General features: G+C 41.6%; 1 protein-coding gene across 4 annotated transcripts; it reads left to right on the top strand.

Annotated features, from left to right (window-relative positions):
• The first annotated feature begins 1,620 nt into the window (after nt 1–1,620).
• On the top strand, nt 1,621–26,210 carry BICRAL (BICRA like chromatin remodeling complex associated protein). 4 transcript variants are annotated; one of them, XM_082217342.1, is made up of 13 exons: nt 4,675–9,264; nt 9,518–10,300; nt 10,698–10,746; nt 12,443–12,491; nt 12,576–12,644; nt 13,214–14,911; nt 16,333–16,423; nt 17,896–17,996; nt 18,722–18,783; nt 18,917–19,062; nt 19,230–19,324; nt 20,958–21,060; nt 22,170–26,210. In XM_082217342.1, exons 3-13 carry the CDS (start codon nt 10,703–10,705, stop codon nt 22,973–22,975), a joined length of 3,264 nt encoding a protein of 1,087 aa, XP_082073468.1. In that variant the 5' UTR covers nt 4,675–9,264; nt 9,518–10,300; nt 10,698–10,702; the 3' UTR covers nt 22,976–26,210. The 4 variants fall into 4 exon arrangements, with proteins under 4 accessions (XP_082073467.1, XP_082073469.1, XP_082073468.1 ...); XM_082217341.1 differs by lacking the exons at nt 4,675–9,264; nt 9,518–10,300 and adding an exon at nt 1,621–2,241; XM_082217343.1 differs by lacking the exons at nt 4,675–9,264; nt 9,518–10,300 and adding an exon at nt 2,623–3,934.
• The last annotated feature ends 34,738 nt before the right edge of the window (nt 26,211–60,948 follow it).

Here is a 60,948-nt window from a genome sequence, read left to right as displayed (position 1 = left end):
ACTTTTGGCTGGTGGGCCAGGGAAGCTTTGGCAATATGTCGTTCCATCAGAAAACCTCACTCTCCGCTGGCTGAGTGGGACCTTCTAAGGCTTGTTTACAAAGCTATTGTACTACCAACCTTACTATATGCTTGTGAAACATGGACCACTTATAAACACCATCTCCAACTCCTCGGAAGATTCCATCAATGGTGTCTCCGAAAATTTTTACACATCACTTGGGAAGACAGGCAAACTAATATCAGTGTACTGGAAGAAGCAAAGATCACCAGTGTTGAAGCAATGATTCTTCAACATCAGCTTCGTTGGACTGGTCAAGTTGTGTGGATGCCTGATGATTGTCTTCCAAAGCAACTACTCTATTCCGAACTTTAAAATGGAAAGCATAATGCTGGTGGTCAACAAAAGAGGTTTAAATTCTGTCTCAAGGTAAATCTAAAAAAAACGCAGTATAAACACTGACAACTGGGAAACACTGGCCTGTGAGCACTCCAGTTGGAGAACAGCCTTTACCAAAGGTGTCATGGGCTTTGAAGACACTCGAACTCAGGAAGCAAGGGAGAAACATGCTAAGAGGAAGGCATGCTTGGCAAATCCACACCGTGATCAACTCCCACCTGGAAACCAATGTCCCCACTGTGGAAGGATGTGTGAATCCAGAATTGGCCTCCACAGTCACTTACGGACTCATTGTGAAAACCATGTTTATGGAAGACAATCTTACTCGACTACGAGTGATTGCCAAAGAAGAAGAAAGAAGATAGGCTACATTGCCTCTTCGACTATTGAAACATACATGAAGAACAAGATATAGTGGTACCTCGGGTTAAGTACTTACCGTAATTCATTCTGGAGGTCCGTTCTTAACCTGAAACTGTTCTTAACCTGAGGTACCACTTTAGCTAATGGGGCCTCCTGCTGCCACTGTGCCGCCGGTACATGATTTCTGTTCTCATCCTGAAGCAAAGTTTTTAACCTGAGGTATTATTTCTGGGTTAGTGGAGTCTGTAACCTGAAGCGCCTGTAATCTGAAGCATATGTAACCCGAGGTACCACTGTATATGAGTTTGCCCATTGTAATGGACTCTATCTATCTATCTATCTATCTATCCCAATGAGAAATAATCTGTAAGCCCTTTTTTTACTCACCAGAAAAGGCTTTGTGCGTGTTTTCAAAGGCAGTTAACAAAAGGTTTTGTAATGTTAAAACAAGGTGGGATTGCTATGTTTCTCAATAGGAAATCAAGTATTTCTTAATTCTTTGAAAAGTTTTTAGCATGGTTTTTTTTAAACAAAAAAAAAAGAAGTTGAAAGGTGGGCATTGCTGAACAATAGCATTTTTTTTTTTTGCACAAATAGAACAGTGAATATGGACAGTGTTAAGAATTCTGGTCTATTTTAAACTAACTTTAAAAAAATCCCCTCCAACAGAAAACATGAAATCTCACGGCCACTAATTTAATCTTTTATGAACTTATAATAGGCTCTTGTCAATAGCATGTCAAAGTATGGTAACAACCATCACAAAGTGACAATACTCAGGTCAATCCCTAAGAAAGTTAGGTACTGTGTACGGACAGAATTTTTTTTTTAAATAAAAAGCTTATCATTCAGTTCCTTTGTGTGCATCATTTTGGGTGTGCATGTAAAAAAGAATGAAAAATTAAAAGCGGCGTTTTGCTCTTTCCAAAACGCGCAACTGTGTCACACACTGAACTGGTTGGGGCGGACTGCAAAACCTTCTATTAAGACCGGGCGACTTAGTCACTCGCTGCACCATTAACTAAGAGCAAACTTAAGTTTTGCAAAGGGTCAGCAGATGACAGCTCGGAAGCGATCAAGGGGGCTTGATTTTCTTTGCGGCCAAGAAACAAACAAACAAGCAAGCGAGCGAGCTCTTTTAAAGGGGACCCTCCTTTCACGCCGCGCTTTGCAAAAGGCAGCTCGCTCAAGTTCGCCGAAGCGCCGTTCCTTAATAATGCTCTGTGAATGCGGCTCGAGCTGCGGTGTTTCATTTTCTTCCCCCAGCCTGGTGCGCCGATCGCATCTCCTTGTGGCTGGCTGGGTACTCCCGCACTGTGTGCTTGTTGTACTCTCTCTCTCTCTCTCTTCCTTTCTCTCTCTCTCTCTCTCTCCCCCCTCCCTTTCTCTCTCTCTCTCTCTCTCTCTCTCTCTTACACTGCCAGCCCCTGATGTGATGGCGAAGAAACCCCGTTGACAAGGCACTGCTTTTTCATGACGGTGAGTTTCCCTTTGAGTGTATTATAATTTTGTGATAAAAATTTCAAGGAAGAAAAAAAAACACACAACCTCCTTCCTCCCTTCCTTCGGGGAGGGAAAAGAGAGAGAGAGAGAGAGAGAGCGGGGGTGGTGGTGGTGGGGGGAAGAAGAAGAGAAAGAGAGAGAGAAATCTATCTCCAGACCAGACAGAAAAGAAAAAAAAAAGAGGAGCAAATTAACAACCAGGAGTTGCCAAAACCAGGATATTAGGTTTCAGCCCAGAGAGCTATTGGCTCCGGGGCTATGTATATAAATATATATCTAGAGAGAGAGAGAGGAGAGAGAGAGGGGGGACGCGGGGAGGAAGATGAAGGAGGAGAAGGCGATTTGGCGCGGGTGGGCAGGCTGCTAATTCGCAGGGAAATGAAATATTTATTTCTTTTTTGCAGCGAGAGGCCGCGGCGGCGGCGGCGGCTACTGAGGGCACTTCCAAAAAATGTTGTTTCTTAAAGGGGGAGAGACAGGCAAGGAGAGAGAGAGAGGAAGAGGGAGAGGACAGATAAGGTTTCAGGTCTAGGCTGATAGCTGAGAGAGAGAGAGAGAGACGGGGGGGCTGGGAGAGAGAGAGAGAGAGGACTGGGGTGGGTTTTTCTCTCTCTCTTCCCCCCCTTCTCTCTCTCTCGCTGATGCCATGCAAATTTAGGAGAGGAGGGAGAGAGGGGAAGGCGAAAGAAGAAGGAGGGAAAAAAAAACCTCCGTTTTAATGACTCATTGATTGAGCCGGTTTAAAATTAGTTGTTGTTGTGTTTGGGGTGGGTTTTGTGTGTTTTTTCCTGGCCGCCCCCTTGGTGGCCATCAAGAGGGAGAGGAAGAGGGGTGTGTGTGTGTCTCTCTCTCTCTCTCTCTCTCTCTCTCTCTCTCTGTGTGTGTGTGTGTGTGAGGAAGAGGGGGATCGAGAGTGTGTGTGTGTGTGAGGGAGAAAGAAAAATAATCTTTTCAAATCTCCTCCCTCTTTTCTTCCCCCCTCGTTTCTTTGCTTTTCTCTAAAGCTCTCTGGTCTGTGAAGCACTTTTTTCCCTTTCCTCCTCCTCGGGAAAATGGAGACGCTCCGTCTTCTCTCTCTCCTGGGCGTGAGGCTGCCAAGGATTTTTCTTTTTCTTTTGCGTTCCGCGTTGGATTTGCTCTCATCGACCACCTCTTATCATCTTGTCATAATTTCCCGCTATATCTTTTTAGCATGGGCTGTGCTTTTTTGGTTTTTTTTTACGGGGATTCCCAATTCGTTTCGTTTATATGGTTCCCCCCCCCTTCTTTTGTTACTCGGTGTTTTTCTTTTTCTTGTCTCCTCCGGTATCGCGTTTAAAGGAATGGAAATGGTGATTGTTTCTGTGTGTATGTGATTCTACGTCGGTAGGATTAAAGAGGGTGGGGAGGGGGAAGAAAAAATAAACCTTAGTAGTAGGCTGTAATATACGTTTTTTAAAACGGCAAGAATAATAAATATTTTACATCTGTAATAACGCCTTCGTTTTTGTCTTTCGATGAACGTGAGCTTGTTAACTGCCGCCGGATTAGTCTTCCAACAAAGTACTTTTTTGTGGTTAATTGATTTTCAGTTATGGTTACACTATAATGGGGGGGGGGATGGGGGAAGAGAAAGCCTTAGTTAAAAGGCTGGCTTGAAAAATCTCTGAAATGTTGGATCATTTTTGAGGTGGGTCGCCGATTTCCTTTCTTCCCTCCCTTTAAAACCGAAACGGGTTTCCGGAGGGTTGGGGTGTAAACGTCGGTAACGTTAAAACAGATTGTTATATGTATTTTGTTCTGAGAGCGGAAACAGGCTTAGCATTCGTAAAAAAAAAATAAATCGCCTATGCCTGGGCGAAGGAAGGACAATGAGGCCTTTACTTTTACCAGGGTTAGGATGTTGTTGTTTTTTTAAAACCCTGAAACATGCATGGCTTTTGAATATCTTAAGCACCAATCGTGCTTTTCCAAAGCTCAGTCGAGGAGGCTGTTTTTCTCTCTCTCCGTATCTGCGTTTACATGGCGGGGTTCGGTCTGGTTTGTGCCCCGCTTCGGAGGGACCAGGAGGAGAGAAGATGGCGCTGCCTGGCTACCGGCCAGGATTTGTGGCGCAGTTTCTCTCCCTTCTCTCTCGTCCCCTTCAAGCCGCCATTTTGAGAGACTCCTGGCATTTCTTCCCGGGCCGGGGCGTTGCCCTCCGTTGCTTCCCGCGGTCTAGTCTCGTTACCTCAGAACAGACTCGAAAATGCTCCCTCACGAGCAAAATAATAACTCCTTACCCCACGCACTGAGGAAATTTATTTTTTATTTTTTATTATTATTTCCTAGACTAATCGCTTTCCTAACACCCCACCCCAAAATTTATGTGGAATGCGAATCGAAAGGTGTGTGTGAGATAGTATACTTTTTTTTTTTTTTTAAAAAAAGGCTACTCTATTTTAAATTATCCAGTCCTAAGCACACAGTTTACACATTCAGTGTAATGGGTAGTTGTTAAAACGCTGCTGCTCCCTTTTGCCAGGTTCTCCTACGCTATAGTATAGTGGATATGGAAATCACTTAGTCCCATGTTATGTCTGCCAAACAACAAAGGGGCTGCTGGAAAATAAGCGATTTGTAAAATTTAAAAATGGAGGAGCAGCACTCTCTGAATTGGCCTTCTAGATTTCATTCGTCGCTGTAGGTGGGCATTTTTACACGGTGTACCAAGGAGGTCCTGTTTGCTAAAAATCGAATAAGTGAGCAAAATACGCCTTCTTGGGCACAGGCATCCCTGTTGCTAAAGTAATAAGAGAGTAAAGTATGTGGAAAGCAATAGTCTGTGTTGATTGGATTGAATTAACTTAACTAAAAATGCTTCCAAAGGTTGGAAATGGTTTGGCTTAGAAAGCCCAGTAATGTGGCTTTAAGGCAACACATCATACCATTGTGCTTTCCTGTGAGATTTAAATCCTGGGCATTTAAATATCATTTTTCGCCAGTCATATCTTGCCAGCAACAGACTGTTATAAGACATAACCTTTCTTTAAGCATTTTAGAATTAAGACCTTTTTTTTGGGGGGGGGATTAGGTTTGAGATTCCCCACTCTCCCCTCCCCCAAATATACTCCCCTTGATGAGATATAAATTTTTGTTTCACTGCTTACTGCAGTAATGTTTATCTCATGATTTTACAAAATGGCCTGGATGTTGTTTATTTTAGTTTCTAATGAGTAGATAAGATATACGGGGAAAAAAGATGGAAGAATGTTGCTTTGTAGTGGAATATCAAGGTCTCACATGAACTGTTATATGGACTTTCTGCTGTTTAAGCTGAACTGAACTCTTGCAGCCACTGGAGTTGCCCTATTTCAAAAAGTAAAAACCAGGACATCCCAAAAATTGTTAACAAAACCCGAAAGTTTTTTAGACAAACCCCCAAAGTTGTTGAGCCAAAAAAGCATGATTTTTCAATTGACTTGCCTAAGATCCAGAACAAAGTGCCGCCTTTCGAACACCCCCTTCCCCAATGTCAATTCTGCATTTGACATCCTGTCTGGGATGTCACATAATGTCTGGGAAAATCCAGACATATGGCAGCCCTACTATTAACACCACGGCAACTGAGAAGTTCCTGATCACATAAGCAAAGTCGTTTTCTTGATGTTTCTAGTGTACTGTACAGTACTCCAGGACCAAGGATGTAGCTTATAGAACAGTTTCTGACAAATAATACTCTTTGGTGAATGACATAGTTAGAACTGACATACTATTAATTACTTAATAGGATTATAGCGTTCCTTTCAATAGATACGTAGGCAAAATTAATTTAAAACAGTTACTTTATAGCATAGTGAATTAAATTAAATTTCTGTCTTCACCTTGTTATCATGAGAGAGAAAAAGCAGAAAGTTCACTGGGAACAGGATTGAGTGGATCCAAAACAAGTCAAGTTTCAAATTGAAGCCAAAAATAGTGGTCTCGTATGGGGAAGGGACTTTTCTGAAACGCAGGCATTTCTAGTTTCGCTTAACATTCCCATTCCTCTCCACCCACCCAAATTGAAATGTCAGGCTGCTGAATGTGTTCATTCCCCCCGCCCCCAAGACAGTAATGGGTTCTATGTAAATTTCTTCAGGCGCATAGAGATAACCTAAAATACTAACTAGATTGTACTCAGATACATTGAACAGGGCAGATGTTCCAGAAAACAGATTGCCCTGTGGTATATAATATATGTGAAACGAGGATAGAAATCTAGCTGGTAGTTTAATGGGAGGGACACTCAAAGATTTCTTGGCCAAAATAAATAAATAAAATCTAGTAAATCTTTTCCAAGTTAAGAAGAAAACACGATAGGGTTTGCCTTTGTACTTAAGATCTTCCTTCTGAGGGTACACATACAGGCCAAATTTTGCCAATCTTTGAGGTGCATCCTTGATTAATTATAAGTATTGCTTGCACTTTCAACCATATATTCTTATGCTGTGATTGATATAAGCACTGGTAGACTATAAAGTCATTTCCATATTTTTCTGCCATTTTTATAGAATTGAAACAAGACAGAAGAAAGAGCCATTCATAGTAATTGAGACAGAGATTCTAATTTCAGGTTTATTCAGATCTTTGCTTTAACAGAGAGTATACATTACCTATTTTTGTTGAACTGGACATTTGCATCCAGGACCAATTTATACATAGCAGCTGACTTGTAGCAATGTGCTAACTGCTCCCAAATTTAACAAATTTGCAAATCAGATTTGCTAGGATTTTAAATAGGCCAAATTGCAAGGCTGTGATGTCATGATTTCCTGCACACCCATTTCAAGTATTTATCTGGAATTATTGAAAACATAATTCTTTTTTTAACCTGAACTATGCGGCTCCGGACAGGCTTTCATTAGTTCCGTTACTGTGACCTTTCAGATGAGTACTAGAGGAAAGTGCTGTGTAGTGGGTGGTTGCCAGTCTACACTGCTATGCAGATAAGTAGGAAACATGAACTGACCTTGAAATCATCATTTGAGGCCCTTTGTGTGCCTCTTCCACAGGAAGTTTGCAGGGTGGCAACACAAGATAAGACTTCTGTGGTGGCCCCCGGCTTGTGGAATGCTTTCCCCAGGAAGGCCTGCCTGGTGCCATCTTTTTACACGGACACTGTATACCCAGATTGTCATGGATGGGACACAAAGTGTTTTGTATGCTTCTTCCTACAATACCACTGTGTAGTCGGTACTGACTTGCCCATAGTTACCTGGAGGTTCCAAGTATAATATGTTCTTGAATGGCTTTTAGTGTAATTTTGTAAAAATACTATATTTGAAACTGATAATTTTACTGTGTATAAAATAATAACCTTGTGAAATGGTATTCATTATATGAAAATATGACATACATTACATGGTACTGTGGCCTGTGCAGAAGAGACACACAGAAAGAGAAGTTCACTTCTTGATATGTGCAGAAATTCCTCATATAGGCCTATGGACAATGCAATTTTATATTGAAAGGATTGCACACAGGGTGAAAAACAACTGTTGGAGTTCAGCAAAGGATTCTGACTGGAAGCCATATGGAATGAGGAAATCGGAGTAAAACAAGAATGTGAGGCATGGAGTTCAAAAAAGGGTGGGAGAATATACCTTCCTACTTGGGGCAAACTTCATGCAGAGATAGAGTTTCCATGGTTTTTTTTCTTGACAGGGTTATTTGCTTTTAAAGGTTGCTTGATGAGAAAACAATATTAGCAACAAAAAACAGCAGATGCAGATTTCCCTAAAACTACATTTGGGGGAAAACTGCAACAGTTAAGTTCCTACCAGTCATGCAGCTTTTAAAAGGCATAGAAGCAGTTCCTGAACAAGATGTCAGTTCTCTTACTATCTTCTTTATCTGGCTATCCGCAATATGGCATACAAAAACAAGCAGGCACAGTGTGGGAAAAGCTTCACCTGCTTGTATTCTTCATATTAAAAGCAGATCAATGCTGCTAGGAAAATGAGGTGCCAGATTTACAGATGAGATCTGTGGGAGTTGTAGGATGTCAAGGGTGTGTAAGTCATACCCAAATCTCAGGGCTGTAGATCATTTGTAGAGCATCTGTTCAGCATGTAGACAGTCACAGATTCAATCACTGGCATCTCCAGGTTGGACCAAAAAAGACCCCTACCTGAAATCCTAGAGAGCTGCTGCCGTTCGTGTACATGATGCTAAGCTAGAAGGACCAGTTGTGCGACTTGTAAAAAGACAGCTTCCTTTGTTCCTAAGGCTTTTGTACTGTTAAGAGATGGATCTTTGGGTGAGCTCCCATCAGGTGTAGCTGTCGCCATTACTGCAACTCTATGATGAGAAAAGTATTGCCTGGTGAAATTCTTGATTCTGTTCTAATCCAAATACAGGACACTATTATTGTTTAGAAATCTTAATGATATGGGGCCCAAGAAGCAAAACTGATATGAATTAACTAGCCATTTGTACTGTACGAATTAAATAGCCATTTGTACTTGGGCCAGGCTAGGCCTGGGTATGTTTCTCAATCGGGGATAGATTTAGGGGCAGGTGATTTAAGCAACTACCCAGGGTGTCAGGTTTGGGGATGCTTGCCTTGGACGATCTTCTCAGCTATTAATGGTTGAAACAAATAGTATAATTCGTTCATCTTCACATGAAAAGCTGGCAATGGTGCCCTCCATGGCTAAATCATGCAATACGAAGTGAACTGGACTGGAAATGCAATAAAAAAAAAGGATTCCAAAGCCGAACAAATGAAAGGGAGTGCCAAAAACTCTATGCCGGAGTGTTAATTGGTCTGGGGGTACATCTGCAGGGTGCTGGGCTGCAGCATGTTAGAGACCCACACTGTACTTTGGCTGCCTCCCTTTGTCCATTGCAGGAACTCAGAGACAGAAGTGTCACCCATTGCTGAGGGACATGGCAATGTGGGGCCCAGCCTGATCCCAGCCTGAGCCCAGCCTTTCTTTACCCCCTTCCCCCTTCTATGCTACAGTCTAGAGTGGGCCACTAGTTTTCTGTGGTAATGTATGCATATACAGTGGTGCCCCGCAAGACGAATGCCTCACAAGACGGAAAACTCACAAGACGGACAATGTCTTGCGAGTTCCTGCTGGTTTCCCCCCCTCCCCCCTTTTTCTAAGCTGCTAAGCCGGTTATCAGCTGATCCGATCAACAGATAAGCCGCTAATAGCGCTAATCCGTCAATGGGCTTGCTTCGCAAGACGAAAAAACCGCTAGACGAAGAGAATCACAGAACGGATTCTTTTCGTCTTGCGAGGCACCACTGTAGTTGTAGATCATTTATATATTTAACAGATTTCTATACCGCTTTCTGCAAAATGTATCAAAGCAGTGTGTAGCAATTTAAAACAATAAAACTACATAAGAAATATACAGCTGGCCAAGAATAAATAGCAAAACATAACTAAGGGGGTCTATAAACGCTTTGGCAAGAAATAATGTTTCCAGTTGCTTGTGGAAGCACATCACGGAAGGTGCCTACCAGATCTCTTAGGGGAGACTTCCCTAATGAGGGAAACAGACGTCAACTTGACAGCTGTGGCACTACCAAGAGGGCTCCCCTAAAGGCATCAAACAAGCAGGTTCAGATGGGAAAATATATTTTCTCAGATATCCATTTCTCAAATTGTTCAGGGTCTTGTAAGTAAATAGTAAAACCTTAAAACTGGGGTCCTTTAGGATAGGTGTCATATGCATGCAGTAGAGAGCAGCAGTGAGCAGCTTAGCTGCAGCATTCTGTACCTGTTACAGCTTTTGAACCCCACAAAGAGGGTGTTACTGTTATCTAATTTCAAGGTTACCAATGTGTGGGTCACTGTTGTCTATATGTGTAAGGCTATAACTTGGTGGTATGCAGAATGTTACAGACTGAATCTCCTAAGTGAGGGAAAATCCAACTGCAGAAAGACAATACTCAGTTGCCACTGGTTAGAACACTCAGCTGATCAAAAGTTACTGTAAATAGAGGGAAAACAGTGCTGAGTATGAAATGCTGATTTAGAAGACTTTTACAAACAATATTTGCATGGAAGCAATATTGATAGGCATAGTTTTTTACCTACTTATTTCAGTTATGCCACTGGATTTTCCAAATCGCAGATCATCAAATCATATCATGTTCCCACTGTTTTCCAGGAACCTCATATGTACTTTGCAGAATAAATGCAAAAATGAGCACAGATGTGTAACAAGTATATACTATGCCTCAAAGTACCATTTTACTCCTATATTCAAAGCAGCATGCAATAATGTGTGCCTGTTGTAAAAATATGCTGTTGCTAGTCTACATAATTTGCAGGTTAGTGAACAATGGGAACCTTTTATAAATAAACAATACATGTTAGGAAGAAACATGTTGAAAAGCATCCTCTATTTTTAATTGTCTTGTTCTGGAAAGAAATAGGAAATCTTTATGATACATTATTATTTTTCCTTAGTTGTCATGGATGATGACGATGATGAATCCTGTCTCTTTGATCTTATTGGGTAAGATTTTTTTTAAAAAAAGAAATTATGCAGAGAAATAATATAAAGTTCACTTTGCAAAAAGAAAGTTTACACAAATAGTCTATTTGTGTCTGTTAGAAAAGGGGCATAACTGTCCTAATCCCCAGATCTGCTGGCTGGAGAAGGTTAGAATTTCATGAAGGTTCCTCCCTGCTGGTGTAGAAGGCGTCCTACTCTGTGGGTGGGGCAGGCATCTCTGCAGTGAAGTCCCCCACTTTGCCCATGGAAAGTGCTGCATGTTTAGTTCTACCACTGGTGTTGCTGCTGCTTACAGTAGCAAGTGTTAGACCACAAAATGGGGTGGGATGGATACAAAGCACCTTCATTCTCAAAGAGTCTCCAGGTTTGGGCCTCCTATTTCTGCTAACATGAAGCTGGCATAAATAATTCACCTCTTTGAAACCAGAAGGGAGATTTTGTTTTAAAAGTGCAGAATATAAACACTGGGTAAGAACCATCTCTCTCTGCCTGGTTGGCAGAACCCAATCCCTATTAGGATAGCACTCTAGGGCTGAAATCAGGTGCACACTTACTTAGGAGTAAATCCCTTTAATCTCAGTGGAACAATTCTCAATGAAGTTTTATTGAGTTCTTTTTTTGACAAAAGGTGGGGGTATAAGTTTTTTAAACAAATATGCTTTGGATGCATGTTATGATATGTCTGAGTTCTACTGTAAATGAAAGAAATGCTAATCATTTATTTACAGTTATTTATTCATGAGTATATAAGGCACCTTTGTAAACCACTTCAAGGTTGTTGTTTTTAACAAGCAATGTATATTTTTAAATGAAATTAATAAATAATCCAATAAAAATTATCCCAAAGGCATACAAGACATTTAAAATTTACAGTAAAAGAAGTAATGACAAATATTACCTTAATATATATTGAGGGCCACTTGGACAAACTTGAATTTCCACATAGGAGGAGGGTCCCTGAAAGTAGTGATTGAATGTAGTTCTCTGATGCTCCCTTTGGCACCTCCAGCACCAACCTTTTTACTTAAAAGGTCAATTTTGGTGCAGCTAACAGAAGTACCAGAGAGTGGCACTCCACCTCGTTTCTTCCCACAAGCTTGATCACTGCCTTCTTAGCCTTGGTCATTTTCCCCAGGTGGGATAGGGACTTAGCAGTGGTGAGCAGCAGCAGAGGAGTGGGAAATGGCAGCAGGAAATGGCATGAACAATGTGGCAGTGGTTTGGGAGCTAGTGACAAAGTATGTAGATAGCAGAAAGTGCGTCCACCGTAGAAAGGTCTCTTACCAAAGGCCCCAGCATTTGGAGCTGGTCCTTCACAAAATGACATACAATGATGTAGGGAATAAACAGAGTTATAGCCAGCTAAGTCAGCGGACAAGTTAGTCATTAATTTCAGTGGTTCATCTCTGAGTATGTCTTATTTGGTTCAGTCCCTAGCTGAGAGCTATTTTAAAAACAATGTAACAGTTAAATATATTGCTTTATAAATATATATTTACACTATTGATAGGGTTTGTTGCAAGCAAGCCAGGGTTGTTGCTTTGAGATGCATGTTCTAAAATAGTTGGGGATCACAGCCTCAGTATTCAGATGGTGTGATTCAGATTCTTCCTGCTTGTGCCATTTTAGTATATTTTAAATAAATGCAAGATTCTTACACTGATCCATCTTACTTTCCTTGTTTGTATTTTTAAAGAGATGCACAGGCACTGAATTATTTCCTCCATGGAGCAGGCAGTAAACCTGTAAGTATCATATATTCTGGTTTGTGAAATATCCAATTTTACAAATTGTGCTGCTGTTATTGTAATGCTTTTTCTGTATTACAGAACAGTGAAGACTTGACTAATGCAGGATATTCTGCAGCCAACTCAAATTCCATATTCGCCAATATCAGTGTAAGTTTATAGGAAAAAGTGTAATTTTAGTGCATGTTAGTGTGTGCCTAAGTTCTCCATTCTTATAATACTCCTATCTGGGTGAAGTAAAAGCCAAAAATAACATGCAGGCAATTGCTATTTAAGCCAAAGGATTGAATATGGGTGAAGAAGGAGGAGAATTCTGAGCCTGTGCACTTGTGCACTAAGCTTTACACCTGGTTCAAACTTCTTGCTCAGTCTTAAGGGGTTAATGCTGCATGCCACTCATGGTCATTAATCTAATGATACCTGACTTAGTAGCATTCTTGAGAGATGTTCTGGAAGGGGGGGGGAGAGAAACCTATAATGAGCAACACTGTACTACTACTAATAATTTGTTTTAAAATAGTGTTTTATTGTTATTGTTATTACATTTACATCCCACCTTTCCTCCAACGAACTATATGGTTCTCCCCCTCTCCATTTTATCCTCACAGTGCTTTTGTGAGGTAGGTTAGGCTGAGAGACAATGACAGGCTCATCCATTGAACTTCATGGTTGAGTGAGGATTTGAACCCTGATGGTGTGTATTACAATTTTTCTTTCAGAGTTCTGATCCTAAGTCATCAATCAAAGGTGTCGGTAGTCAGCTTGGAGAAGGGCCTAGTGATGGACTGCAGTTGCCAAGTAGCCTTCAGTTTCTTGATGATGAACTTGAATCTTCTTCCTTGCCTGATCTTAGTGAAGATCAGCCTTTTGATATCCTCCAGAAATCTTTGCAGGAAGCTAATATTACCGAACAGACTTTGGCAGAAGAGGCTTATCTGGATGCCAACATAGGCCCTAACCAACAGTTTGCACAAGCTCAGCTTCATCCTTCCTCATCAGCATCTTTTACTCAGGCTTCTAATGTTTCTAGTTACTCAGGTCAGACGCTGCAACCTATAGGAGTTACTCAAGTGGTACAGCAACCAGTTGGAGCATCTTTTGCAAGCAATACAGTTGGTGTGCAACATGGCTTTATGCAACATGTGGGGATCAGTGTTCCTAGCCAGCATTTGTCAAACAGTAGTCAAATTGGTGGTTCAGGACAGATACAATTAATTGGTTCATTTAGTAATCAACCTTCCATGATGACCATCAATAATCTTGAAGGGTCTCATATTATTTTGAAGGGTGGTGGGCAGCAAGCACCTGGAAACATGAGTGGTGGTCTCTTGGTTCATAGACAAACACCTAATGGTAACTCGTTGTTTGGCAACTCAAATTCCAGTCCAGTAGCACAACCTGTAACTGTTCCATTTAATAGTACAAATTTTCAGACGTCTTTGCCTGTGCATAACATCATTATACAGAGAGGTCTTGCTCCAAATTCTAACAAGGTTCCCATCAATATCCAGCCAAAGCCTATTCAGATGGGCCAGCAAACTACCTACAATGTGAATAGCTTGGGAATACAGCAGCATCATGTGCAACAAGGGATTCCTTTTGCTTCGTCAAACTCCCCTCAGAATTCAGTAGTTGGTCCACATATGTCTGTTAATATTGTTAGTCATCAAAATGCAAGAAAAGCAGTTACCTCTCAAGCCGTAAGTAATGCCGGTGGTAGTATTGTGATCCATTCTCCTATGGGACAGCCTCATGCACCTCAGAATCAGTTTCTTATACCCACAAGTCTGTCAGTAAATCCTAATTCGGTTCACCATGTCCAGACCATAAATGGACAACTTCTTCAAAATCAGCCTTCCCAGCTTGTTTCTGGCCAAGTATCCACTGAGCATGTTATGCTAAACAGGAATTCTACGAACATGCTTAGAACTAACCAGTCATATTCAGGACAGATGCTGAATAATCAGAATGCTTCTGTACAGCTAGTTTCTGGTCAGACATTTGCAGCTCCTGGAAGCCAAGTTATAGTGAACCATGGGACTTCTCAAATTGTTAGTGGCCAGGTTCCACTACAACAGGGATCGTCTGCTGTGTTGCATTTATCCCCCAGCCAAGGAAACATTTCCCAAGGTAGAACAGGCTTTACCACAATGTCTCCTGGACAGTCAACAGGTTCGAGTATCTCATCAAGCAACCGGTTTACAGTTGTAAGTTCTGCTGCTACAGTGCATCCCAACATTGGTCCATCAGCCCAGACTGTTGCTTCCGGAGGAAATTTTGCTGGAGATCAACTTACACAGCAAAACAGAACACAATTGTCAGTCACTGTCTCACATCGTCTTCCAGTTTCTTCTTCCAAATCAGTGAACACCTTTAGTCACACATCGGCATCCCAGCCCCAGTTTTCCTTTGGCCAGGTATGGATTGATGCAAGTTCAAAATCTTTAGCATCTTTAAAATCTTTGCGGCTGCTAAATGTACATATCTATGATTTTATTGTTTTACAGCAAACAGTGCAAACAAATAACACCCTAAGAACCTTTAGAATCTGTGTCAATGGATCAATACTTCTTGGTTGGAACTATTGGGTTGTATCCATTGTTGTGTATGGAGATGGCGGCTCTTTTGCTTCCCCTGTAGCCTCCTGTACCCTCTGAAAAGCTTATTTAGAAGGTTGAAGGGGAGGCCATGGGCTGTGTCATATGAGGCAGCAGTGAGAGGTTGAGGGATTGCTGAAATTGGGCAGAGGAATCTTGTTTTAGTAGAGTTAAATTCTTGACATTAGAAGACCTGCCTCCTGACTGTACCACCATGTGACAGAACCCACACATAGGAAACTTCTTTATGCTGAATCCATCCAGCTCAGTATTGTGCACACTGATAGGCAGTGGCTCTCCAGGGTTTCAGACTGGCAACATTCCCAGTCCTAACTGGAGATACAAGGGATTAAAGCTGGGACCTTCTGCATGCAGAACAGGTGATCCGTTACTGAGCTACATCTCTTTTCTCCAGGAAGATACCTGGAGAAGCTTTTGGTGTAGGGGGAAAACGGGAAGGGAAAGATCCATTGTTTGAACTTGCTTTCTACTTGTGCAACGTTTAGTACAACCCATTATTTCTGTTCCTTCAATAAGTCTTGTTTAGTTGCTAAAAGTGAGGTTTTCAGAATTCTCAGTAGTGATTTAGATATTCATTTAAAAGTATTGAAGTCACATTGTAGCTGATTCCTGAATACTATTTACAGTATTGTAATTTGCATGTTGAGACTGCATGAGAGATGAGAAGGTGAGCTCTTGAGGCTGTCAGACCATTCTCAAGTGAGTGAGAAATGATTCCATTTAATATATATTTGTACTACTTGTTCTCTGTATCTTTAAAGATGTGGAACAATTTAGAAGTTTTTGATGGAAGGTATTGATTGAAGGTCCAGCAATGGAAAACCAAATGGCTCAACAAATTTCAGTTACAATCCAACATGGCTCAACAAATTCGGAAAGTCTTTAACTCTGGTGTGCAAGCAAAAGGTGGAGGGAAGGTAGAGCCTACTGGCATAGTGCTTCTTGGTCTAATAAACCACAGATGTTATATCTGAACTGGACAGGATGCCACAGATTGGCCAACCATTGAAAAAAGGGCAATGATTTTGTGTGCCAACCTTTCAGATAAACAAATTAAAATTCTCTACATATCGTAGCTCATTTTATTTGTAGTGCAAGGTAATAAAACTGGAACTGCAGATAGAGTTTATATGTTTTCTTTTGTATATAGGATATTGGCTTCTCCTTATCTTTTACCTTTAATGATCTGCATGGTATTTATGTGTGGTCTCTTTTTTCAGACTCAAAAAAAAGTTACGAATTTGGTGTCTTCAGTTTCAACGTCAAAGTCACAGGATAATCTAAGACCACCTCAGCTAACAAGTCTTTTAGGTAATAAATTGCTAAGTCAGATAAAGTTTTTGTTTTTTAAATACCTTTATTCAACTCCTTAGCTATGAAGTGGGTTCTTAACTACAGCAAAGGTTTGTCTTGAATATTACTTGAAAATTTGAACTTTCAGGCTGATGTTAAGCTGTGCTACTGAGAGTTAACACATGTGTCAGATTCTGTTCGTTTATTTATATGCCACTTTTAAAATGGTTTTCTCAAGGCGGCTTTCAATTAATGCAGTAAGAGCTTTTAAAACCAATCTCTAGAAAACATTTAGCTTAAAAGGGCAGCATACAAAAATTTCCGGTCAGACTGGTAAAAAGCTATATTACACTTTAAAACAGAGAGAAAATCCAGTTAAAATATGTATAGATAGAAATTTAGTTTAAGTACAGTAGGGTGGAAATTTAGGAAATGCACTTTACAAATTGCTAAAAGTCTTCTGCAAATTTAGTTGATTCTTCACATGGCTTTTACAAGTCATAAATGCTTTACAGAGAACCAGCAATTTACTGAAATACATGAAAATGTAATGTTAGAAGGATGTTTTCATCGGTTGCAAAGAGAAGATGCATGAGCAACGGAGCTGTTTCCTGAAGTTAGCTCTGCACTAATTTCTCAATTCATGTATGGCCTTCCAGTATTGTCATTGTTCATCTTAGAACATGGGTGAACTTCTGGGACTGTGCCTGTGGCCTAAGGCATTTAGTAGTATGTTAGTAGTAAACATAAACTTGGGAGCTGCGATTGGAGCACACATTTATTGTGGAACACACGTGCCCTTCAGATGCTACAACAAAAGTGTAGCTGACCTGTAGTGGAAGTGCAGGAAACTATCTTTTGTTTTAACCTTGAAGTGACCCTAAGATTTGAGAGAAGCTGCATTAAGCGTGCCTGAGTAATTGAGCACATTAGTTCTTCGGGAGCCAAAAAGAGAAAACTCACGTATTCATTGGAACTTGCTCTTGAAAATGTGTATTTGGGAGCACAGCTTAAAGAAGTCTCTACAAATAGTAGCAGAAGATATTTCAAACAGAATATATATGTTAATATAGTAAAAAAAGAGCATGATGCTTTGATTAATTTGCCTAATTGAAACAAGAGACCGAAGTGTGGGGGTGGGGGGAGACTAGACAGTACTTTAGTATGTGTGCTATTTACATTACGAAGACAGGGATTAGCTGGGCTCCCCATGCCTTTTTTATTGATACCTGTCTACACCTTTGGCATTCTGAAGTTCCATGAAATGGCAAGTGGTTAGATGCTGGCTTAAACCTCACAGGCTCATGAGATAGTTTTAATAAATATTTGTGTTTTGTATGGGCTTGCAGTAGTTTTGTAAAAGCATTGTTATTTAAATACGCATTCCTACATGCAAATTAATTTTAAATCATTCAGTGACATAACTAGACAAGATTCCAAATATTGTATAGGGGATTGTTAAAGAATCTTCATAATATATCTTCTTATAGGACAAGATACCGGGGGTAAAATCATACAGCAGCCTATAGGCACAGCACTGACACACCAGGAAAAAGCAGTAGGATCATCTTCTGCCCAAACAAATGTACAGGTAGGAGGCAATTTCCCCTTTCCCACCCTCCGCCCTTGAATGTTCCTGAAAAGGCTAATAGTGCACCAATCATTTCTTGTTTGTACTATTTTCTACATAGAATATAATAACCTTTCCATTAGTCATTTGTGGGAGGAAATCCATGATAGTATATACTAAACATCCCATCACTTTTAAATATTAAATGAATATGTGCTGGCTAAGCTTGACGGTAGCTGGAGTCCAAATGAGCTGGAGGGCACAAGGTTGGAGAAGGATGTGTTAGCATATCTGTTGGCACTGTAAGCTCTAGTCATGTGCTGTCTTTGGGTCAGGCTGCAAAATATGCAGTCCAATCCTGTTATTATTTCCTTGGAGATAAATGCTTCTGAGTTTAATGGGGCTTATTCATGAAAGTGTGCATTGGATTAATGCCTTTGGGATACCATTTGTATCTGTCAGATGCATATTTTCAGGAGTATATAGCCATGCTGTTGATTTATTTTCTTAGCATCTCAAAAGATTAAAAAATGCCTTTTTGAAAATCCAAAAATGTGGTCATATTGGTAATGCAGTCTATACAAAATGCATTTAAGAGGTTTTTTTAAAAGAACACCCCATAATTTTATTATCTTAAATAGATTTTGAGGCCATTTTTATTTCTGTTGGATGATATGCACAACTGTATAATTGATTTTTATAAAAGAAACTTAGCCCAGTGTATTTGATGCACGTTTTGAATCTAGGTTGATGGCCATACAATTGGACAAAAGAGGCCTGCTGCTAAACAACTAACAAAAGGAGCCTTGTAAGTTGTTTCCTTTTATGCATCCTTTTACTTTAGACATTTCCTCCTCTCTTTCCCTCCCTCAAATTTTGTCAAGTTGTTACTCACATGTGGTGCTATTGTAAACAACTGACAATAGCAATCTTCCCATTAGTATTCTACAGCAGCTACAGAAGGACCAGGCACATGCTGTGACTCCTGATAAAACTCAGTTCAGATCTTTAAATGATGCAGTCCAGAGACTCCTCTCATATCATGTGTGCCAGGGATCACTGCCAACAGAAGAGGATTTAAGAAAAGGTACTTTTTCGCTCTCCAAATGGTTATGAAAATGCTATGCTTCTGGGGTTTTATACCAGTTAAATGTTATATATTGTACTAGGCAAAACCTAAGAATCAAATGCTTTAAATGACTAGTTTAGTTGTTAAGAACTACTATTCTAAATGTATTTTCTTCACCTTTCCAGTGGATAATGAATTTGAATCTGTAGCCACACAGCTCCTGAAAAGAACACAGGCAATGTTAAATAAATACAGATGTCTGCTCTTGGAAGATGCTATGGTAAGACTAATAAAAACACACACGTGTGCATGTGTGTATATTATGGATTTGTGCATCTTATCCCACATGGCTTAATTTATTGTAACACAGCAATGTGCAGCTTTCATCTAATTCCATGGTCCATATCTCTCAACATGTGGTACTTAGGAATGTTTAGCACTAACAATAGATTTCACTAAACAGAGAATGTTATCATCTTGTGTTGAAAAGTTCACTGGGTGAGAGCTTTTTGACTTCTACCATGTTCCCCCCTTCCCAGAAGTCTTAATGAATTTCAAAAAATGTGAGCGGGGGTTGGGGTCGGTCTCCCTTCACAAGGTAAGCTTGCTCAGAAGAACTCTCCTAGCCTATCAGGGATAAATGTACAGGAACAGAAAGGTCTGAGCAGGCATATTTGCATGGTAATTTAGTCCTTTCAACTATTTGTTGATAATAGCCTGGCCGCAATGATTCATGCATTGGTAAACTCAATATTCTATTATTGCAATACGTTCTATGTGAGGTGGCCAGTGGGTCTCGTCCAGAAGCAACAGCTTCTGCAAAATGCTGTAGCTACACAGTTGGTAGGGACAAACTATTGCCATAACCTAAATGATGCTTAAAAGCTTCTATTAGGAGATCATACACTACTGAGCCAAGTTCAAGATTCTGGTATTAATTTACAAGGCCTGTAACAACTTGGATCTGGGGTACCTAAAGGACCACTTGATGCCTTTGATCACTGCTTGATCACTGATGTCTTTGGGGGAGTCACTGTTACTGATGCATACAGTGACCCGGAACGCAGCGCCCATTCAGACAGAGAGTTGCTTGGAGCAATTACATACACGGACGCTGATGATGTTGCTATCTCATCACAACAGGAAACATTAATCAGTACCAGGGAAATACACAATTTGGCCACATCACACTCACTTGCATTTCACAGAAATTGCTTAGAAAGTACCTGCACATTTGCCCCATAACTTCAATTCTATGTGGCATAGAGAAGTGCTTCTTTTAAAAAAATGAAAGTTATGAGTCTGGGGGACTTTCCAGAGGCAGCAGTGAAAGCCTTCATGAGGCACCATGGTGCCCATGGGTGCTGGGTTGGTAATCCCTGATTTAGTGTTACTTGTGTACCAGCCTACAGTCTTCAATTTTTATAGAGGCCTCTTTAAAAAACAACAACACCTCATGGCTTTTGCATCCACCTGTTTTACAAAATATGCACACACTTTCAGATGTGGCATATTTAAGCAAAGTTATTACCTGCAATGTTAGGGCTGCAATCCTGTGTGCACTTTGAAGTAAAGCCCCACTGAATTCAGAATGAAATCACTTCCAATTCAAAATACATAGAGCTGTGCTGCACAAACACTTTAATATGGAACAATAATATTATAAAAAGTTTTTTTCCTATGTTAACTGACTTTCCCTAACAAACCAATTTTACAAAACAAATGTGTGTATTCATAATATACAAAAACGCCATTTTTTCTTTAAAAATAACCCCCATTATGAACTTGCCACCTCAGTTTGCCTGTTGAACTTAGCATTCTGTTTTATAGTATTGTTAGGAAACTTCATGTTGTTCCTTGCAAGTAAAAGTTAAAGTTAATTATAGAAATTATTTTGTTTGTTTCTTTTCCAGAGAATAAATCCTTCTGCAGAAATGGTCATGATTGACAGGATGTTTAACCAGGAAGAAAGGCAAACTCTTTCCCAGGATAAACGCCTTGCAATAGTAGATCCTGGTAGGTAACGTAACCATTTTAAATGAAAGCATCTTCGGCTGCAGTCCTATACAAATAAACCTGGGTGTAAGTTCTATTGAACTCATTAGGTCTTACTTCTGAGTAGACATGTATAGACTAGCACCGTACCATACAGAGAAATGATTTTAATATTTATAACCGTGGGGGTTTTTTGCCATAAGTAAAATTAGAACGCAGGAAGGATTTATATTTGTGAGTCAGACATAGAGATGCAACATCTGTGGAAACTTGGGTGCTGCAGGAAAAATACACATTTTTTTTGGATGGGGGAGGGGAAACCCAATCATTTTGACATCCTTGTCAAACCTAAATTGTATTTATTTATTTATTGCTTTAAGAACTTTAAATACATTCTGCATGATTAAAGCTGCAATGTTATACCAACCTATCTGAGAGGAAGCCCAATTAAACTCAGTAGGACTTGCTTCTAAGTAGATATGGGTAGGACTGCACTGTTAGCAGTTAATATACAAAACAGTGTTACATTTATAAAGTGAAAATGTATATATTAATTCATTTGCATTCAAATGAGCAATTCTGTCCAGAGAGATGGAACTCCAGTCTGTTACACTTTAAGTTGACTACACATACTTTTTTGCCAGTTTGCGAACAGAAATAAATAAAGTTGAAAACAGACCTAATCAACAGTGGGTTGGTGCACATACAATCCTGGTTACCTGTAATCCCATGTGTCAGCGCATGCTTCCTCTCTCTGGAGCAAACTCCCTTTTTCTGGTCTTAATTGTAGTTAAGGGAAACAGTGGCCCAGACCTTAACCATGGTTAACACTAACCTGAATTCCCCTTAGCTCAGGACCTGAAACCCACTAAAACCATATTTTAGTACACATGCTTTAGTTCTTCTATTAAATGATCTTCAGCTAGCGGGCTGGGACCACAGCTGGGTCACAGCCAGACCTTGATAAGTGGGTCCCAACAGCAATACCATACCATATGGTAACAAAATTCAGAAGGGTCTGAAAGTGTGTGGGTCCTAATTCTGAAAAGATTGAAAGCTACTCCATTCCTTGTTTTTCTGTCCATGATATGTCACAATTCTTTACTAAAATGCTTGCTTTCAAATTTCAGATGGTTTTCTAGCAGACTTTTGTTGTCCATCCACGCAAATTGACAAGATCGCTGATGAAACAAAGCCGGCTGAAAGTGATCATCAATCTAACAAATCTTCAACGTCTCAAAACCAGACTGCTAATACCCAAATCAAAGACAGATCAAGTTCAAGCACAGCAGAGTCTTTAAATCACAGCAAATTTCAAGTAGTGCCTAACAATATTATGAGTTCACAACAAGGAAACAGTTCTGTTAAAAAATCAGAAAGCCTTGCAAAAGCTTTAAAATTTGAGAAAACAAGCTCCTCTCCTGAAAGCCAACATATGGCTGATTCAGAACAAAAAATCGCTGGCAAAAATCCAGGAAAGTCAAATGAAAACTCTTTAGGTTCTGAAGATCATTCGTCAAAAAACTTATCAAGTGTAGATCATGGTACGCATAATAAAACATGTCGGAACACAGTTGATTCTCACTCAGAGACAACATATAATCATTCCCTCCAAGACAAAACTCCTCGGAGTTCTCCAAAGAATGAGGATTTGCATCCAGACAATTTAAAAGGTTCTGGGGAACCCCAAAAGGATTTGCTGCTCAATAAGAGTTTAGAGACTACATTCAAAAACATATTGGAACTGAAAAAGACTGGGAGGCAGCCACAGAGTGAAGCAACCGGCAGTGGCTCCCTAGAATTAGAGTATCCAAACTTTTCGCTTATTTCTTCACAAGAAAATTGCCTGGAGAAATTTATTCCAGACCACAGTGAAGGTGTTGTAGAAACAGACTCTCTTTTAGAAGCTGCTGTAAATAGTATCTTAGAGTGTTAATAGTTACAGTACCATGGACATATTTCTCTTAGAAGTAAATGTGAATGACACCACAAGAACAGCCTGACAAATGTCAAAGGTTACCCTTTCTAAAGTAGATTCTGTTTTGTGTTTGAAAGCAATACTCATTGTGGTTACAGTGAGGTGTCCAGTAATGTAAACCCTTGAGAGAAAGCTGTCTGGTAGGGCCTACACATTATGATACAGCTTTGCTGATCGTTTTAACATTGCAGTTTAATGAAACTGCAGTTCACTAGGCCCTAAGTTAACAAGGTAATATACTGACAATCACAGTCTAGTAACAGGTTTCTTAAATAAAATGTTAGGAATGTTGCATTTAATAGGAAAAGATCCATTGCCTCCGCCCACTATCACTTGATTTTGAGATTTAATATTTGGGGCTAAAAAAAAATCCCCAGTACCTCTGTTTAGAAATGCCTATCTCTTGAGGTTTGGAACAGAGAGAGAGGAATTGGGAAGGAGAGAAAATGGCGTCAGTGTTTACAGGGCTTTATACTTTTAAAGTGCTTTTCTATGCTCAGTGAGCAGAAACAAGTATCTTACATAGGAATTTGCTGTATTGAATTACACTGTATAGTTTTTGTCACTTTCAGCACTGCATAAAATGATACATGCTAGTCTAAGAAGCTAGTAGATGGAAAATTGTATACAAAGAGGCTATAATATAGCCATAAAATTCTGTATAGACATGCATAAGTGTATATCTATAAACACACACACACACACACACACACACACACACACACACACTAGTTTCATCAAGAAGAGCTTTTTCATTTTCTAATTGGATATAGTCAAACTTAATCTTTCTGATGTGGTGTAATTTTTTCTAGACCAAGTGTCAAAAGCACTTTTATTTGGAAATCATTGTAGTAGTTTATACTTTAAGGAGATAATAGCCTTAATCTGAACAATTTAAAGGCCAGTGTTTGCTATTTGCTTATTTCTGCTTCTTGCTGTTCAAGAATGTCTGTCATCTGTAGCAGCAGTTATAGTTACCAAACTATGTACAAGCCAAAGTTAATTTTCTATCCCATTTAAAAATTATAGGTTGAATTTAGAATTTGCCGTCCGCAAATTTGGACTTTGCCTTCTGTTCATGGAAGGCTTTTAATCCAGTGGAGGAGCCTGATGGCGGAGGAGGCTGCAACTTTTGCAGATTCTTCCTTCCTCCTACAATGCTCAGTACCATTTCCCAAATTGTTCCAAAGGGTTTCCCAACCCGCATCTGGAGTGGATTTTCATAGGGCTGCAGGGGAAGGGATAATCAGGAAATGTCACTTCTTCTGCATCAACCAACGGGAGAGTCCCTGAATCCAAGCCTATCTCTAAAGGCATTTAATACAAAATATAGAGCCAAAGGAACCCCTTGCATGTTTGTATTTGGCTAGTTGTCATCATGACAATACAATTATTTATTATTTTAACCCATGGCATTTCCCCATTCTTCCTGTGTGTTTTAGAAATTATTCTTCCACCATCACCAGTGCTGCTAGGTACATTGCTTTTGTGCCATTAGTAAGAGGGATGTGGCATGTATGCCTACTAAAAAAAAAACTCCAAGAGGTGTGTTTTTTGTAAAGCAATCTCTGTAGCTTCCCTTTATAAACATATTCAAAAGCTTCCTTATGGATATCGTCATAGCCTTAGAGCCCTGAGGTGCAGCAGCCTCGACCCAGTGGTAACTGTGTGCATACAGAGGTTTGGAATTCAAGCATTCCCAGTACTGCTTTTGGGGAGCTTCCTCTTCCATGCTTGTGTGGAGCTCCATGGAGCTGTGTGACACAGCAAGAGTAGCAAACTGTGGTTGTCAGTTGGATTGCCAGAGCACCCAGATAAAGGGCGGAATTTTGATTTCTTCGCTCCAATTTTATTGTAGCGTTAGAGCCATATTCTGCTCTTTAAGTAAACACAAAACACTACCACCGACCTTGTGTTGAAACAGAATAACTATAGAATAATAAAAGATAAACAAATTCAGCAAAATAGTAATGCAACTTAATGTTCTGTTGACTCTTAATAGGATTAGAAAGACGGGGGGCTTTAAAATTTTGTTTTTATTACCACTTTTTTTTTAAGTGCCAGTTTTAAAATTAAATATTTGTGAAACCCCACATTCCACGAAGACAGCATTGCCACTTTGGTTCATTTTTGTAGGCATGGGTCCTGTACTCGCTTTCTTATCGATGATAGTGCCGCAGCTACCTTTCCATCAAGATGCTGCAAAGAATAAATTCATTGAACTGTAACCATAATGAGATGTCTAAGAAAGCAGGGTGTATGTTGCACCGGTCACAGAAATCAATTGATCTAGAATCTGATTGGAAGAATGATAAATTTGACACATACTTGTAAATTTGTCTTCTTTTGGTTTTATCTCACAGAATAAAGTTTCTTATCAGCTGTACAGAATATTCTGAACCTAAATACCAAAACAAAGCTTACACATTTTGAATATTATGTGAGAGTTTAATTTTAGATAAAGGTTTAGCTGAGACATCTGAAATGCACTTCCATCAAATGTGGATTAAATTCCACCTATATTGATTCCAACATTTATGCTGGGTACCCACTGAACAAAGTTCAGCTAAATTAACCTACGGTAGCTAATGTATTTTATTTATTGAACTTGGTTTTAGAGCTCTGAATATTTTAATTGGTAATGCAGTAAAAATATTTTTGTTGTAAAAAAAAAAGTGTGAATTTGTTACGCAGCACATGGTCCTGAATCCAGTGAAGACCATTTATTTGTGCATAACTGCTTTGTAGGATTGGTCTCTTTACTTCCTGGATGTCTTTCCATGTTGTCTAAGGTTAAAAGAAAATTTTAGTTGGCAACTATGAAAAAAAAACCTGATTCAACAATGTCAGCATAATTGAGCTGTTAGATTTGGGAGGCCTTACAGACTGACTTTACTGAAAGAGGATGTGTCACTTGTTGTCAGTGTGGTATGGATTTTATTTGCTTAAATACTTTCATTTGTATAGTATGTCTCACTTGAAATTGCTTTGTATACATTTTGTAAAAATATTTATAAAATGTTTTGTAAAAAAAAGTATAACAAATTGCAGTTTATTTTGTTATGTTGGATAAATACTGTTAAAAGACAACACGTTGGTAAAATATATTGTTAACCCATGGATAGGAAATGTTTAGCTGGAGACTACGAATTGAAACAACCATTGCAATACAGCCAAAGATTTGGGAAAAATGTGTTATCTGTGATTGTCTTGATTTACCCAAGATTAATAACTAGGTTTTGAAAAGGATTTCTTTTTTAGTTTCAAGTATCACAGTGGCAGTATATTTTTATTACGTTTATATCCTGGTTTTCTCCCAAAATGGTATTAAAAACAAATATATACCGGTTTCTAAGTGAATTCTCAGCTAGACACTGATCAGACCAAGACCTGCGTAACTTAATTCATAGGCTTTAGCTATTCTCCAACAGAGCTGGAACAGGTTCAGAAAGGGACAGCAAAATTGATCCCAGGACTGGAGCAGCTCTCCTGTGAGGAAAGGTTACAACATTTTGTACTTCAGGAAAAAGAAGAGATTAGGTGGAGACAAGACAGGTCTATAAGATTATATACACGGTACAGAGAAAGAAAGGTTTTCTTTCTGTCTGTTAATTCAAGCCATCTGATGAAGCCGAATCTTGAAAAATTCAAGACAGAAAAATACCTTTTCACGCTGCATAATTTGTTGAATTTGTGGAAGATGCAGTGATGACCACCACCTTGGATGGCATTAAAAGAGGATTAGACAAATTCATGGAATAAGGATATGTTTTGCTTCTAACATTGGAGGCAGCGTATTGCAGTATAGCAGTGGTACTTGTAAGTAAGAACCTAAGAATGCAACCAAAGTTCTGTGTCAGGCTAAAGACCCATCTAGTCCAATGTCCTGCTTTCATGATGCCAACCCAAGGCGGGAGAGGGCTGTTTCACTTGGTTCCTGCTTGTGGGCTTCTCATTGGCAAGTGGTTAGCCAATGTGGTGACAGGATGGTGGACTAGAAAGGCCTTTGGCTGCCAGATCCAGTAGGGCTCTTTAGTCTTAGCACTTCTCATAAGCGCTGGGGAAATACATAAGAGTGGCTGGGGAAACCTAGTCGGATGAATGGGATATAAAGATGATGATGATGATGACCCATTCCTATTCTCAATCAAAGGATTTCTGTCCACCTTGCAGCATTACATGCTGCTGATTAGACCTTCCTGATCTGCTATATGCTGTATTCATTTATTCTACAGCAGTCATCCCTTCACTGGTCTTAAAAGGTGAGGCAATATAGTTATTTAGGCCAAAGAACTACTTGTCTGACAACATTTCACCAACTGTTTAAAAATTAACCTCACCGGCTGGGGTATGTGAAACGGCAGCTTGTGCAGTGCTCAAGGCCTTGTTCACCCACCATCGCCCAGGTCTTCTTAATTTTAATATTATTAACTTATTTCTTAGCCGTCCTTCACCAAGAAGCTGCAGGGCTGCAAAACACTGTGTACAAAAACACAACATTTAAAAACTGAAGCAAGCGGCAGTCACTGCGAAGGACTAGGAGGGGCAGAATGGGGGCAGAGTGCTGTTGCGATCAGATCCTCCTTGCAGGTGTGAGCATGGCCGTCTTAAGCATATCCGGCAAAGCCTACTCCTGTGCCCCTCCTGTTTCCCAGGGTTATTTAGGGAGGACGGCACAGCCGGCGGGGCTGGAGGAGGCAGGCAGCAGCTGGAGGGTGGCTCCTCTGGCGGGGAAGAGGCGGAGGCTGGACGTGTCGCCTCCTGGCTGAGCTGGCCACTTTTTGCCGCGGTGGCCACGGCAGACGGAGGCTCCAGGCACGGTGCTGCTTCGGCACGGCATGGCGGAGGCCTTCCCCTCTTCCCTGGCGCCCTCCAGAACTTGGCACCCTGGCGCCCCACGCCACTAGCCTCTATGGGTAAGATGCTCCTGGGTGTGTGATCGGTCACTGTGGGAACAGGACGCTGGACTGGACGGGCCATTGGCTTGATCCAGCCGGCTTCTCTTATATTATGTCAACAGGCATTGTTGACAGACAAGACAGGCAGCTTCTCCCTGTGGAACAGCTGGAGAAGGCAGATAATAAACAGCTGGGAAGAAGCTATTAGACTTGACATTTCACAACTCCTTATAATTCGGGAGGGGAGGAGTAGAGGGGATTGGCTGGTATACCGTTGGAGCAACAAGAAAGCAGGGAGAAAATGCCTGGGTGAAGCTGGAGCACCCGGCTGGATGTGGGGAGAGGTGTCCTACTGAAGAAGTTAGCCCTTCTCTCGCTCTCTTTTTAATATACATTTTTATTAATTTTTTAACATGTAAATTCCAACCATCATTTGATATAACTTCTTTTCTTATACAATATTTTGGACTTCCGTCAACAACCTCTGAAGATTTTATCACTTGTTCTGCATTTCTTAATTTCTCTATTACTTTTAATTGTCCTTAACTAATAATTCTTTTCAAAGTCTTCCTTGCAATATTTCACAAAGTCCTCCTTACGGAACTTCTTGCAGTCCTACTAGCGTAATCTGGTTATCATAATTGCTTTTCAAACAATTCAAATATTTACTCCAGTCCTCTAAGAATCTCTGATCCCGCAGGTTTCGAATCCTTCCAGTTAATTTATCCAATTCTGCATAGTCCAGAAGTTAGCCCTTCTCAATCCACAAAGCAGGAAAGCTAGAGTTGCCATATGTCTGGAATTTCCCGTACATATCCAGAATATTGCAGTTGGAAGCAGTGTCTGGGCAAAAATCATTAAGATGTCCGGGAAAATCTGGACATATGGCAACCCATGTCGGCAATGTCGTTTGAGGCAATTTCCCTTAAAAATAGCTGGAAAACGTCTTTTTGAAGATGCCTGCCTAATATCAATAGGCAGGGAGTTCCAGAGAATAAGTCCTGCCACACTAAAAGATTTATTGTAAGGCTGAATGAACCTATTGTGGGGCGTGCAACTGTTAAAGCTTCAGGGGCTGTCTCTTCTGTTGCAATCCCTGAATGGGGTAACTGTGCCCCTGAAGGACCAGGTGCACAGCCTGGGAGTCATTCTGGACTCACAGCTGTCCATGGAGGTGCAGGTCAATTCTGTGTCCAGGGCAGCTGTTTACCAGCTCCATCTGGTATGCAGGCTGAGACCCTATCTGCCTGCAGACTGTCTCGCCAGAGTGGTGCATGCTCTAGTTATCTCTCGCTTGGACTACTGCAATGCGCTCTACGTTGGGCTACCTTTGAAGGTGACCTAGAAACTACAACTAATCCAGTTACATGGGTGTAAAGGAATCTTATTATGGGACTCTCTGCCAAGATTTGAACTGGTATCTAGCTTGCGTGCTACCGCATCTTTGGGAAGATCCACTGAATTGCATCTACTCAGTGGCGTAGCGTGGGGGGTGCAGGGAGGGCCGGCCGCACCGAGCGCAACATCTGGGGGTTAGGGGGCGCAAATCCACGGGTTAGGGGGCGCAAATCCACGGGTTAGGGGGCGCAAATTACTTGCCTTGCCCCGGGTGCTGATAACCCACGCTACGCCACTGCATCTACTGACTGATCAGTATCCTACTTGCAGCAAATTAAGTACGATAATCAAGGAAACAGCCATTCATATGAGGAAGCCTCAGATAAATAAACTGCTTTATAGTGAGAGGTGGGGGAAGGAAATTCCGTACAGGACCTGCAGTTGATGAAGCATTTTCAATGAATTCAGCATCACTCTATTGCCATCTGCTGGCAAGTGGCAGGTTGAACATCGTTCATTCTCTTTAAGAACGTTAAGTCACTTTTCCAGACTGTCTGCACAAGTCAAGCAGATCAAAGTGCCGTGTTGCCTGCAGCAACAAAACCACATTAAAAAACAAAAAACCTGACTTTTGTGGGTTTGAAATGTGATGGGGAAATGAGGAAGTGTGGGATGAACGAAGGACTAATGGTAAGGTGTGTAAACAGCACACAGTCAAATCAGGATGAATGCTCCTTGTATAATAAGCAGAAAATCATTGGAAATTTCACTTTCCCAGTTTTCGCAATGCAGTTCTCCAGCCAAATAATGTGTGCAAGAATGTATATGCTAAGGTAAAGTGTGCCTATAAGTACGTATATTAGTGAAAATACCATTAAAAATGGATTGAATTAGGGGAAATTGCTTTGCAAAAAAAGCACATATCAGCAAAATTGCATACAAACTAATGTATAGTAGGAGAAATCTGACTAAAATTCTGATTAATTTTTAGCAGGAATTTTTTTTTAAAAAAACATTGCAAACCGATGTGGAAATGTGGAGAACTGAACTTAAATTTGGAAAAATGAGAAACGGAGAGAAAGCAAAAAGATAAATGCTACTGGTGGCCAGTTGGGATTACTGGTAAATAGGTAATGGTAAAGGGACCCCTGACCATTAGGTCCAGTCGTGACTGACTCTGGGGTTCCGACGCTCATCTCGCTTTACTGGCCGTGGCAGCTGGCATACAGCTTCCGGGTCATGTGGCCAGCATGACTAAGCTGCTTCTGGCGAACCAGAGCAGCGTAGCGAAACGCTGTTTACCTTCCCGCCAGAGCAGTACCTATTTATCTACTTGCACTTTGACGTAGTTTCGAACTGTTAGGTTGGCAGGAGCAGGGACCGAGCAACGGGAGCTCACCCCATCGCGGGGATTCGAACTGCCGACCTTCTGATCAGCAAGCCCTAGGCTCTGTGGTTTAACCCACAGCGCCTGGTTGTTTATTTGCACTTTCTGCTGCCTTTCTGAACTAAAAATCAGGAAACAATTTGCTGTGAACTCTATAAAAACTAGGTTGGCCTCGCTATTAGAAATAATGATACCTAAGTTTTTTGTCTGTTGAACAAAGAGAAGATTATCTTTGTTGTTGTTGTTGTTTAGTCGTTTAGTCGTGTCCGACTCTTCGTGACCCCATGGACCAGAGCACGCCAGGCACTTCTGTCCTCCACTGCCTCCTGCAGTTTGATCAAACTCATGCTAATAGCTTTAAGAACACCATCCAACCATCTCATTCTCTGTCGTCCCCTTCTCCTTGTGCCCTCCATCTTTCCCAACATCAGGGTCTTTTCCAGGGAGTCCTCTCTTCTCATGAGGTGGCCAAAGTATTGGAGCCTCAGCTTCACGATCTGTCCTTCCAGTGAGCACTCAGGGCTGATTATCTATCCATCCACAATTGATTCAGGTTTATTTGAGTTTTCAATCCTGCCGCTAGAGGGAGAAACTATATTACCTTTTGACAAGCTGTATACTGTAGATATAAAAATGTTTATACCAATCTTTGCCTGTTTTGAATTTTTAGAATCAGAGCCAGTTAATATGCATTATATGTATTTGTTGTTCACTACAAAAAATGTTGCATTCAATACCTAATTGAAATACATCAAAAGATTAAAGAATATATATTAACTGAACGTGCTCAGTCTGCAATAGCATAAAAAGGCCACACCCGACTTCACTCAACTAAAAGATGAACACCAGTTAAGAGCAAAAAAAAAAAGAATGTTTGCACTGGGCACTAAAGTGATGGTACAGGTGCATCTCTCTGAGAAGAGCATTTCACAGTTGGGGAGCCACCACTAAAAAGGCCCAATCTTGTGTTGCTCGCTTTCGCATCTCTCTCCAAGGGGGCCCACAAAGAGGGGCCTCTGATGATGAATGCAGGGTCCAGGTATTGGAGTCCTGATATAAGGCTGTAAGGTTTTATAGGTCAAAACCAGCACTTTGAATTGAGTCACGTTACTAATCTAGACACTCTTGAGCCCTATTCAGGTGTTGGTTTCATGTGGCGCATAAATGCATAGACTTTGGAGCGAGGCTGAGCTTTTAGCCCTCCTTCCCCTGATCTCATATCTTCTTCCTGTGTCAACTGCCTGTTGCGGATGGTAGCCGATAATGAAAGCTAAATGGGTGATTGTGTAGGTTCATTTTTAAAATATATATATATATTTATTTTATTAAAATAATTCAACATTAATACATACATATTACGAATATACAAACAAACATACATTTCATACAGTCCTTAAAAATATTCATACATACCCACACTCAATCCCACACATGCTTCATTTCCCACCACCATCCCTCACCCCTCACCCCACCCTTGTGTTAGACTTCCAATCTACACAATTGCAATTTCTTTCCACTTCTATTACTTTCTTTCACACACTTTTAAACGAACTTTTTTGCTTCTTTTTCTGTTACACATTGTTATCTATCTTATTTAGTATTTCATTATTTATAACAGAACTTATTTATTCTAATAGGAGTTCTGATTTTTCAATATGAATTTGCAAATATCCTTTAAACACCTTCCAGTCCTTGTCTATCTTCTCTTTTGGTATCCTTCCGATTTCTCCCATTGTTTTGGATATATTGTAATACTTCAATAATTTGGCAAGCCACTCTATTTTTGTTGGTATTATACCACTTTTCCATTTTTTTGCAATCACTAGCCTTGTGGCTACTGTTGCGTATAAATATAATGTCTTGTCTTCTTCCTTTAGACTTCCTGGCACTATTCCCAATAGAAAACCTTCTGATGTTTTCCTAAATGAATATTGTGTAGGTTCAAACTGTGCTTGTAAATGGAGAACTTCAAAACCATCACCCATCACTGTGAGCCCCACTTGCTGAGGAACAACTGGGTTCATATAGTAAACTCCCATACAATGTGAGAATAGGTTTTAGCGGTTAGCTAAATACACCCTGGGATGCGGGTGGCACTGTGGGTTAAACCACAGAGCCTAGGACTTGCCGATCAGAAAGTCGGCGGTTCGAATCCCCGCGACAGGGTGAGCTCCCATTGCTTGGTCCCTGCTCCTGCCAACCTAGTAGTTTGAAAGCACGTCAAAGTGCAAGTAGATAAATAGGTACCATTCTGGCAGGAAGGTAAACGGCGTTTCCGTGCGCTGCTCTGGTTTGCCAGAAGCGGCGTAGTCATGCTGGCCACATGACCCGGAAGCTGTACACCAGCTACCTTGGCCAATAAAGCGAGATGAGCGCCACAACCCCAGAGTCGATCACAACTAGACCTAATGGTCAGGGATCCCTTTACCTTTAAGTACACCCTGCCACACCTGGACATGCATTACTGGAGGCTGCATGTCTGAATCGTTTCCTGTAAATATGTTATAAAGGCATGCCACATTTCTATAAAGTCATTTTTCATTTGCTATCCATTCAGTGTTTCTATTGTCCTGACATTTTGTCTCCAAACAGATAACTGCAAATTATCCAAACCCTTCCAATTTTCAGCAATCATTTAACAAGCTGCAACCAGCCGCAATGCAATCTATTCTTTTTGTAGACGGTTCTTCGGCTCAGCCTTGACAATTGTTAACAAAGCGAACTGAGGGATACACTGAGCAGTCTGTTTCCTTATCAAGGTTAAGGAAGAAGCACATGGTTCAGTTCAAATAGCCTTGTGAGCACTTTCCCCTGTGACTACCATTTCATTCCTATGTGTAAAAAACATGTTGTGTTTGGAACCCACTTCTTGGCACAGAACTTCTATCATGAGTACCAGTTTTGAATGAAATCAACAATTTTCACATTATTTCCTAGAATGGAATGTGGGACTTCGGTCATATATTTGGAAGCTAGTGCAGAAAGCAATGAATCCAGGTTGCATTTGGAGCGGCTGGGTCAGCCCATTCTTCCTTTCTGTCATAGATACAGCAAAGTTTTCTTGCTCTTCAAAATCTGTTTGTCCATCCATGTTTTGAAAAATAATGATCAAGTGGCTGTTTTTTTTTTAAAAAAACTGGCACACATTGTTTCTAAATACCTCAACACCTATGATGGTTCCAAACGTAAATTTGCTAGCATCTCGCCACATTTCACACACTGAAGTATTTTTTCGGTGCAAGTGAAATTTTCCATGTATTTTTTTTACATAATTTACGTTTTTATTAAGAATAACATGGAAGAATGCAAACAACAGTAAAAGGTGCAGTCATGGTGTCTATAAGGCATAAAATAATAGCAGCATGTTACATTAAATAACCAAGCCGAAAAGACGTATGAGTTACTCGGGGTTGAGGTTCCTCTGGGGGACAGTTAATAAAAGAAATAAACATAAACCAATCAGCAGTGAAAGTATCTTATTTTAATTTTCCATGCAACACTCTACAGTGTTGTGCAAGTTTATCAGCCAAAGCCAAGTACCATAGCCTATCTTACAGTTGAATCTTACCTGAGCAGTTGTGGTGCCCACCACTGCAACCAGGGCCGTCTTGCCCATAGGCACTAGGGGTGTGGGGCACCCAGGCGCCAGGCTGTCAGGCCAAGAGTCCGGGGCCCGAGAGTTGAGTCCGGGGAAGAGCCCACCCATCGGCTGGAGCACTGTGACGAGCTTGTCTGCTGTGGGCTGCTCTGCGCCGCAAGTTCGGGGGCCACTGAGCAAGATACTGAGGTGGCCAGCTAGCTTTGTCCTCTTGCGTGCCTGGTACTGGGTAACCGGGGGGGGGGGTGCCAGGCGAATCTCTGCACCCCAGCACCGCATATGCTTAAATGTTTCAAAGGCTTAATTCAGCAAATTAACAAAAGGCAATTACTGATACAAGCTACTAGAGTTATTCTGGATTTATTCTAGAGTTATTTTGGAATGAAAATACATAGGGTCATATTGCATTTTTATGGTCACAAGTGTAATTTTTCTGCTTTAATGCATACCTTGCTCAAAAGATTGCTTAGGAAAATTATAAACTAAATGGATAATCATGTAAATCCTGTAAAGTTACTATTTTCTTGTTCTTGTCTATCTAATTTTTTCACAAATCTGTGAAATCTGTGATTTCCCTCTCAACTTTGTTTGAAAGCTAAATGTAGCTCATGCTAGGGAGAGAGGCCACTAATGTGACTGGGGGAGTTGGGGGTGGGGGGAATGGGAGCATTTAACCCTTTCCCCCTGCATGCTTCCCCAGTCTAAATTGCCCTGCTGAAGCAATTTGCTCCAGAGGGAAAAAAATATATACAAGCATCTATACCATGCCTATATTTTCACCCTACAGAGAATATGGTGTGTGTGTGTGTGTGAGAGAGAGAGAGAGAGAGAGAGAGAGAGAGAGAGAGAGCAGGGAAGTTAAATCAGGAAAATGGTGTCCCTGTGACTGTATTTAGTAAACAAAAAAGCCCCTGGAAAATCATCCGTAGCTTTTCCATCATAAGATGTAGTTTGCTCTGAGTATGGAAGTAGGAGCCGTGACTCAGTTTCATCTGCTTTCAGCGTGCTCATTTTCGCCCTACGTCTGTATCCAAGCGGCTTGTCAGTAACAGCAAATGTGCAAATAAACAGTAGACTTCAATTATCTGTTGCTAATTATCACTCAAATCTGATTTGCACACACTTCAAAAGAGCCCATATCGTTCCATTTAGTTATTTGCTTCAGTCTGATGGGTCTGTAATTCAAACCAAACCTGGGCCAACTGCCAGCCGGCAATGAAAGGAATGTGTTTATCCATAATCGTATCTTTTGAACATGTATCTGTGGTTCATGGAGTCACTGGGGAGGCAAATTTACGTCGTTTCTCAAATTGACATTGCTTGCTTAGGTCAGTTGTTAAAATGGTTTAAGCAACTTTGCAGAGTGGAAGCTTTTTTTGTTTTTTTGGACAGGCACCAGGAGATGCAGTGGAAAGAAAAGCAAGAAAAACAGATCAGCATTGCGCTTCCCCACAATAGGACTCAGAAGAGGACAAGGGCTAGAGATGGGTGTGTGTGGCTGGTTCCAGTTGGGATGTCCACAGTGATTTCTGGAATGATCAGAGGATTTTCTGCACAGATTTGGATCCCTTACAGAAACAGCACATGAACTACACTTTGTTATGAAGTTTAGGGGGAGGCAGACTCCCCATAATCCTAAATTTAGTAAAGGGTTTGTTGTTGTTTAGTCGTGTCCGACTCTTCGTGACCTAATGGACCAGAGCACGCCAGGCACTCCTGTCTTCCACTGCCTCCCGCAGTTTGGTCAAACTCATGCTGGTAGCTTCAAGAACACTGTCCAACCATCTCGTCCTCTGTCGTCCCCTTCTCCTTGTGCCCTCCATCTTTCCCAACATCATGGTCTTTTCCAGGGAGTCTTCTCTTCTCATGAGGTGGCCAAAGTATTGGAGCCTCAGCTTCACGATCTGTCCTTCCAGTGAGCACTCAGGGCTGATTTCCTTAAGAATAGATGTGTTTGATCTTCTTGCAGTCCATGGGATTCTCAAGAGTCTCCTCCAGCACCATAATTCAAAAGCATCAATTCTTCGGCGATCAGCCTTCTTTATGGTCCAGCTTTTACTTCCATACATCACTACTGGGAAAACCATAGCTTTTACTATACGGACCTTTGTTGGCAAGGTGATGTCTCTGCTTTTTAAGACGCTGTCTAGGTTTTTCCTACTTTCTCCAGTTTAAGCTTGACTTTTGCTATAAGAAGCTGATGATCTGAGCCACAGTCAGATCCAGGTCTTGTTTTTTCTGACTGTATAGAGCTTCTCCATCTTTGGCTGCAGAGAATATAATCAATCTGATTTCGATGCTGCCCATCTGGTGATGTCCATGTGTAGAGTCGTCTCCTGTGTTGTTGGAAAACAGTGTTTGTGATGACCAGCTTGTTCTCTTGACAGAACTCTATTAGCCTTTGCCCTGCTTCGTTTTGATCTCCAAGGCCAAACTTGCCAGTTGTTCCTTTTATCTCTTGATTCCCTACTTTAGCATTCCAGTCCCCTATAATGAGAAGAACATCCTTCTTTGGTGTCACTTCAATAAGGTCTTGTAAGTCTTCATAAAATTGGTCATTTTCAGTTTCTTCAGCACCCGTACTTGGTGCATAAACTTGGATTACTGTGATTACTGGATTACTGTAGTAAAGGGTAGAACTTAGCTAATACAGTGGTACCTCGGTTTTCGAACATCTCCGTTGATGAACATTTCGGTTTTCGAACACTGTAAACCCAGAAGCAAATGCTTCGGTTTTCAAACACGCCTTGGAAGTTGAATGTGTTTCGCGGCTTCTGCTGAGTGTAAGATCCTGAGGCCTAGCTGTCGGCTATTGAATTTTCAGTTTTCGAATGTTTCAAAACTCGAACGGTCTTTCGGAATGGAATACATTCAAAAACTGAGGTACCACTGTATTTGGAGTATGGAGGGAAGTTATTTATGACGCTCTTAAAAAAGCAACAGTCTCTGAGTTGTATCTACTCTGACCTTGGAGTAGAGAATTGCAGGCCACAAACTGCTTGTAGAAAATGCATTCTTCCCCAGTTCTCTGGGAAGCAGGAGATGGCAAACCGCTAAAATGTTGACGAACCTCAAGCACATCATTTGCAAAATGCAGAATGTTCGTTGCAACCTCGGTCTTTTAACATCAGAAAATTACCCAATAGCTGACATATGCTATAATTTGTGGCCGTGAATACCATTCCTTAGGAATATTCCTCTCATTTTTGGGTCACTGCCTGATAGCCAACTGGACTGTTTCTAAAGTCATAACTATTATTCTGCACACACACTAACCAGCAATGTAGCTTCATGCCACCCCTTGAATTCTAGTCTGTTGTCAGTGGAATGAGTCGCAAGGGGCCAGAAATAAGGACAGCAGGCAAATATATCAGTTTTCTCAGTTTCTCATTTTTCCTGTGTTAAGTACAGTTCCCCACATTCCCACATCAGCCTGCATTTTTTTTAAATTAAGTGAAAAATGCCTCATGAGGATTCATCAGCATTTTAGTGTGAATTTCTCCTAATATACATAAATCTGTATGCGATTTTGCCTAATACTCATGTTTATACAAAGCAATTTCCCTTAATATTGTTGCATGCCAAGCCAATCTCTGAGCAGTGTGAGATTCCAGGGATTCCAGGCACTTACCCAGAGTTTGGTTTCCTCAGAATGAGGAACAACGGAGGCTGTGGTGTCTTTATGATATGTGGTTTATTTACACATATATCCAACTGGAGCCTACAATGGAGGGGCCTCCAGTATTAACACTCCAAGAAAGTCTTACTTAGTCACAACCTTGGATTCCAGAAGAAATCAGGCATGACTCTGAAGCTTCCAGCTTCCAGTTCACATAACTCAACTCTCAACCCTGGCCTTTGTCTTTCTGTCTACCAGTGTTGAGGGAGGGAGGCCCACCCATTTTCTGTCTGGCACAGAGCCACTTTCTTTGTTACCTTAATGGCACATACTTAGAGAGCCATTATCTCACCAGGAAGCTAGCCTGGCTATTCCAGGAATCGAATCCATGTTGGATTCAGGAATTAGAAGGGGACTCAGGCATACAGCCTACCCCCTAACTCATAACAGTTAAATGCATTTTTTTGGTATACAGTCATACCTCATGTTACATTTGCTTCATGTTATGTTTTTTCAGGTTGCATCCCGCGGCGACCCGGAAGTACCAGAAAGGGTTACTTTTGGGTTTTGCTGCCTCGTGCATGTGCAGAAGCACTAAATTGCGCTTCACGCTTGCGCAGAAGCGCCAAATTGCTCTGCGCACCTGCACAGATATGGTGCTTCACATTGCAGGCTTTTCATGTTGCGAACGGGCCTCTGGAAAACTAGAGGTACCACTGTATTAGTCACATTAATATATGCATTTATATTCTGTCTTTATCCTAGTGTCTACATTTCTCTGCACGTTACTTGGGTGAAGAAGTGTATCACAAATTTCAGAGAAAGGTGAATTTCCAAGGATGGCCATGCTTTAGTTTGCATAATGTAATGTGTGTAATTTATACCCCACCTATCTGACTGGGTTGCCCCAGCCACTCTGGGTGGCTTCCAACATTATCTATCTATATCTATCTATCAATCATCTATCTATCTATCATCTATCTATCTATCTATCTATCTATCTATCTATCTATCTATCTATCTATCTATCATCTATCTATCTATCTATCTATCTATCATCTATCTATCTATCTATCATCTATCTATCTATCTATCTATTATCTATCTATCATCTATCTATCTATCATCTATCTATCATCTATCTATCTATCTATCTATCTATCTATCTATCTATCTATCTATCTATCATCTATCTATCTATCTATCTATCTATCTATCTATCTATCTATCTATATCTATCATCTATCTATCTATCTATCTATCTATCTATCTATCTATCTATCTATCATCATCATCTATTGTCTGTCTATCTATCTATCATCTATCTATCTATCTATCTATCTATCTATATCATCTATCTATCTATCTCTATCTATCTATCTATCATCTATCTATCTATCTATATCTATCTATCTATCTATCTATCTATCTATCATCTATCTATCTATCTATCTATCTATCTATCTATCTAATCATCTAAACATAATAAAACATTAAACACTAAAAAAACCCTTCCCTATACAGGGCTGCCTTCAGATGTCTTCAAGGTTGTAATTTACTTATCTCCTTGTCTCAGGGCGGGTTTGATAACTCCATACCGTCCAACATTTCTCTGATGAAAATAGGGACGTCCTAAGGAAAAGTGGGACATTCCACGTTCACATCAGAAACCAGGACAGCTTCTGTAAATCCAGGGCTGTTGCTGGGAAATAGGGACACTTGGAGGGTCTGGTACTATAGGTCATATGGCTACACTAAGAGACACAAGGAGAAAGGGGAAAAGAGCCATGGGATTTACCTTCCTCTCTCCCATTCAAGTGAAATAGGTTCTTAATTATAAACAGTGAGGCCCCAAGCAAGGGACTGAAATGAAGGGCAACTGCAGTGACCTGCAGGCAGAACCAATCAATGTGGACAGATTTAACAGCATAAGCATCAAGGGCGACATGCCAGTCTTCTAGACAAAGAGCAGGGATGGTGGCGGGAGAAGCTGTTACGTACATCTTGGAACACACGATGCATTTAGAATGAAAACATTTGCTTATCAGTGGAGGCACTGTAATGTCAAACATACGGTGGCCACTTGATATTTTAACCTTACCTCTGAGCGATGAGAAAATTAGATAGCTGGTTTTATTTAGGGCCTTCAGAGTCTGTGAACATGAAAGGTCGGGCTTAGTTAAAGCGGGACATAAGCTGCCTGACAAAGCTGAGGGAGCTGGAGAAACATGTCCGTGTTCTCTGGCTCTCCCGCTATTTATTTAGAGGAGCACCATTGGTGTAAGATGGTGTTTCCCAAATTTGGGTCTTGGACTACAGTTCCCATCATCCCTGATCATGGTGCATTGTGGATGATGGGAGTTGGAGACCCAAGTTTAGGAAACACTGGAACATTTTGTAGTGGTTTTCTAAAATATCCAAGGTTAAACACAGAAGAAGGGGAAAGGAAGAACAATGATAATGCTTCTTGCTTGCCTGGACAGAGGGTAGAGAGGGATGTGTGAAGGTGAAGAAATTGCCCAAATGTACAAAGGTAAAATTCACTTTGGCCTCACCCACCAGTGGAGCCTGGCCTTGGAAAGTTACCTTGAAGGGAATGTGGGCCTCAGGCTTGAAAAGGTTCCCTACCCCTGAGATAGAAGATTGATTCAGATGTAACACCAAAGGATGATTTGGCACCACACCAACAAGTCCTGTCCCTGTGCAGTCCTAATCCAATCTTGGATTCCAATCCTGGATTACAGAGTTTGGACAAACCATAGTTTACCACTTCTGGCCTATGGTGTATTGCAAACCAGGAAGCCTGAAAGCTGATTGCTGGAGAAAAGCTGACAGACATTGATGAGTGTCCAAGCTGGAATAAATTATTGCTAAGGGATGAAGGTGAAGATGTCCATGGTTATGTAAATGAGACAGGAGAAGGACTAAGGAACGCGGAAGTAAAGGGAGACATGATAAAATGCACAGAAGCCAAAGACAGCGCTGGAGGGATCTTGCGGCCTCTGTACAGAGCTTGAGCAGCACTGCGCATGTGCCGTCCATACGAGCATCATATGAGTGGCGGCGGAGGGTGCAGCCGTGAGCCAAGGATCCTCTGCATGAGGCTGGGGCGGCGTGATGGTGGCAGGGTGAGCCCCCCATGGGGTGCCTTCTTGTCACCCCCTCAAAGATGGCACCTGGGGTGCTCTGCCCCCCTTCCTCCGCCACTGGCCAAGGAGTTGTAGGTAAAATGTGCATGCCAGAGACATTGAGACAGAGAAACCACGTAAAGGTGTTTGTGGCCAATGCTAGAAGCCTCCAGGCCAAGGTTGGAGTCCTAAAGGACAGCAAAGCTATCCTAGACACACTGTCTGGAAAATAGGAATTGTCCCCTCAAAGGGGGGCAATTGGAGAATATGGCAATCATAATATGATCCTAAACAAAGATGAAACTTAAAAGAGGTGCCCCACGACAAAGACCAAGTATATCAGTATAATTGTGTTAGGAGAAAGGCTTGAATGATGCTTAGGAATTTGTGCCTTTGCCATCCTCTTCTATAGAAAATGATCCAGGCTATGCGTTACTCTAGCCATGGCACTAGTATCCATTGCTTAATACTCATAATAGAAAATTAATGCTGGAAAACTCCATGTAACAAGCTCTAGCGTTACTAAGCCCTTTCTTAAGCTGAAATTCCTCCTGCCTAGGGATGAACTCTTGAACTCTTCTAACATTTCTGGAAACCCGGATGTAGAAAAACTGGCTTTCTCCCAAGATGTTTATACCTGCATGCAGATAGGTACGTTAAGATGGTAAATGATGCATATATTTGGAGGATGAATTCAGTGACAGGTGTTTTTTTTTTTGCATTACGAAGAAGCAAGCAGTTCCCCAGCCGAAGCTTCATAGTATCAAAAAATATTTTTTCCTTGTTACCACTTCCACAGAGATCAAAGGAGAACCATGTTGCTTTGCAGGGATGAGGGATTTCTCCAGCAGGATCCCTTGCTGAAATAAAGGGAGTAAAACAGGGGTGGAGAGCCTCTGGTCTGTTGGGTGCTATAAGCTGAGACTTGCTGGATCCTGTTCTCACAGTGACCAACCAGATGCCAATGGGAAAACAAGAGAACTTGCTTCACTTGTGAATTCAGAGGCTTATTAGGGCTGATGAAAATTCTAATTCCTATCAACCCCAGTCAGCACGGGATAATGGGCATTGTAGTCCAACAACAACGGGAGGACTACATCCCTGAGTGAAGATTTGATTTGATTGAATATATTTCTGTGCCGCTTTTCATTTGAATGAATCTCAAAGCAGCTTGCAAATAATAAATAAATATAACAAAACATGGTAAAGGTAAAAGACCCCTGGACGGTTAAGTCCATTCAAAGGTGACTATGGGGTTGCGGCACTCATCTCGCTTTCAGGCTGAGGGAGCCGGTGTTTGTCCAAGACAGCTTTCCGGGTCATGTGGCCAGCATGACTAAACCGCTTCTGGTGCAACAGAACACCATGACAGAAACCAGAGCACATGGAAATGCTGTTTACCTTCCCTCCGCAGTGGTACCTATTTATCTACTTGCACTGGTGTGCTTTCGAACTGCTAGGTTGGCAGGAGCTGGGACAGAGCAATGGGAGCTCACTCCATTGTGGGGATTCGAGCTGCTGACCTTCTGATTGGCAAGCCCAAGAGGCTCAGTGGTTTAGACCACAGCGCCACCCGCGTCCCTTATAAAACATGACATCACAAGTACAGCATATATTGTATAAAATAATTGACAAATCATCAACAAAACAATCATAATCTATTACTCTGGCACTGTTCACAAAACAGCAACTAAAAATTAAGATAAATATCATAATTGCAGCGAAAGTTTAACAACATTAACAAAATAGCAACTAACAAAAAAGCTACACACTGTTTAGTCCATACACACACTCTCCACACCCCCATGACTCATAATCTTTCACTCCATTAGTTTATACAAATACACATAAAATACTATATTGCCCATTGTTAAGCCAGCTGGGTCCTTGAGTAGTGGGCCATTGTTGAGATGGTGGGGTTCTTGGGCCTTCCACCAGTGGTAAGGTGAATGTTGACTCTGGTAGCCTGCTCAGGCATTGCTGAGGAAGAAATTGCCCACATCTCTCTCCTGATTGTCAAGGTCCATTCCTACTTGAAGAAGTCTGAGATGAGCCTTTCCCCCCAGAGTGGTGAGTCATGGCTACACTCAGTGCAGAAGCTGACCAGAAGGTCCGGCAGTGTCTCAGGACGCTCTTGCTAAGCCATGGCCTGTTCACCAGCAGCTGTTCTGCAGCTGCACCTTGGCTGACATGGTGGCAGAGAAAGCTGATGGGAGTGAGCGGGGAAGGAGAAGCCATGATAAAGATGCTGAGGAAACCTCAGCAGGGCCCCGGCGGCCTAGATGAGCTCGCAGCCAGTTGACTTGTCTCGGTGTCCAGGCTGCGGCCCATGGAAGTCGTGAAGCAGAGGGCATTGGTCGGCAGGGGGTGGAGGATGAGATGCAAGAAGCAAAAACATACCTGTGTTCCTGGACAGCTCCCTATATTTTCAGAGATTTATTATACAAGAAAAGTTGTTAGTGGATTTCTGCCCCCAAATCTCTGATTTCCTCCCCGCAAAGGTGATGCCTTGTTAAAAGGCCAGGGCTTATTGATTTCAAAGCCAGAAGGTAGAGTTGAATGAATAATGAACAGCAGCTGCTGGAAACACTTTGTGGCAGCCTTGGGACTGTCTTTCCCTATGTTGCAATTACACTTTGACTGACCTCCAAGAATAACGAACAAGAGTACCCAACTGGATCATAAGCTCCGTGTCTGTGTTGTCCAGAGTAGGTGTAACGTTTCACATCCACGGGGCCCTCTGTGTCAGTTGAACATTATACCAGTGTAGCCCCATCAGGCTTGCAAAGCTAACTCTCAATCCTTTATTTTTATGTTCTGATTCAGCATTACTTTGCAAGCTGTGCTGAAAGTGCAGATAAGATTTTCCATCTCCGAAGAAGAAGAATGATCTCTCTTATTTTCTGAAGGCAACAGCGTGTGTGTTAGTTGTTTATGGCCTGACTAAGAGCAGGTGCTTTCTAGTTTACAGCAAGCGGGGAAATCACGTTACTTGGGGATTGCGAGGAGATTGTGGATGGTGGTGGTGGGAAATCTCTGTTTTATAAATTATTGTTGTGGAGTGCCAAAGTAAGCTCAAGCACTCAGGATTTCATCCATAACTCCTGTCGATCTGAATGGCAATTTGATCTGTCTGCTTTTAATGGGGCATGAAATGCAATGTCTCCAGGTTTTTTGCGTGGAGCTGAAGCAAACCTAGCAACTTAGACAACCACTGCTTTGGTGTTTACATTCCCACTATCTCTCCCACTTATGTGTATTTGTGGATATCTGCCCATCTGATGAATGGGCTCCAATCTACCAAAGCTTTTAAAAAAAAAGAAGGTAAAGGACCCCTGACAGTTAAGTCCAGTCGCAGACATCTTGGGGGTTGTGCCGCTCATCTCACTTTACAGGCTGAGGAAGCCAGCATTTGTCCACAGACAGTTTTTCCAGGTCATGTGGCCAGCATGACTAAGCCGCTTCTGGTGCAACAGAACACTGAAACCAGAGCAGCGCACAGAAACACAGTGCCACAATGACCACTCCACACATTAAATGAGGGGGGGGACACCCTTTGCGTGGTTATGTGCAGCCCCTAGACCCTATTGTCGGGATTCAAGCCTGCCTTCATGAGAAACTGGCCACTCTCCAGGCACCCGGCTTGAATCACCGGTTGACCTCCCTGTCTGCATTCCCGGCAAGACCCAGGCAAGGTCGCGATCGGCAATCCTCCCCAGCGTGAAAAGGACACACCACTCTTTTCTGCCCCTCCCAGGGGCAGGGGAAAGAGAGAGACAGAAACGTATTTACATGCCTTTATTTCTGTCTTTGCAGCATTACAGAGAAACACATCTGCTCTCTTAAGACTCCAACAGCAGAGAGACACAAACTCCACCTACTGTACATCCTGTACAGCTCATATTACACTGTGAGCTAATTCCGGTGCTTCGCACTGTGAAAAGACTGTCCCTTTGTTTCCCATGGAACAGTCCCAACATTCCTATTGATGTTTTGCTTTCCAGCTAGCAGCTCGCGGCCGCATTGCTTCTATTCCGTAACACCTATGTGGCACTATTAGCACAGGCTTGGCTTCGCCTCCCCCCAGGTGGGATACCTGGAGGTCTCCTCCTACCTCAGTCAGTTGCCCAATCCCACCTGGGGAGGCGTTGCCAAGGTGATCAGGCCAGGTAGGGGGAGGGACTACCTTCCTACACAATAGAGGGAGGATCTTACCTGGGAAGGACCCCTGACAGCTAAGTCCAGTTGCAGACAACTCTGATGTTGTGGTGCTCATCTCGCTTTACAGGCCGAGGGAGCCGGCGTTTGTCCACAGACAGCTTTCCGGGTCATGTGGCCAGCATGACTAAGCTGCTTCTGGCGCAATGGAACACCGAAACAAGAGCAGCGCATGGAAATGCCGTGCCACAAAGCTTACGCCACAAGAAATCTATGAGTTCACAGTGATGCAAAGCTCCTTTTGTCTGGTGCTGGGAAAGCCCATGACTCGGGGGCCCCCGGTCATGAGACTTCCCCAGGGGTCAATGGTAAGCTGGAGCCAGACCTCTTCTACACCTTCCCCTTTTAAAGGGAGGAACTACATAGGAATTACATCCAGAATGCACCTGCCATACTGGTGACTGGGAGTGGCTGCTGGGACCATATAACACTGGTTCCAAATGAACTACATAGGCTCCCAGTATGTTTTCAAGCACAATCCAAAGTGTTGGAGTTAAAGCCCTAAATAGCTCCAGCCCTGTATACCTGAACCAAAGGGGTAGAGACACTCGCCTCTACCCCTTTGGTTCAGCCCGGACACTGAGGTCCAACTCTGAGGGCCTTCTGGTGGTCCCCTCACTGTGAGAAGTTACAGGGAACGAGACAGAGGTTGCCAAGTTTTCCTGAGGGAAGCGATGGTAGCTCAACTGGGATCAAATAGATAAAACTGTACAGAAACCTGCATGATTTGGAAACATTTCCAGATATTGACTCTGATCTTGGAGACTGGACTCAACAAAGGCTTTGCAGTGAGTGACCGACTTGAGTGGTTGCAGGACTGGAGCAAGAGGGTCTTAAGCGCTGGTATCAGCAAAGAGGAATGAATGACACACCTCATTTCTGCCATTGCAGAACTTTAAACAGCAAGAGGCAATTTCTCAAATAAGCAGATTTCAAGTCCTTCAGGGCCTTATAAGTTACAGCCAAGTAACAACACAGAGCATTCCATCCAGAAACCTACTGGCAGTCGCAGCAGATCCCTGGGTACTTTTGCAAAATATTCTTTGCACACAGGGTCGTTTAATGAGCGGGAGGCTGCCTCTCTTTTTTGCACCAGATCTGATTTCTTCCAGGTTTCGGTTCCTAGCTTCTTGCACAGGCCATTGCGTTAATCCAACCGCAAGGTGCCAAAGGCATGGTTAGCTGAAGCTACGCTTCTCCACTAGCAAAGGAAAGGACCTTAATTGCAGATGTCTGGAGCAGCCTGCCTTCCCTTTGAGGCCTTGGAGCTCATTCTCAAAGCCATTCCTGCCCATAGCAGTTGTAGTTGTTCTTTAGTTCATGCTAATATCCTGCTATTGCAAGGGCGGGAAACGTTTTTTATCCCAAAGGCCACATTCCCACCCGGGCATCCTTCTAGGGACCATATGCCAGGGTGGGCGGGGCCAGAGGCAAAAGTGGACAGGGCAGTGCATGCAAAATTAACTTAGTACAATAGGCCTACACAAACTCCCACACCTCTTTCCATAGGTGCCAAGTCCCTGGGGCCCTGGGTGCCCGAGCACCCACAAAATTCTCCATGAAGGGGCCGGGCATCCACAAATTTTGGTGCTAGGGCTATGCACGCTGCATGGCACCCACAGTCTCGGGCACCCACAGTTGCAGGGCCAAGCTGGCACTCCTGCCTCTCTCTGTGCTCCTTCCAGGGAAGCAGACAGTCATTCAAGGTCATTCAAGGTTACATCACAGCAAGGCAACTAGGAGGGTACTTAGTGTTGTATTTTCACAAACACATGCATTTTAAACACACCACTTTCCCATAGCATACACATTTTGGGTTCGAGAACAGCGTTACAAAAAACAAACAAGTATGAATTTTGGAGAAAAGCTGCATTTCAGTCCTTGCGCTTTTTCGAGAAGTGCAATTGACACAGCTTTCATGTTAAATGTGATCCAAACTGAATTTCCCTTCCTCCTCCTCCTCCTCCTCTTCCTCTTTCTTCTTCTTCTTCTTCTTCTTCTTCTTCTTCTTCTTCTTCTTCTTCTTCTTCTTCTTCTTCTTCTTCCTTCTTCTTCTTCTTCTTCTTCTTCTTCTTCTTCTTCTTCTTCTTCTTCTTCTTCTTCTTCTTCTTCCAGAATGCTATCTGTCTTGGTTGTTGTCTGCCTATTTTAGTGTGAACCATGCCTATTTTATTTCAAACTACACCCAAAGCTGTGTTTAAAGAACCCACATTAATTTCCTCTGGAGCCTTATGAAAAAAAAATATCAAAATCAAGGGTGAGGCAGAGTTGTGGTGACAGACCATTTCAACATGTTGGGAGAAAAAACTTCTGGTCACACATGGCAGGCAGACCCTACGTGTACACACAGGGGTGTACAGAGCCGAGCTTGTTCATTAACTTTCCCTTTGCGAATGTGCTGGCCAGATAACTTTGCTGGTCACACTTAATGTACTATCACATGGCTGGTGGGGACGGGTGTGTGTCAAATACTAGCAATATCCAGCTGCAGTTCAGGCTGGATTTCAATAAGGCTTCAAACCTGACCATGAAATCCTAATATTTTGGGGTGTTATAGATCTCTGCTGTCTCGCATGCCGCATGAAGCACTCATAAAATGGAGAGGCTGGTTCTGTTGGCTGGAATACGACGCAACTAGGAGTTTTGGAGATCATTCCTAGCTTCTCAGTGTTAGCCTTAATAACGCAATCCTAAAGCAACTGTTTGAGATAAAAACAAGCAAGCCATTTTATGTCAGGGCTAAGATAAGATCACAGACAGCTCCTGCTCAGCAAGATCTAAGAGAACGCAGATAGCCAGGAAAAGTCTAGAAAACAGCTCTCAGCTTGAGATGATTATGGAATCATGCAACTGTTCATGTAAAGTAAAGGTTCCCTAGGTCAGCAGATGATTCGAGAATATTAGGTGCATGAAATGTTAGGAGCCTAGTTTCCCGAGGTGTAGATGATTTGAAAATATTGGGTACAAGAAACTGATGTGATAGCATGCACTATGCTATCCCAGAAGGATGGTATTATAGGGCTCTCCCATGCAACCGGGGGGGGGGGGGAGGAGTAATAAACAAAAAAGCACCGAGCTCAGTCTATGAAGCTCTCATGCCTTTGTGTCCTCATATTCAATCAAAAACAGTAGCTGTTTTCAGACATTCTCATGAATACATGTCAAGAGAGCAGCTTGCAGGTATAGATAATAGGGCTGGTTCCAAGTTACTGTCTTCCCCCTAAAGTGCTCTGTGGGAGATTCCTCCTATGTCAGTGGGTTCCCCCATTCACACTAGGGCCCCCTTCCATTCATTTGCTTACACATCTGCACGGGGACATTGTGCTCACTTAAAATAGCGGAAAGCTGACAGAGGCTGGGTCTGAGAAACCACCCACCATTTAAAGTGCCCATAATGCCCTGGTGCTATACTACATTGGTCACGTTGTGGGAAATTCAAAATGGCGGCAGATTAGCTGCCACAGTGAGGGAACAAATCAAGTGGGTCTCCCAGGGTATGTGGACCCTGAAGGATGCTCTAAGATGCAAAATATTGCTCCTGGCCCAGAATGTTGGTTGTTATTATTATTCTTACTTATTAAATTTGCATACCACCCTTCATCTGTGGCTCTCAGGGCAATTCACAACATAAAAATACAAGATAAAAATGTGAAGCATGTCATGAAAGCAACAAGCAAACAAAAAACCCACAAACCCACTCTCTTCCACAAACACATTTAAAAGAGTATAGGATGTTATTCAGTAAAGGTCTGATTGAAGAGGAACATTTTCACCTGGGGCCTAAAGGTGTATAATGAAGGTGCCAGCCGAACTTCCCTGGGGAGAGCACAAGCAAGGGGCCACTGCAGAAAAGGCCCATTCTCATGTTGTCACCCTCCAGACATCTTGCGGAAGAGGCACACAAAGATGTGTGAAGAAAGCTGAGATGTGTGAACCGAGCACAACAACACTGTCTTGAGATTCTCAGTAGCTGATATTTAGAGACATACAGCTTGACTGTGGAAGCAGAACCAGGGGATCTCTTTACACACTAATAGTAAACACAGCTAGGTTGCGAGTAGAGACTAACTTCTGCAATGTTGTCCTGCATTATTCATTAACCTCAGTGAATACCTGAACAGGGTTTAGGGCAAAGCAAGAAGAGGAATGTTTGGGTTGATCCAGGGATATGTGGGTTTTGTGTGACAAAATTCAAAAATCGCTCTCAGGTTATTTAGCAGCTTTAAAACTAGGCATGCTCAATCCACCCAACGTGCTAGTTAGCATAATGATCCTGTTCTCGGAAGCACTGAGGAATCATAACAGGGGAAACTCCGCTGCTTTCTAAACTTTTTAGAAGATTACATCTGGCTTTGCTGCCAGCTGAAAGACAGATTCGGTTTTCAGCCAATTAGAAGAATGGATCGGTTGACCAATTAAATCATTAATTTTATTTTGTAGTAATAATCATTGCCATTTGAGATCTCTGAAATGTGTAGAGGAAAATTGGATTAAAAGGGTCAAATAGCAAGCTGTCATCAGCCAGTTCTTTCCCCTTGTATGCGTAGATATTCCCAGCATTGAATTTAGAACAAAACATGATTTCTTTTTATTACTTTCCTCCACTTTACAGATAAAACTTCAAAACAGAAAACAACAAAAGAAAGCCAGAATCTCACATATCGATAAGTTATGCTTTTCCCCCCTGTGACTGTAAGCAGCTGTCTTGACTCTACTTACACTGCTTTTGGCAACTGAAAGTCTTCTTACAAATTCATTAGCAGCAATAATAAATAAACAAACCGTATATTGCTGTGCTTTTAAAGTTTTCTGCAGGTTATATGCCACTGAGAGGGGCTAATAAATCAAACTGGGAGGGAAGGAACAAAAGCAGTTAAGTGCAAGTGTACTCACAATCAAAACTGTGGTTGTACAATCTTGCTGCTGTAGGAACCAGAGCAAAGCCATGGTTTGTCTTAGTGTCACATCTAAACTTGGGTTGTCCATTTTCCTCCCCCAGACAAACCGCCACAAATGGTAAATCAAGAACAAAACTTGGCTGCAATTCATGGTTTGTTTGGAGGGACGCAAACCATGAATCATAGAATCATAGAATCATAGAATCATAGAGTTGGAAGAGACCACAAGGGCCATCGAGTCCAACCCCCTGCCAAGCAGGAAACACCATCAGAGCACTCCTGACATATGGTTGAGCTTGGGTTTGGACATAATGAGCCTAACCATGGCTTACGCCTGAGTTGAGTGGAAGCATCTGGACTTGGGGAGCAGTGAAGTAGCTGCTGCACCCATCCACATTCATGCTTGGCCATCTTTTGGCTTAGCGTTATGTGTGACCTGGGTGAGTATAGAGGAAATTTGCAACTACCTCCCGTTGCCAACAAATGAAAGCCCATTCTCCTTGCCTAACATGGAGGGGTGCACTAGAGCTGGTTCATTTGTGTGAATGGAACAATGGCCACCAATCTCAGTCTGCCCTCGTTAAAGTTATAAGTTTAATGTACATAAAATCTTAAGATTTCACAGTAGATTCAAATATATTTCAAAAAGGCTGGTATTGCCTGGTCTCCTGACTCAAATTGTGAGTTTGAAACATGAGAAGGTGTTTATGTATAATCAAGGGAAATTATAGCAGCTAGTTATGCCTTCCTGCTTGGTCTCTTTGTCTGTCTTAAAACTGCAGGTTTTTACAATAATCCTGCCAATGTCTCGATCTGTTTACAGTTTGTTTGTAAATGCTCAATAAACCATTTCCATTCCTTTTTAAAAAGTTTGTTGTCTTGATTTCTTATTCTTCCAGTAAGTTTCGCCATTTCTGCATACTCCATTAGTTTCTGTATCCATTATTCTTTTGTCAGGACCTCTTCATCCTTCCACTTTTGGGTAAATAACATTATTGCAGCTGTAGTCGCATACATAAATAAATTTCTGTACTGTTTAGGTAGTTCTAATCCCATAATTCCCAAGAGAAAAGCTTCTGTTTTTTTAATGAATGTTATTTTAAACATCTTTTTCAATTCATTATATATCATTTTCCAGTAACCTTATTACAAAACCACCACATGTGGGAAAAGGTGCCTTCTTTCTCTTTACATTTCCAATACTCATTTGACTTCGATTTATACATTTTTGCCAATCTACTATGTGTTTAGGTACCATCTATATAGCATTTTCATATGATTTTCTCTTAAACCATAACATGCTGTAAATTTTATATCCGTATTTCATAATTGTTCCCATGCTTCCATTTCTATATTATGATCAGTATCAATTGCCCATTGTATCTTTGAAGATTTCACTTGTTCATCTTTTGACTCCCATTCCAATAACATCTTGTACATCTTAGACCAGGGGTCAGCAACTTTTTTCAGCCATAGGCCGGTCCATTGTCCCTCAGGCCATGTGGTGGGCTGGACTATATTTTGAAAAAAAATAAATGAACAGATTCCTATGCCCCACAAATAACCCAGAGATGCATTTTAAATAAAAGCACACATTCTACTTGTGTAAAAACACACTGATTCCTGGATCGTCTGTGGGCCGGATTGAGAATGCGATTGGGCCACATTCGACCCCTGGGCCTTAGGTTGCCTACGCCTGCCTTAGACATTACTTTAACATTACAATTTAACAGGTTTCACTCTAATTGTGATAGTTGTTCCCCAAACCCCCGCTTCCTTCCTTTTTTAAATATTTCATTCAAATGATGATATTGTTAACCATGTTGTTAACATTCCTTGTAAATCCTTAAACTCTTTTAATTTAAATTCTCCACCCTCCCCTCTCATCAAATTTCTGTAAGTCACCCAACTTTCTGTCAAATTTTTCTTTTTCACCTCTATGGCTTCTAAAGGTGAAAGCCAAAGAGGTGCTTTAATTTCCAATAAATTTTTATATTTGCCCCATAATCTATACATTTCCCCCCTAATTATATGGTTTGTGAAACCTTTATGTACTTTCAACTTTACATAAGCATGCCAACCAAAAATATGACCTTCCAAATCTAAAATATACGGATTCTTCAATAGCAACCATTCCTTCAACCAGCACAGACAAGATGCTTCATAATATAATCTCATATCCGGCAGGGGGAAACAACCTATCTCTTTCATATCTATCAGTATTTTACGTTTTATTCTCGGTTTCCCCCCTTGCCAGATATATAGAAGGAGGAGAGATTCAACATAGGTTCAGTGCTGGGAGTCCTCTCAAGCCTGAATGCATTTCAAAGTATTTCACAGAGCAACAGAAGGAAGCTTATAAAGTCAGCATAATATATTGCAGAATCACCAAACCCCTGCGCGCAACAAATCTTCATAGACATTTGTTTCAGAGGTAGTTTTAGAATCCTAAGTAGATCAAAAAAGCTGTATAAACAATGTTAATCTATTTCCACTCTTAGCTCTTGCTTAAGCGTTTTATAGGAGCTGGATAATTTTTTATTTTTGGCATGGAAAAGCACCAACTTTTTTTCTTCCTTCCAAAAGTGGGATCTAGACCTTGGCGGTTTTCTGTTTCTGTGTGTGCTCCGTGCCTCGGAACGACATCTGCTAGCAGTTAATTTGCAAAACGGGGAGAATGTCACCGCAAAACGTAGGCTTTATTTTAAAATAAACACTAGAAAAATATTACTTGGGCAAAGAATAAATGTGTATCAGAAAAAGAAGGTGGGTGGCGGCTGCCCACAAACCGGATGGTCTTCATAACAGTTCAAAGCAATCGGTGTATATTGGTGGAGACCGCCGCTCTGGCCCTTGTGGAGAATAGAGGCTGCCAGAGCCAGCAGCCTCTAAACCAGGAGTTGTTCTCTCCGCACCATCAGCTTTCTTTAAAGAATGTCCTGATCACCTGACTGCTTTCCTGGGCAGAAATGCTGAAGGAAAAACATACCCCAGTGCCAATCCCCGTCTCACCCCAAGTGCTTGTCAGCAGGAAAAGTCAGGTTTTCCCCCTTTGCTAATGGTCGCAGAAACATGGCCGGCACAGCCTGCCAGTAATAGAGAGAGTGAAGGGAGAAGTCTGCCAATAAGTCTCATCTTCCTGCTGTGGGTTGGCTGGGTTCACCAGCAGAAAGGGAAGAGCGGATAAAATGGCTGGCTGTTTTGGTGGGTGTTTGGCACTCTCTTCCGACATCCCTGTGGGTAGATTAAAGGGTAAAGGTAAAGGGACCCCTGACCATTAGGTCCAGTCATGACTGACTCTGGGGTTGCGGCGCTCATCTCACTTTATTGGCCGAGGGAGCCGGCGTACAACTTCTGGGTCATGTGGCCAGCATGACTAAGCCGTTTCTGGCGAACCAGAGCAGTGCACAAAAACGCCGGAGCGGTACCTATTTATCTACTTGCACTTTGATGTGTTTTTGAACTGCTAGGTTGGCAGGAGCAGGGACAGAGCAACGGGCGCTCACCCCGTTCCGGGGATTCGAATCACTGACCTTCAGATCGGCAAGTCCTAGGTTCTGTGGTTTAACCCACAGCGCCACCTGTGTCCCTGCAGGTTGTTGTTTAGTCGTTAAGTCGTGTCCGACTCTTCGTGACCCCATGGACCAGAGCACGCCAGGCACTCCTGTCTTCCACTGCCTCCCACAGTTTGGTCAAACTCATGCTGGTAGCTTCGAGAACACTATCCACCATCTCGTCCTCTGTCGTCCCCTTCTCCTTGTGCCCTCCATCTTTCCCAGCATCAGGGTCTTTTCCAGGGAGTCTTCTGTTCTCATGAGGTGGCCAAAGTATTGGAGCCTCAGCTTCAGGATCTGTCCTTCCAGTGAGCACTCAGGGCTGATTTCCTTCAGAATGGATAGGTTTGATCTTCTTGCAGTCCATGGGACTCTCAAGAGTCTCCTCCAGCACCATAATTCAGCGCGTCCCTGTGGGTAGATTAGTTTATTTTATTTTATTTATAACACCTATATCCCACTTTTCCTCCAAGGAGTGCAAGGTGACATACATAGTTCTTCTCAGCAATGGGTGATATTTAACTAAGGTTCCCTCAGAGTAGACCCACTGAAATTAATGCATCTAGCTTAGCCATGTTCATTAATTTCAATGGGTTGACTTGAGTGCAACTTAGTTGAATATAGCCCCATGGTTAGGAATGCTGATGCCCTGACCCTGGAAATGTTGATATAGGATTCCTAGCCAAACAAAGGCTTACAGGATAGGGAATTTCACATATTGTCAAGTCTTCCAGTTAACTGGCTAAAGGTCTTGGCAAATGACCAAGCTTCTAGTCCTGTTGATGCCAGCACCTATTCCATTGCATATTAGTTAATCAAGTCCTTTCTTTTGTTTGATTTTTTTCTTTTTACAAAAGGAAAACGAAATGAAGGAGAAATCTGGTGTTTTTGTACAAGGCCACCCATTTTGCATCGCTCTCAGTGCCACATTTTTAAGCTACTTGTCTTGACCACATTAATCTCTTTTAAATATTATAAAATATGATCTAATATATTGTATAACTTAACTGCCAATGTGTTTCCACGGCAGACAAATAGAACTATTCTGGCTTCTGGGGTGGGGGGAATGCAACAAATAGCTAGTAAAATTTGAAGGTAACATTCTTGCTCAAACCTTAAGAGGATTTGGCAGAAGCAGAAATCCAAAGAAATGCAGCTCTCTGTTGGAAACCAGTGGGAATTTTGCCACTGACCCCAAAGGAGCCAGGGTTTCATTCCAAGAATACATGTATAAAAAATCTATTTCCAGATTCTCAGGGGCCTCAAGAGGCTTTATGATAGTTCTTGTGGTTCAAGTCAAGAGAGATCCTCAAACACTGATGAAAGGGGATTTGACAAATGCTTGCTAAGCTTGCTTAATATCAATGTGATAATCCCTTTGGTCCTGTTTTGGAGGAAAACAAACTCTTGTTTCCCACAATTGCATAACATCACTATGTGCGGGGGGGGGGGGGAGCCACAACACCGAGCAAGGGTTTTGCTTAGAATCCATAAGGAAATAAGAAACACATGACTGGATTTGACCAAAGGGCCACCTTGTCCAGCCCTTTGCCTACAACTCCCATCAGCCCAAGCCAGCATATTGCCCAGAGGTGATGGGAATTGGAGGCTATGCAACACATTACTGGCTTAAAACTCAGCTAGGCCATCCATCTTCTCAGTTAAAGCCAAAGCTGTTTTGGGAAAGAAAGTCATCAAAACACACTGTGTGACAGGATAGAAACAGGATAGGCGTTGATGGTGGCTTATGCTGTATTTATACAAAAACACATTATATTAATTTTGCAAATGATTTGCAATATTGCTGTTTTCAACAAAACAATTATTGGATTGTACGCATTGTCAATTTTTAAAAATCATCTTGACATTGTTATTGTGACTTCCACTGGCCTCTTATTTCTCGGTCTGATATGATAAAGTCGCCATAAGGCAATTTTATCACATCTCTTTTGCATGGTAGACATTTTGCTTGAAATGTCCTGCAAAAGATGACCCAGACATTATGTAACAGAACGAAAGATCATTACCCCTTCTCCTCACTCTTTCCTTGCAGGGTCTATGACAACAGTGTCTCATACTGAATGTAAACAGACTGTGAAAAAGACTCTATGACTTGAAAGTGGAGACGCTATATGTACCTTTCCTTGTTTATTTGTTTGTTTTTGTAACACAGAAAAATCTTCAATAGAAGTTTGAAGTTATAGTGTGCACACAGTTTTATACTGTGTCAGGCATATCTTTCCCATTTTCTGCCACATGATCCTCTAAACTGGAGCTTTCAGAGACTGAACCCAAGTTCTTCCACATCAAAAGCACCTGCTGTACGACTGAGCTATCCCTTCACCCGAGTTTCTGATGCTGTAGTTAAAATCAAAAAGTCTCCTGCACTGACTATCATGTTCCCCAGGGTTTCCCCCCCAGCTGGATCACACTGGAACTTAGTTTTGGCACCTTTCAGTTGGGCGCCATTGCCATTCTAAGATAAGGTTACCAGACATCCCCGTTTCCTGGGGACAGTCCCCGGATTTATAAATCAGTCCTCATACAAAATCCATGGAAGTTAAAAGTATCCCTGGATTCACTGAAAAAAAAAAATCTGGTAACTTTATTCTAAGAGACCAAGGGAGATGTTCATGGTGAGTTCTGGCACCTCTTTTTCTAGAAAAAAATTTCCTTCTTCCTCTGCAGAATTCAAGAGTGATTTACATATGGTTTCTGGACAAATCTGCAAGCTGCTTACAAAACAGAACTATCAGTTGGACAGAACAACAGAAGTTCATCTAAAAACTCCCACCCCCAGTGTTTATAGAATAAAGATATTACCAGAGTTTTTAAAATGTTGCTTCAAAACAATTATTCGCCTGATATAACCGTATTTTATGACAAAATGGTCACTAGATGGCACTGTCAGTACATGGAAATACCATTCTAAAGGCCTGGAGGGTCAAAAGAGGATTAAACGGGCAATTTCATTTAAGGTGATTTTCTCTTCTATGGCCCCAACTAGATAATGTGATGTTCAGTGCCCCCCATGAATTTAATGTACAGATAGAAATAGCCATTGAGGGATAGTGGAGCGGGATCTAGACAACGTCAGGCGTGGAAAGTGGAGTTTAACTGCCGGTCCTCTGACAATCCCGATGGAAATCACGCCTCGCTGATGTTGAGAGGAAGGCTTCCATCTGGGCCAGGATGGTGAGGCTTAGCCAGAAGGCCAGGGAAAATATGCCCCAACCATATGAGGCAAAAGAGGGAATTCCTGGATTATGGTAATGATCAACAACTGGAGTCGGCTCCACCGTTAGGCAGAGTGAGGCTGCTGCCTCAGGCAACAGATACTGAAAGGCAGACAATGGAAAGTGTTGAGTGAGCCATGCAGCCTACCTGGAGGACTCTGTCCATTGCTAGCATTGAAGCAAGAGTCAGCTGTCAGTTTGGCTGGTTTTTGCACATGGAATGGGGGAAGTACCATCTGGGAAGAGAGCTGGTATGGTATAGTGGTTAAGAGCGGTAGTCTCGTAATCTGGTGAACCGGGTTCGCTTCCCTGCTCCTCCACATGCAGCTGCTGGGTGACCTTGGGCTAGTCACACTTCTCTGAAGTCTCTCAGCCCCACTCACCTCGCAGAGTGTATAAGACGACCTGTAATTTATGCCAATTATTTCTAAGGAAAAAATATCGTCTTATACACAGAAAAACACGGCACTTGTTCTCTAGGAACAAGTTGCTAAAGAAGAAATGCTTGCCAAAAGGGAGGATGTCATTTGCAGGGTTTTTTTTTTTAATTGTAGGCCACCACTAGGGATAAAGGAGAAATGTAATAATAATAAAAAATTATTCTCCTTGTGGAACGCCCTTGGAAGTCAAGGAGATAAATAACTATACAGCTTTTAGAAGACATCCGAAGGCAGCTCTGTATTGGAAAGTTTTCAATGTTTGATCTTTATTATGTTTTTATACGTGTTGTAAGCTGCCCAGAGTGGGTGGGGCAACCCAGTCAGATGGACGGGGTACAAATAATAATAATAATAATAATAATAATAATAATAATAATAATAATACTAATAATAATACAGTTTGCATTTAAAGGCAAATTTACCTGATTCTTTCCAAATCAGTGCATGGGCTGAAACATAAACTTGCACTTCTCCAAATTTAGCCATGCTTTTCTCCATATTACGTCTACAAAAATGCACAAATATATAGATGCATGTATTTGTGAAAGAACATGCAAAAATGTATTTTCTTAGAGGAAATTGCTTTGCAGAAAAGGTGTACATTAGGAAAGAAATGCAGTAAAATACTGATGGGTTTTATTGAAGACTTAAAAAAATATATCAAACTGATGTGGAAATTTGAAGAAATAAATGAAACAGACAGATTTGCCCATCCTTAGAGATGCCCCTTGCAAAATAATAAAGAAAAGTGGTTGTAAAGAAAAGTGTCCCCCTGACATCTGAGTGCTTCCACTTTTTAGGATACAACACAGAAATGGCTTTTCCGTAGGACGCTTCAGATTGCATGGAGCAACCCTGTTTAACCTTGATCTCCTTACAGACCATATTGACTGATTCCATAACGTTTATATATCACACTTTCCTCCCATCTGGGAGCTTTGTGCAGAAGGCACAAGATTCCTCAGCAGCCGTCCGTCTAAGCACTGACCAGACACAGCCCTCTTTCCTCAAATTTCTACACACACTCAGCTATATTTATTTATTTGGAAGGTTTCTATCCTGCCTTTCCTCAAACAGAGTTCAAGACAGCTGGCAAACTGATAACAAAAGCCTCCCTAATATTAGAATAAAAGAGCAAAGCAACAAAACTAGAGCAGAAGACATAAAGATGACATGAAAAGAAATCCCTTTAAAATAAAAGCCAGCAGAGCCTAAAACACAAAAGACCCAAAACCGTTTTTTTAAAAAGGAAGGTTTTCACCGTGTGCTGAAATATCAGTACTTGGGGGGGGGTACAAGATGGGCCTCAGTAAGTAAATTTATCTGATTGGGAGAGGCAGAGAACTCATCACTTCCCTGAGATGTCTATTCTACCACCAAACAGGTCTAAACACCAGGTACTTTATATCTGAATGCTTTTCTAGCAAGCTACAGCAAAGTTTTTGCAACGTCTACCCCCCAGACCATGGGCTCTTCCAGATGGCAGTTTACGTTGGATACGGTACTGATCACACGTGCAATTTTTGCACAGTATCCATACAGCACCATCCTTATCGAAATGCCATCCCATAAGAAGAGCCCTGATGGATCAGGCCCAAGGCTTCTCTTGTCCTGTAGAAATGGTAAAACTGGATTAAATTAGTACTGGAGTGGGGGTATGTGACCGCATTTTGTTGAGGATGACATCACGTGGATGTTGAGAAAGCCTACATGTGTGAGTGGTACCCAATCCACAACAAACAGCTGTATAGAAGTTGAAACTGGTGTGCGAAAAAAAAGCCCAAACCCTTTTCAAGCCTAGTTACAGGTAGGTAGCCATGTTGGTCTGCCGTAGTCAAAGAAAACCAAAACCAAATTCCTTCCAGTAGCATCTTAGAGACCAACTAAGTTAGTTATTGGTATGAGCTTTCGTGTGCACGCACACTTCTTCCAAGTTAGCTCATAACAATAACTAACTTAGTTGGTCTCTAAGGTGTTACTGGAAGAATTTTTATTTATTTATTTGTTTTTATTTTGTTTTTATTGTTTTATTTTATTTTGTTTTGACTACGGCAGACCAACACAGCTACCTACCTGTAACTAGAACTATGGAGGGCACCACATTGAGCCACATGAAATGGAAGTTCATCAACCTCACTAAGAAACTTGCACAGGTACAGGCTGACATCTTCTTTCTGACTAAATGCAAGAACCTGGACATTATACTAAGGGTCTTAGAATTAAGAACCCTCTACAATCCACTTATCCTAGGTATCTGAAGAAGTGTGCATGCACACAAAAGCTCATACCAATAACTAGCTTAGTTGGTCTCTAAGGTGCTACTGGAAGGAATTTTTAAATTTTATTTTATTTATTTTATTTTGTTCCTTTTCAAAGCCAGCATTTCAGATAGAGCACAAGCTTAATAGTGGAATGACCTTTTTTGGTTCAATTAATGAAGAAACATTTGGTTTCTTTGTTTTTTTTAGCCTGTCAAACCCATTGAGGATCAGGGTGGAAATTTGGTTCTCACCAAAAGGCAAAGCTACCTAATCTGAAATTTCTGAAACGATACGTGAACCTTCGAAATGAATTTTGCATTGCGGTTCTCTGGTCAAGTAATGTGTCCAAAAATGCATATGACCTGGTCAAGCATGCATAGAAATGCATATGATAGTAAAAATAATATATCAAAGTGCATTATAGTAGGGGAACCTTGCCTGGTAAAAAAGGTGTACGTTATACAAGGATGCGTATATTAGAAGAAATTTACAAAATGATTTGGAAATGTCGCAAACTGAACTTAATACTGGAAAAAGGAGAAACTGAGCAAAACCAAAACTGATAAATTTGTCCTTCCTGACACAACACACATGCTTTTCAAAGGCAATGAGGAATATTTAAGCCATGTTTTCTGTTGGAAAGTAAATTTTATGTTGGGGGTAGGTGGGTGGGAAAGAGAGAGCACATTGATTCCTGGGGAAAAGCATAGCAGGTTAAAGAAAGGGACAGTTGTTTCTTTATAAGGTAGACTCAGGGGCTGTCTCACCCCAGCACGTTAACATATAATCAAAATCTAATGCTGACAGTTTTAAACACCTGCAATTGGCCTATGGTTGACCTCCCCCCACCACTTGTTTAATCATTTGCCTTGTCTCCAGGACAGCCTGTTGAAATGGAAGATTGGGACTTTTCACTGAAAGGCTCCTGTCATTAGCTGCTAAGACTTACGCATGACAGTCTGCCCATCACATAATATGCAGACAGATGACAGCCACTTAGCTCTTTTATGTCATGATAGAAGCCCAAAATTGCCCATAAATGAGGAAGAAAGCCATTATTTAATCAATCAAAATTGTGTCAATTGGCTGAAATTTGTCTCCAGTATAAACAAATGGAATGTTTCTTTTCTTCTTCTTTTTTTCTTCCTTTCTTTCCCCTTTTACTTTTTGGCACTCTGAGAAAACACAGCTAAATTACTTGCAGATCGAGCCGTCCGAAAACAACGTAGGAAGTGAACCGGGAGTCCGAGCCATTAAAAATAATTGCGGAGATTATGCTGAATCACTCCTTTGTACAGTGTGCATGCACCTTCTCTCTCCATAAAGGGAGAAATATCAATAGCTACTCTTCTTAAA

This window comes from Podarcis vaucheri, assembly GCF_965113315.1.
Source record: "Podarcis vaucheri genome assembly, chromosome: 3".
NCBI classification, from domain to species: Eukaryota; Metazoa; Chordata; class Lepidosauria; order Squamata; family Lacertidae; genus Podarcis; species Podarcis vaucheri.
The sequence above is the reverse complement of the archived record's forward strand: the minus strand, read 5'-3'. Positions and strand labels throughout refer to the sequence as shown.

Bases quoted from the DNA above. Each gene is read 5' to 3' on its own strand.
- BICRAL (XM_082217340.1), top strand. From the start codon at position 10,673: ATGATACATTATTATTTTTCCTTAGTTGTCATGGATGATGACGATGAT. The intron at 14,912-16,332 runs GTATGGATTGAT...CTCTTTTTTCAG, and splicing joins CCCAGTTTTCCTTTGGCCAG to ACTCAAAAAAAAGTTACGAA. The intron at 19,325-20,957 runs GTAAGACTAATA...TTTCTTTTCCAG, and splicing joins TGCTCTTGGAAGATGCTATG to AGAATAAATCCTTCTGCAGA.